This window comes from Phacochoerus africanus, chromosome 11, assembly GCF_016906955.1.
Source record: "Phacochoerus africanus isolate WHEZ1 chromosome 11, ROS_Pafr_v1, whole genome shotgun sequence".
Taxonomy (NCBI): Eukaryota; Metazoa; Chordata; class Mammalia; order Artiodactyla; family Suidae; genus Phacochoerus; species Phacochoerus africanus.
The window spans coordinates 121,995,275-122,066,801 of NC_062554.1; the positions used below are offsets into that span (position 1 = coordinate 121,995,275).

General features: G+C 47.0%; 1 long non-coding RNA gene and 1 other non-coding gene across 2 annotated transcripts; both read right to left on the reverse strand.

Annotated features, from left to right (window-relative positions):
* Positions 1 to 23,321: 23,321 nt before the first annotated feature.
* Positions 23,322 to 27,508, reverse strand: LOC125111231 (uncharacterized). Its single transcript, XR_007130846.1, has 3 exons — positions 27,354 to 27,508; positions 27,127 to 27,202; positions 23,322 to 24,977 (listed from the first exon to the last, which is right to left on the reverse strand). It is a non-coding gene; the product is annotated as an uncharacterized LOC125111231 (long non-coding RNA).
* Positions 27,509 to 66,980: 39,472 nt separating this feature from the next.
* Positions 66,981 to 67,087, reverse strand: LOC125112307 (U6 spliceosomal RNA). The gene has a single exon (XR_007131101.1). It is a non-coding gene; the product is annotated as a U6 spliceosomal RNA (small nuclear RNA).
* Positions 67,088 to 71,527: the final 4,440 nt, after the last annotated feature.

Sequence of the window (71,527 nt, forward strand, 5' to 3'; positions counted from 1 at the left end):
GGCACAGCCATGGCAATGCAGGATCTGAGCTGCATCTGCAAACTTGTGGCAACGCTGGATCCTTAACTCACTCAACGAGGCCAGGAATCGAACCTGAGTCCTCATGGTTACTAGGCACCTTCTTAACCTGCTGAGCCACAATAGGAACTCCTGTTCTGCAGAGTCTTAATGCCACTGTAGAGGGTGTATTGTTTTCAGTAGAAGGTCGGGTCCCATGAAAGTCCTGACGGGGGGTCATCTCAGGGTCAGGGTTGTCCTGGCAGGGGTCTAAGAAGGAATCTGGTGAAACGAGGGCAGCAGGGGCCGAGGCAGGAGACACAGTGGGGAAGCTGTGTCCACAAGCAGACTACAAGAGCGGGGAGAGGAGATGTGTGGGTCAGAGAGTTTCGGGCCTGGGAGGAATAAAAAATGAGTGAAATGTCAGCTGCGGGGGATGGTGGGGTTATTTATAGAAATGGGGAAGTCACAGAGAGAAGGCCTTTTGGAGAGTGGGGGAGGGGACAGAAGGCCGATTTGACTTTGAACCTGGTGAGGTCAGTTGTTGGCTGGACTTCTAGGTGGCCAGGGTGAACAGGAGGGGCTCCCTGATAATCAACGCCAAAACCTCATCCCAAATGTTCAGGTTCCTAATTCTCCATGGAGGTGCTGAGCTCAGAGGTTGGCTTTATGTCCTGTACCTCCCAGTGGCACCAGAACCTCGATGTCCTGGGAGCTGTGAGGCCCAGTCACCACCTGGCGTTGAGGTCAAAGACAGCAGTTACCCAGTTCCTGTGCCAGATGTGGCCCCTCAGACCTTCAGGGAAGTTACAGATAAACAATTTCTCTAAAGGGGTGTCCTGGCAAGGCCCAATCCCTCTGTTTCTTTCCCAGGAAAGACCTTGTCCACACTTGCGCAGAAGCACCGAGGCTGGCAGCAGGTTGGGGGCTGGCACTTTGGGTCAGGGGCCATGGCAGTGACCCTGCCTGGACGGCCAGCAGAGATGGCCTTCTTCTGCTGGCTTTTCCTCAGCATGAGCAGGAAAGGAGCCATCACCCTGGCTGTTGATGACTCCTATTCCCTCATTTTAGCAAGTCTTGGCCTCCTCTCAAACCCGCCACCTGCACAGGGCAAAAGCCTTCTGAGGAGTTCCCTTGTGGCACATTGGGTTAATGATCCAGCATTGTCGCTGCAGTGGTTTTAGTCATGGCTGTGGCATGGGCTCGACCCCCTGGCCCAGGAATGTCCACAGGTCAAGGGCGCAGCAAAAAAAAAAAAAAAAAAAAGGCCTCTGAGTCCAGATATTGGATTTGGGCTAATCCTGACTCAGAAGGTAGCGCTTTGGGAAGAGCAAATTATAACGTGAATAAGATCCCATCATTCATTTTTTTTTCTCCCATTGGATAAGTATGTATCTCGTGTCTACTCTGGGTCACAGAGGAAGAGTTAAGTTAAAGGCCCCTCCTCTGAGGAGCTCAGTTGGGGTGTTGAGGCGAATGGGTAAAGTCAGCATAGGAGGGGCCCATAACAGATTCAGAGGAATCAGGATGTCCTCAGGGAGAACAAAGATTTCAACCAAGACAAGAGTAAACAGGAAACTGTCCAGGGAAGGGAGAGGGGAAACTGTCTCCTGAACTGGGAGCAGCAGGAGCACCCCCAAGAACTTCTGTTTTGGTGGGTCTGGAGTTGGGTTTGGCCATTAGCGTGGTAACCGCCTCCCCCAGGTGATACTAACTTGCGGTCAAGGCTGAAGGCCACTGCCCCAGCAACCTGTTTGTTTGCAAGGGAATGATGACACCCCCTTCCCCCCCTTTCTCCTCCTCAGGCAACCACAGGCCTGTGCTCCTGCTGGAGAGGAGAAACCCTTCCTTTTCCCCCACCTGCCTGAGCTTGCCTGGGGCCCTGCAAATGAGACAGACAAAGGCGATTAACAGGAGAAAAACAAGTTTATTAGGCCTGTGCATACACACAGGAGCAGATAAGGGCTGTTTAGTGGAGCTTTTGATGGAGATTCCTCTGGTGCCTTCACTGGGCAAAAATAAGGATCTGGAGTTGTCTCTGGTGATTGACTTCTGACCTTCCGGGTAAAGAGGGGAGGGGAATGTTTTTACACATTTATGGCCTGCTTTTAGGCAAATAGGGGGAAAGACAGAGAGCTTTTCTTCTATTTTCTTCTCAATTGCCTCCAGCTCAAAATAGTCCTTAGGCCAAAGTGGCCTATTTTGGGGTGGTGTATTCTGCTACCCTTTGCCCACCAGGCCTATTGGCCCTCAGCACACAGCAGATGGTCAGAGAAGGTGAAGATGAGTCCACTGAGCAAAGTTCAGGTGAAGGTGATGGCAATGGCCTCACTGCAGACGGACACACAATTTAAGCGGCTCTCCTAGTTTTAAAAGAGAGAACTGTGGTTCCCCTAGAAGATGCGAAACTTGTCAAAGGTCACTCTGCAAACGACACAGTTGGCATTTAAGTCTCCCTGTTGGGAATGCTGCCTCAGTGTTTTTCTGGCTTTGTGTTGACAGGGCTGGGCTTTTGTGGGGTGGCGGGGGTGGGGGGGTGGGGGGTAATTAGGGAAGCTGCTGTGTCATCCCTGCCTTTCCTCTGCCACCCCAAGTGCCCTTGTGCCTCCAGCTATTTTCTCCCATTTGCCTGATTTTTATCAGAGGTGATTTATCTTTGGCTTTCACCAGCGATGGCTTGGAGGGCACATCGACCATTTCAGAGCCTCTCAGGAAAGCTCAGCCTTTATTTGCACCCTTGCTAGGAGCCAATTTCTTCAGTGCCTTGGTCTCCTGGCCTCCGGAGCCTGACGGTGGCACTCCTTGAAGGAGGGGCCAGCTAGGGACAGAGAGGGGCAGAGTTGCCAGTGGTGTGTTTCTGAGCATGCGTCCCTGGACCTCTGGGTTTGCATGGCAGCAGCAGCTCAGCCTGGGGCTAAGGGGAGGGAGGCGTGCCCGGGCATGTCTGGTGGGGCAGGCTGGTCAGGAGCCCAACAGCACGAAGACGGCAGAGATCCTTGGGAACCTCCACTGGACTCTGGGGCGTGGTAAACTGGGCCTGGAAACAGTGCCTTAGTCAGGGGAGGGGAAATCTGCTCTGGGGGGAGGAGGGATGGGTGTGGATGATGATGGTAGGCAGGTGGGTATCCTTTACTGAGTACTTCCTAGATGTTGGGCACCGTGCTTCAGTCCTTTATAGCCATTAGACCATTTTCTCCTTAGAAAGTACTTTGAAGTGAGACCTACTCCCACTTGCAGATTTTACATTTGGCAGTTTACAAAACTCACACCTCCAGCCACCAGTGGAGCCCCCATCTGGTGAGCTCCTGACCATTGCCCTCCCTGGAGCCCTTCTAGAGACACCTAGAAATAATGGGTGCGTTGTTGCAGGGACACTTAGAGCAGGTGTGGCTCAGAACCAGCCATTATGGCTTCCTCTTGCTCTTGTGTCTCAGACCGGCAGGGTCTGGGAAATCTTGGGTTACGTTTATAGGTCTTTAAAAGCAGAACTGTTTTCACCCTTGACTCTAAAATAATATACTTTCTTTAGCCTTTGCTCATAATGAGGTCTGGCTGTCTTTAAAAGACTCTTTAAAATGTTTCCTGCTACGATTCCTCTGGGCCATTCTACTATGAATTGGCACAAAAACTAACAGCTTAAACTCTTCTGGGCAAAACTACAGAAGAAAATAAATCCTGGAGTGTCACAGTTGGCCACAAACTGAGCATGAGTAAGCTGCAGAGATACTGATTGGTGAGAAAAAGCTGATTTGTGTCATTGCTATGTGTGTTACCCTCCCTCAGTGGGCAACCGCCTTATGAATTGTGCCCCAGAGATCTATTTATAGGTCACTTTGCAAAACTCAGAACCCCTTCCCTCTGCAGAATTATTGTTACACACAGAGGCGGAGCTCTGAAGCTACTCTAGAAAGGCCCACCTATGGCTGGAAACCTTCTATTTATGATGAAACAACAGGAGAAAGCAATTCAGCCGTGAGGTGTAGTTAATTTTTATCATCCCTTTGTTGTGACAGGAAAATACCCCATCAGATACTTTATCAGGGACGTGATGACGTCATAGGCAGAAGCGCAGCCTCTTTCAATGTGCAGGTTGTTACCATTTGGTGTGCCTTGACCTCTTCCTCCCCCCACCCCTACTGGATCTTTCTAGAAGGCTTGCCGCTCACCCCTCCCCACAACTTATTTGCATGTGTGCGCATGCGCACCCAAGGAGCAAGCGCAGCAGGAGCCACGCCTCTGACGCATGCGCACGTGTCCCCCGAAGCTCCTCACTCTTCAGGTGCGAGATGGTTCTTCATTACCTTTCAGGAGTCTGACGACAGCCAGGGGACAAAGGTCAGTCCCACCTCCCTAGTAGATCTCCCTTCAGATTGTAGCGCCATCTTCCGTGGCCTCCATCTTTATTACCAACTCCCTGGTCATCGTTTCTCCGGGAGACAAGGGCAAACTCCCCTGGCTGCTTTCCTTCCCACTGCTTCCTCTGCCCCAATCCCCCTGTCCGTATTCCACACAGCAGCCATACTTTGTGTCACCTCCCAGTACGTTGAGTGGGATCCGGCGCCTACCCTGACCCCGCCAGGCCTGCGTGGACCCCTGCTTCTCACCTCCTTTCTCTTTTCTCATCCCTCCCCCCCCCCCCGCCCCCATGTTTGGCAGACACCAGCCTCGCCCCTGGCGCTGGGCTTTTGCTCTTGCTTTCTTCTCAGTCTGGGCCTCGTTTCCTCTCCCTGCCCCTTCTCATCTGGCAGGTGTCAATATAAATATTAACCTCCTCCTGAGAAGCCTTCCTTGATCTCCCTTTTTAAAGCGCCTCCTTCTTCTGTAGTCTCTTGTTTGATCCTGCTTATTTCCTTTGAAGAAGCGATCACAGTCTGCGGTGCTCATGTGTTTACGTGTGCCTTCGTATGCTGTGTCTCCCCCACCAGAACGTCATTTCGAAAGCCCAGCTTTGGAGTTCCTGTCGTGGCTCAGTGCAAATGAATCTGACTAGTGTCCAATGAGGACGCGGGTTCGATCCCTGGCCTCGCTCGGTGGATTAAGGATCCCGCCTTGCCGTGAGCTGTGGTGTAGGTCGCAGATGCGGCTCAGATCTGGCATTGCTATGGCTGTGGTGTAGGCCGGCAGCTGTAGCTCCGATTCGACCTCTAGCCTGGGAACCTGCATATGCCGTGGGTGCAGCCCTAAAAAAGAGAGAAAAAAAGAAAAGGAAGCCCAGCTTTGTCCAGCCTCTTGATGTCATAGCGGCAGTGCCCAGAACAGTGCCTGAGAATGAGGGTGTTCATAAATGTTTGATGAATGAATCTCTGAATGAATCTAGAGCCTTCAGAAAGAGCATATGAAACAATGTCCCCACAACAGGGGCATTTTACAGAGCATGACGGGATTTGGGGAGATGGACACTGTATAACCCTACAGAATCCTGCTGATTGAGGACTGGCTCAAAGTCAAGGCAGAGTTGTGTAAGGCCTCAGTGGTTGGAGGGCATCTGCTGGGGTGGGTGAGGATGAGGTTTAGAAGCACAGATCCTGGGGTCACTGCTGGCCTGGAATGGTGTATGGGCTGAGGTTTCCAGGAGGGTCCCAGGGACATACAGCAGCCGCTGGTTAGGACTTTGTTGCATCTGTGCTCATAAGGAAACCCGGGCTGTGTGGTTATAGAAACAAGCCCCACCTTCCTATCCATATTAAGTGGAATGAGAGTGATATGGCTGGGGTGAAAATAATCACAGTTTAATTGGTTTTAAATATGCTAATGCCTGTTCCAAAACACAGTGATGTGAGCAGATGTGAGCACACCTTCGGGGGTGTGACCTTTATGCCACAAGGTGGGGTGACATGAGTGAAGCAGATGCTGCAAAGATAACTTCGGAATGCATTTAGAGAATCAAGTAGAGATCTCGGGGAAGAGAATTCAAAATGTGTGAAGAATTCGGTGGTAAAGGGAGCTGAATGTGAGGCAGAAGTTCTTTTAGATGTTTGTCTTGGGCCATGAGAGAGAAATGAGATATTATTTTTGCAATATTAGAATAATGGATTTTCAGTCTCAGTAGTCAAGGTGCTCCTATGCACTGAATCAGTGGGTTTGTGGCTTCAGGGGAGACTCACGCATCCTATAGGACAAAGAAGTCTTGCTCAGCTTTGCATTTTGACTTAGAATATTACAAGCCCGTAGGATGCAAATAATCAAGAACTTGAAAGCTGGGTTGTTGAGAGGGAGATTTTCTGTTTTCCAAGAAGATCCCTTTTTTGTATCTAGAGCACAGCGTGGGGATCTAAGCGTAGAGTGATGTGTGAAGCCAGGGTGCAAGGAGCAGAGGGTTCGACACAGAGGAAGCGCCAGCCACTCAGGAAGGAGGCAAAACCCATGTGGTGCTAGGAGAAGCTTGTTTGAGGGTCAGAGGGTAAGATGCCGTGTGAGTCCACCTTGGATTCCAGGTGAAGTGGCCGAGCTGGTAGAAACAGCCCAGATCTGGTGACAGACAACAGGAAGGAGGGGTGCTTATGCCATTTCACTTTTGGGGCACTGGGAGGAGAATCCCTTGCAGGTGTCTGTACAGTCACAGCCCTGTAGGAATGCTGTTATGTTTCAGCAGAGGGAGGGCCTGAGACGGTGGCCCTTGCTTCTCCAAGCCATGCATGAGGGTGGGTCCACAACCTCCCAGATGACCCCTAGGAAGGAAGTTGGGAAATAAAAGCCTCACCCCAGTGAGGAGTGATGGGATTAGGGGTATGCCAAGGCTGAGTCTTAGTGTGGACAACCAGAGCTGGGACCAGAGGGAGGCTGTGGCTGAGCCCTGGTGGGGCAGGGGTGCCAGGGGCTGAAGGTCCATGCTGCAGGGCGATGGCCAGACTGCCTGGGCTATTTGAGCATCCCAAATCCAGTGGGATAAGGGCGGGAGAGGATGTGGTTTCAGGACAGTGCTTGAGAAAGTCACTTAAGGGTTTTCATTCATAAGATCAAACTGATTCCCCGGTGTGAAATACTAAGACACTCACACAAAATGAAGGGGTTGTCTGGTCTGGTCTCATTCTTCTCTGGTCAGTTCATTTTGGAGCACTGAAGTCACACTGGCGTCCTCCCACCTTGAGACCGAATTGATAAAGCCTCTCCCACTCCCAGGAGAGAGGTGAGAAACTGCCACGTGAGAGGAGGTCAGAAGGAATTGAGAAAGTGTAGTGAGGAGAAGGACAATTCAGGAGTGACTCACTGCTTAGTTCGTTCATGGTCCCAAGGGTGGCCTTGATGTGTGGACATTGCAGGGAGAGGTATTCCAGCTCTAAACAGACCTGTCTAGTGATTCTCAGCTAGCGTAGCCTGAATCAGGACATGATGCCCTTCATGAAGCTGGTGTATCTAAGCCCAGGCCGGGACATCATGCAGGAGAGTCAGACATCTGTCTGGGTCATAGGCCTGGACAACCTTCAAGATGTCTTCCAACCTTAAAGGTTTGTGGAGTGCTGAATGAAATTCTAATTTTATAATTTCTGACTCAGATGCTTTGAGTCAGAGGATCTGAGTGGAAGGATCCCAGCTCCTTGGCTTCAGACAGACCAAGGTTTCTAAGATTGGCTGTCATTCGCTAGCTTTGTGACCCTGGAGAATTTCCTTCAACTTTCTGGTTTTTGGGTTTTTTGGTCTTTCTAGGGCCGCAATGGTGGCATATGGAAGCTCCCAGGCTAGGGGTTGAATTGGAGCTGTAGCTGCTGGCCCACACCAAAGCCACAGCAAGGCCAAATCCGAGCCATGTCTGCGACCTACACCACAGCTCATGGCAACGCTGGATCATTAACCCCCTGAGTCAGGCCAGGGATCGAACCTGTGTCCTCATGGATGCTAGTCAGATTCGTTTCCGCTGAGCCACAATGGGAATTCCCCCCTCAATTTTCTGAATCTCAGTTTTTCATCTAAAAGATGACAGTACCTTTCCTGGCGGAGTTTTGTTGGTATTAAGTGAAACAGTGTAACAGAAGATGAAAAAAAAAAGATCAAAGCAGATTGTGTGTGTGTTAGCAGGAGCAGGGAGAATACAGGACCTTGGCAGTGCTATAAAACTGCACTAGTGCCTACTGGTTAATTTTTGTCTTTGTAAGACCAGGTTACGAGCATCAGGATTAATGACAGGATAAAATAGACTCTGATGGGATGTGGACAGATTTTGGCTTGGATCCTCTTAGCAAGGAAGGGAAGGGTGGGGCCTGGGAGGAGAGGAGGCACCTGTGACTGTGCCGGGGGAGGGGCAGGAGGAAGTCACCCTCTGGCTCTGTTCCTGGGGTTTCTGGCTATGGAGGAGTCTGCTGTGGAGGTGCCCACCCACAGGAGTGGGCCTGGACAAGACCGCCACGACTGTCTGGTGTGGCACTTTCAGCTGTGACAGGGACACGGGGTTTCTTTCAACCTTCCCACCTCAGCTTTCTGCCCCAGCTCCTTTCTCAGGCCCTCCTGGTGCCTCTGTCACAGTGTTTCCTCTTAGAAACAGCTCAGCTTGTTCACAAGGAGCTCTAAGTGGCTGACAGAGCTAAACACGCCACCACTCCCAGGGACACTGCACTTCAAGCCACGGGTGAATCTCTGCTGGGGTCCTCTCTTCCACGGCATGAGGGTCCTGGTGGGAGTGGGCACCTCTGGCACCGCCTTGGGTGTCTTTTTGCAGAGCTGACCTAGTCTTGAGTCCAGGTGGACAGACATGAAGGAACAGGCCCCAAGCTTTGCCTGGGGGGGGCATGCCCCCCCTGGGTCTGGTTGGAGGAAGTGAGTGGGTGGGTCCTGCCTCCCACTGCATGCTGACTCAGTGATTCCTGGAAGGAGGTGATGTCATGATGTCATGGTGACAGGGCAGTTCCCTCCCCAGCAAAGTCAGTAGGAGAGTGTGTCTCACTGGCACTGAGGCCTGAGGCTCACTTAGGAGTGACCAAGTCCCCTGGATCTTGCAGGCCACTTAATGCCACCTACAGTGACAGCTCCCTTCTCCAGATTCCCACAGCTGGGATCACTTGTCCCTGCTGTGACCCCATATTTGGGGCAGTCTTGGTTGATCTTAAGCATCCGGCCTCTTTCATTTTCCCTGTGAACACATTCAGAAATCCTAGAAAATCATCCTAGTCTGAGCATGCCTCCTGGGGCTTTGGGCGCAGGAGCCACCAAGCTGGCGCAAACCAGAGCACGGCATCACGGGTATTCTTGTGTCTTTCTCCAGTTTCACATCTGGATGTCTTTTCAACGGTATGAATGGCTCCTCAGAGTCAGAGCTGTGTCCTTTTATTTCTTTTGTCTTCTCCAGGACTTCCCTTCGGGCTGAGGGTGTGGGAAACTAAAAAGATGTGGGGGCAGGGTAGAGGTGTAAGCTCCCTCTCCTGTCCTTGTCAGCGCCCCCCTCCCTTTACTTCGTGGGGGTTGGAGGCATCTGCAGCAGGGGCCCTCTGGGTATGTGAGAAAGCCGCTTCTTCCAGATCAGATCAGCGCTAAATTAAAAGGTAATGGTAGCCAGTCCTGGTGTGGGCTTGGGAAAAACCCGGCTGGATTTGTTGGGGCCTGGGGTGCTTTCAGAAAACCACTCCCTGCTCCCTTGTTCGCCAGAGACTCCCTGGGAGGGACGCGTGTCAGACCCATGTGGAGTAAGACGGGTCCTTTGTCAACTGGAGTCTGGATTCAAATGCCAGCCACCTCCCCTGTCGTTCTCCAGACCAGCTCCACATTTTACAAGGGAGCCCCCGTGTGGCCTTGTGCTGCCCGATGCTGCCCCCTATAGGCGGTTAGGGGGCACAGCCCTCATGACTGAGCCTGTGCCACTGGGACGGTGGCTTTTCATCACTTAAAGCTGTCAGAGCAGCTAATAGGCCATGAATATGGAGAAAATTAGGCTTCTCCAAGTGAATTGGGTGTTGAAAGACACTGAGATAAATGCTGGAGGTAGTGAGAATTGATGGATGGAGCCCTGCTTACTGCAGCCATCTCATTTAAGTCCAAGCTCACGACAGCCCCAGAGGGGAGGTAGGTATTCTGAGGCTTTGTGTAATGCATGATGGAATCTAGTCTTAGAAAGTTAAATAATGGTCCCAAGGTTATATATCCAGTAAGTGCTGGAGCCATGTCTTGAACTCAGTGACCCCAGAGCTTGGTGACATCTGCTGTGCCATCACCCCGTGCTAAGAGGGCAGAAGCTGATCCAGGAGGAAGATTCCTTTATCTGTAGTGTGAACAGGGTTCTTTGGAATGAGGGTGAAATTTCACGGAAGGAGTTTTAGCTGTAGTCTCTATGATGTGATTTTAGGGATGCTGGGAAGGTCTCCCTCCCTGGACATATGCTCCCAACTTGCTCATCCCATTGCCTGGAATTTCATTGTAGGGAAGCCATTCTTTTGACTAACATGGGCCAGGAGGTGCTCTCTCCCTAGTTGGAAATATGGGTCCTAAGGGGAAGTCGCACATTAACCCTTGCATTGTCATTCTACCTCAGTGGGGATTAGCTTTTCTTTTTTTTTGGGATTAGCTTTTCTGATTGCTTTATCCCTGTGGGAGAGGGTTAAGAGTATATGGGAAACCTGAAGGACTGGGGTGTCTCTGATCATCTTCCTGGATGTCACAGAAACTCCCCAAGCTGAAAATGTCCCAAGCCAAATGCTTCTTCTCTCTGACCCTGTCCTTTTCTTGGACATCAAACAGGCCCAGAAGTCTCCAAGTTCTCCTTCACTCCTCCACCTCATTGGTTCTGAAGTCCCACCTGGCCTGCCTCTGAAGTGCTTGAATCTTTCCCTTGCACACCCCCCCACCTCTGGTCCTCTCAGGCCCTTGTCAGCTTGTCCCTGGCTTCTTTTTAACCCTAGGGCTTCACTCTTCAGATCCCAGAGCAGCAGCAGCAGCAGCAGCAGCAGCAGCAGCAGCAGACTTTCTAGAGAGTAAATCTGATGCTGCTGCATTTCCTCTTCAGATCCCCTCGCTCTTAAGGCGTGCAGACTCCTTAGTGTTTTATCACAGGTCCCTCAGGACCTCATTGCCACCCTTTTCTTTAGCCCCAACTCTGTCTCCCCTCAGTACCTCCCTTCAGTCACCCTCCTCCATCCCATTTCTCAACCTGATTGGCAGACACTTTTCCTTTGTCATCTTGAATGTTCCTTCACATCTTCATGCCTTTGCCCATGTGCTGGTTTGGTCAGAAAAGCCCTTCCCTTTGGTGGTCAGCTGACCGCACTTTGGTGAAGCCATTTCTGATTCCCACCTCTCTCCTCCAAGGAGGAGGTAAATTTGTAAATCTCTGTCTCCTCCATGAAGCCTGAATGCATACATGAATGAACAAAGGCTGAGTAGATGAAGTCAGTGAATGAGTGGGTATTCATTTCATAGCACGTGCTGCTGATTTTGAAATGAGTGCAAACCAAACCATGGCTGCATTTATGAATGCTGCTGTCCTGCACTGAACGTGCATGCCTGTGCATTGGTGGGCTGTGCTGGTTCTGTCGTGATAAGTGATTTGATGGGCCTTGAACTTCCACAAGCAGAATAGTTTCAGAACATTGCCATGGAGACGAATGAGGACTCAAGCAGCAGGGTACCACTTAGGCAGTGACAGATTTTACAGAAAATGGTCTTAGACACACCTTTCTTGTCAAAAAATCCCCTAGCTAACAGGAAGAGTGCTTCAACCCTGAGTAAAATCTTGTACTCCGGATGAACAAAAAGCTCCTGAAGTTAGGAGAACAGGAAGTAGCAGGTCAGGAAGAGGATGAATTCTCAGAGAAAGACTGAAGGAGGGTGCTAGTGCCCTGACTCGATGCTGGGAGTTCCAGATACTATCAGAAAATAAGCAGAAGATGAAGACATTTCAAATATATCGTTACATTAAAGAATGTGAGGAGGAAACCTGTTATGCGAAGTGATGGAATATCACACGGAATATTCAGGGCTGGGGGAAACTGGACCCTTGGACCCTGGGAACATGTTTATCATTTATTACAGAACTAGAACTAAAGCCTTCCAGTTCGAATCTGTAGAGAATGACCTTTCTTGTCTGCCGAAAATCTTTTCTTTCAAAGGCTGGTTCAGGCGGCCCCACCCTGTAAATGAAGGCCTTCGTGCCCTCCAAACAGGGTTAACTTCCTCTTCTCTCTGTTCATTGCATCCGTTGATCTGTCATGGTGGTTCTTATGTCACTCTTGACTGGACTGTGACCTGCGTGAGGACAGCACCCTTGTCTAGCCGTCTCTGTGCCACCACACCCAGTGTAGTGTCTGGCATGGAACATATTAGGAGCTGTGCTGTGTCTCCCAGAATCCTCATGTGGAAACCCTACCCTCTGGCACCTCAGAAGTGAATGTATTAGAGACAGGTTTTTAAAGAGGAGATGAAGTTAAAATGAGGCCGTTAGGTGGGCACTTCTTAACCAGTGCCCTTATAAGAAGAGGAAATTTGCACACAAGAGTAACATCAGGGATGTGTGTGCACAGAGGAGAGGGGGCTCAGTGAGAAGGTGGCCCTCTGCAGGCCAAGGAGAGAGGCTGCAGGAGAAGCAGCTCTGCTGACACCTTGATCTTGAACTTCCAGCCTCCAGAACTGTGGGAAAATAGCTTTCTGTTGTTTAAGCCACCTCGTCTGTGGGATTTTGCTGTGGCTGCCCTGGCAAACTAATACAGAACACTTCCTCAATAACTCTGTCAAATGAAGACAGAAACACTGATTATAAGAGGCAGAAGCAGGTTTTGGTTGAAGATATTAGGAATGCAACCTCTAGGAAGCCAGGATGGCTCGGCTCCCCACTGTAGAAAAAGCCATGTGTCTAAATGGATGCCTTGGCCACCTGTAAAAGAGATGTGTGTGTATAATATAATATACTATGTATTAATATAAAAATCTAATAGGTATAATAAAACACAAATGTTAAATATTTATATTTAATATATATAATTTTTGATTATTTTGAAATAATTTTAAACTTTTGGAGAAGTTGCAAGAACAGTATAATGAATTTCCATATCCCACACCCAGATTTCCCAACTCAACATTTTACTGAATTTACCCTATTGACCCCCCTCTCATTCTGTGTGCATATATGTGTATGTCTGAACCATGTGTCTCTTTCTGAACCATTTGAGAGCAAGCTGTTGATACGATGCCCTGTCACTTCTAAATACCCCAGGGTAAATTGGCCCCAAACAAAGGTTTACATACTCCCCACACAACCCTCCACATTAGGGAATGAACTTTGATACGCCACCATTGCTCTGTTCACCCCCTGCCCCCCTCAGCTGTCCCAACAATGTTTCTTTTTCTTTTCTGGTCCAAGATGATATCCAGGAATACCTGTTGCATTGTTCTCATGCTTCTTTAGTCTTTTCCTTAGCCTTTCCTGGTCTTTCATGTTCTCAACTCTTTTAAAGTACACAGGGCTTTCATTCTGGAGGATGTCCATGGGTCTGTCTGGTGTCCTCTCATGACCAGATTTGGGTCATGCTTTCTTGAGAAGAACACCTGAGAAATGCATTTTCTCAGTGAATTACCTGGGAGTGGCCTGGGGAAAACAGACAGTGTCAGCCTGACCTACAGCTGATGCTATTTACCTTGTTTTTTTGATACCTGTTGACCACCTACACCCATTTGGTGATCATTTGTCTTGATCACTAGTCATGTTGGTATCTGTCAGGTTTCTCTTTACATGGGTAATTCTTTGGCATTTTGAAAGGATATATTCTTATTCTTGGTCAAACTGCCATCCATCAGGCTTAGCTTCCCTTGATGTCTCCTGCTGGAATCAACCACCACTCTGACAGTTGCCAAAAGACTGTTTTCTATTTTCGTTATTCCTTCTACTAATATTTATTACTTGGCAGGCTACTGTAATTAAGAGCTTTCCTGCAGTTCTCTTGTGGGGCAGTGGTTTAAGGACCTGGCATTGTCACTGCAGTGGCTTGGATTGCAGTTGTTGTGTGGGTTCAGTCCCTGGCCCTGGAACTTCCACATGCTGTGGTTGCAGCCAAAAAAAAAAAAAAAAAAGCTTTCCCATTTTCTTTATTTGTTTATACATTTATTTCAGTAAAAATTCTTATTTTATTCAATAGGTTATATTCCACTGCTATCCTTGTTTATTTTTATGTTCAAATTGTTCCAGACAGTGGTCCCTTCAGGGTGGTCTCTGTATTCTCCTGACATGTCCCCTTCATTCTTGGCACTTCCCTTACTTTCTGGCACAACAATTAGTCACAGATTCACCTTGTACTTTTCCTGTTCCAGCCTGGAATTAGCCCTTTCTCTAAGGAGCGCTGCCTCCTTTTGGTGGAGGACGGTATTTAGAAATCAAGATCTGGGCACTGAGTGTGTTTGCTGTTCCTGGGATAACAATTGCTTCCAAGCCCTTTCATTGGAGAGAGGAAATCTACCTATGCCTGTGCACACACCTGCATATACACACACTTTCTTCTAGAACTTCTTCCCTGTCTACCTGTGTTTCTGTACATTTTTTAAAAACACAGGTTGCTATTTATACCTCCAGTCTCAATCCATTTTCAAAGTTCTTTATAGCTCTCTCCTTCTCCATATTTGTAACTCCCTTGTCCAACCTGGCTCTCATTATCCTCAATATAAGGACCTATTTGCTCAATAAGTTTACTTGTTTGCTAACGTATTCAAATCTCCCAGTCACACAAGGTGTACCCTTTGCCTGCACTCCTTGTCCACCCCCTCCAGCGTCCTGTTACTTGGGTGCCAAACAGATGCACCATCAGAGCAGCTCCACATGGCAGCCTGCCTCCCTGTCAGTACCAGTTGGGGGCCTGGAGCCAACTCTTCCATGCCAGGAAGGGAAAGAAAGAAGAAAGAGGAAAGGAAGAAAGAAGGCAGCTGGGCAGGTTGTTTTAATTAAAAGCTAAAAGGAGGGAATAGGAGACGATGTTTCACCTAACCAGCAAGTGCTTTATCAAGAATTATTTTTTTATTTTTTCCATTTTAGGGCCACATCCACGGCATATGGAGGTTCCCAGGCTAGGGGTCGAATCAGAGCTACAGCTGCCGGCCTACACCACAGCCACAACAGCATGGAATCCAAGCTGAGTCGGCGACCTACACCACAGCTCATGGTAACGCTGAATCCTTAACCCACTGAGTGAGCCCAGGGATTGAACCCACATCTTCATGGACACTAGTTGGATTCATTTCTGCTGAGCCATGACAGGAACTCTCAAGTGTTGATTAATAAGAAAGTATAGATAGATGGACATGTGTGTATGAATTGGTAGTTTTGTTGTAGTAAATTATTCAATTATTTATATTTAAAGTATAATGCATTGTTGATATCCCTCTCTTTGCAAATGCCATGAAACCTTGTGGGATAGAGTGGTAAATATGAAATAGCAGTGATAGGGTCAAAAAAATGTCCAAACAATTCACAGTTGGGTACATGCCTCCCAACAGGGACACGTCTCAGAAGTTTGCATACAACATTGAGAAAAATTTGCCTTCTGAAGCTGACACCAACAAAAATCAGTCTCAAAGGACTGAGATTAACCACTTGTGGGTAGAACCATCTTGGAAGATGTCTTATAATTGGCTACTGGATACAGCTGGAGTGCTTTCCAAATGTCCATCAAGGAGACTGGAGAGCCTTCCAAAACCTCCCTCTGCAGTCATTCATTGATTCAACACCAGTCATGTTGGTGTCTGCCAGGTGTCTCCCCGCAAAGTTATCATTTCTTTCTTTGAAATTATGTGTTAGTCTTCTAAGCACTGGAGGGATAAGACTGGGGGAGAAGATACTGTCCTCATATTCAGAAAGTTCATAGTCTTGCTGGAGGGACAGACCAGGAACCAGACTGTTTGAATACATGTGCTGAGTGTCTTGAGAGGAGCAAGTGCCCAGCCCTGACTTGATGTAGTGCATATGGAAAGGATTCCCAGAAGAGGTAGCATCTAAGCTGAGGCCTCAAGGACTCATGGGAGTTGGCCAAGAGAAGCAGCTTGGGAAAAATGCAGACCTGGAAAAATGAGAGTGCTTGGAGCACTCGGAGTTGCAGATGGCTCTGTGTGACTGGAATGGCAAATTTGAAGGGCTTTGGGAGGGCGGGTATATGCCTGAAGACCTATGCAGGGCCTGGATCATCACAGGTCTTAGATGCCATATTTAGGCATTTGGACTTCATCCCAGGAAGAGTAAGACTTCCCTTGAGGGTTTTAGGCAGGTGTGTGATGCAATCATAGTCCTGTTTTAGAAAGTGCCTCTTGCTGCAGTGAATTAGCCAAACTCAAGGTTAAGAGTATAGTCTCCACAAGCCTGCCCTCACTCAGACCTCAGCTCCAAGTTTGAGGTCCCCAGGATCACCTTCTTTTCAGAACAGCTGGCTGTAATTTCAGGGGTTCCCATGTCTACACTCAGGTTTGATAATTTGCTTGAACAACTCATGGAATTCAGGAGAGTATTATACTTAGGAGTAGAATTTTATTATAATAAAAATATGTAAACTGGAATTGGTCAAAGATCAGTAGAGTGAAACCTGAGACGTTTCCAAACAGGAAGCTTCTGTATCCCTAGGATGCATCACATCCTCCTCATCTTGATGTGGCAGTACACTTGAATCTTGCAGCCAGGGAAGTTCTTCTGGGCTTCAGTGTCCAGAGTTTTTACTGAGGCTTCATTAACCAGGCACGATTGAGTAACTGCCCATCATCTCCAGGTCCCCTCCCCTCTCTTGTGAACAGGCTGATAGCATGTGGCCCCAAACCCTGGCCATGGGCATACATCATAAGGGTCTTCTGGCATGGCCAGCCACCACTCTGAATCATCTCATTGGCATAAATGAGGGTCCACCTTGAATAACAAAGGTACTCCTCTCAGTGCAACAGTTGCAAGAGTTTAGAGATTACCTCCCAGGAGTTCAGGCAAAGGCCAGAACTCTCCTAGGTGAGGCCAGATTTCTCACTATGTCCTATGGTATGGCAGTTAGACTAAATGAGACCAAGTCTGGAAGCAGGGAAACCAATTAAGTGGTTGTTGCAGAAATCCAGGAAGAGACGGTCACCTAGACCAAGGAATGGCAGACAGAGTGGAAAGGAGTAGAGGGGCTTGGAAGGCATTCAAAGTAGAAGGTCAGGACTTGGTGGTTGATTGGAAAAGGGGGTCGAGGGCTGGGGAGGAGTCAAGATGATGGGCAGGTGTCTGGCCTGGACACAGCTGTTATAGGCCTGCTGCCTACCAACAGCACATACTGCTGAACTGGGAAAAATATGGCGGAGTGGAAGAAGGGACTTAAAAATTTAAAACTTTAAGATGTTAACATTTTTATTTTGGGGACTTCCCTTTGGGGCTTGGTGGTAGTGAACCCGACGAGTCTCTATGAAGATGTGGGTTCAATCCCTGACCCACTCAGTGGGTTAGGGATCCAGGGTTGCCATGAGCTGCAATGTAGGTTGAAGACACAGCTTGGATCTGGCATTGCTGTGGTGTATGCTAGCAGCTGCAGCTTGGGTTTGACCCCTAGCCTGGAGATTTCCATATGCCACAGGTGTGGCCTTAAAAAAGACCGAAAAAATTTTTTTTAAAAATTTTGATCTAGGCTTTAGAAGTCATCGCATCTTATCCCATGATACTGGCTGGCGATATGAGGTCTGTGTGTCTAAAGAGGATTTGCCAGCCACTCTGGGCAGCATTCTCTGTGCTGGAGACCATGGCCATGGAGTGAGAGCCCCATTACCGTCACAGACAACCCACATCTGCCCTGGGAGCTAGATTTAAGGGAGGTCTTAGCAGTGCCAGATAACAGAAGCAAGAATGCAGACTCTGGAGCAGGTAGACTTGGTTTGAATGCTGCCTCTGCTCTGTGACTTTAGGCATATAACTTAATCTCCCTGAGCTGCTTTTTTAATCTGTAAAATGGGAATGATAACATCACATAGTGATGTCAGGATCAAAGAAGATTGTGTATTTCACAATCCACATGGATGAGTGTCTTGCCTTGTTGACATTAACACCCGAGACCCTTTCTCAGGCTATCCTGATTGCATCCATTACTCCCAGGCCTGGCACCCACTTACCAGTGGTATTTATTTCCTCCACGAGGTCTGCTCTGACCTTCAGAATGCAGAGGAAACTCTCTTCCAAATTCTCTACCCTGCCACCTGCATGGACCATCGCCTGCTTTGCCAAGTGAGCTTTCTGTTTCTTTGTCTGCAGTTTACGTCTTCATTTGACTGTAACCTCTTTCAGAGCAGAGACTTCCATCATTTTTAGCACATTCCACTTTGGGGTTTTAGTGCAGTACCTTTTTGTACCTGGCACTTGCTCAAAAAATAGATATCAATTGATATTTCACCTACATTTGCCTCCTAAAAATTGCTCCAGAGTCACGAGCTGAACTCAGCCCACATAAGGTCGTTACTACAAAGAAAGATGTTTATTCATTTATCTGTTTATCCAGCTGCCTACATTGACACACATCCAAATGAGGACAGTACCTCATAAGGGGGCTCTCTGAAGGATTCCCAGGAGCCTGTCACCTCTCAAAACATGTGTGGAATTCCTGCTTTGAGTTGGGAGGAGTTATTTTTGGAAACAGTAAAAAGTCATCTGGGCCAAATTTGGTAGGTGTGGTCATTCCGGGGGTGAGCAAGTGGGTTTGGAGAAGGCGTCATGATAATCAGTGCTTATTTAATTGGGCATTTCCAGTATGCCAGGCACTTCACATTCACTGTTTTATTTTAATCTTAATATCATCCCTATGAGGCAGGTGCTATTATTATCCCTATTTTACAGACAAGGAACCTGAGGCACGAAGAGTGCAGAACACACTCTCTGTAAGGGGCTCCATTGCTTTTTTTTTTCTTTCCTAAGCAAGCGTTAGGGCGCCAGGAAGTGGGCAGGGCAGACAAACCTTAGTGACCCTTCTGCACCCCAGGAGAGATGAGGGGTGTAGGCACCTTATCTAAAGACATCAAAGCCAGGAACTGTGATATTTGAACTGATGGGGGCAGGGAGAGCATGAGGAATGCAGGAGTTGAGAACACTGGTCCTTTCCTGCAGTGTAGGAATTGCAGGCACAGGGCTCCTCTGAGAGAGCGTGGAGAAGGGAAGGGACAGGCCCATGGCCGGGGGACCTGCAAGCAGGGTAAAGATTCCCAACTGAAGGATTTCTTTTTGAGCTTTCTTACTTTCTTAATGTTGTGTTCATGTTTACCGACTGTCAAAGGAGTTCAAGTTCACTGTAGAACGCTTGGAAAATAGAAGTATAAAAAAATGAAAATTATCTATAAGTGACCCTCCTCCCAAGATCTCAGGCTTTGCTCAGACGAGGCTGCTGAGCAGATTAGTGCACAGGGGGGTTATTTATAAGCTCCCTCCTTCCCACTCGCCCACTCCCTTTTCTGCCTGGGCTAGAAAAGGGCCTTCAGCCAGGACATTCCCTTGCAGCCTACTCAGGCTGCTATATAAAGCCCTGCCCGTCTAGGGGCTGGACGGGGATGTTCCTTATCTCCTTGCAACAGGGTTTTGATAATCTGCCCAGTTGGCAGGCGCTCGGAGAAGTGCCATTGGGCTCTGGCTGTTGTTACCAGGGCCTCCAGCCTTCGTGGGGTCGTCTTTTCTGGTTCCCACTGAGACTTGGCCAAGGACATTAACTGAAACCTTCCACCATAGGCGGCTGTTGGCTCATTTCATTAGAGGGCAGTTGCCAGACAGCAGAGGTGAACCCGATGGGCCTGGCACGGGTGCTGGGTGTGCCTGGTGTGTGCAGGCTCCGTGGTCCGTGTCCCCTCCTGAAGCAGGCTTGTCTGCCCCCTACTCTTTCAGCCCCCACCCCAACTTTCCTCCCCTTTCTCTTCCTTCATGCTTGGCTCAGAGTCTTCATCCATATGGCTTCTGTGGGCAAAGGCCTTCCCTGGCTGGTGGCCTGCTGCATCTCAGTTCCAAAATTCTGGGCTGGACTCCTCCCTAATCAACAGTGGACTCTGCCTAGAAAATAAGTTTTGCCAAGGAAGGAAGAACCACCTCGTTGCTGCAAGTTGTGGCAGAGGAGAGACAAGAGAGGCATCCTGAAAACATGCAGAGACTTAAATCAGACAGAGCCAGTGTGAAATTCTAGCGCCACCACTTAAATAGAGGTATGATCTTAGCAACTTATGTAACCCTTATGAGGCTTAGTTTTCTCACCTTTGAGATGTAGAGAATGACATCTCTACCTTAGAACTCATGCAAAAACTGTAAAAGATAACATGTAAAGTGCTGGAAACATTATGGTCACTATTTTAATTTTTTTAAAAATATTGTTTATGATCATTTGGATGGGAAAGAGGTAGTAGCTTCTTTTTTCCCTCTTAGATTTGAGGTTTCACAGGGGAACTCTTGATTTGGTTGTTAAGAAATTCATCTAGGCAAGTGGGTGCGTGTGCCATTGATATTTAAATGAGTTTTTCAGGTTCAGAGAGAATCCTTTCAAAGCAGCTTCTGGGCCCTGAATAGATCGTGGTTCACCTTTGTATTGGCCTCAAGAGAATCAGATCAATCTTATATGAAAAGGCAAGTCATTGCACTTACTGCCCGGTCAAAATTTAGTAGCAAAACATCCCTACTGTAAGCCACAAGGCACTTTCTAGATGGAATGGTTATCTGTAAAATAATAGAACATTTCTTGTCAGAATTTAGGAGGAACAATTAAAGCATTGCCCACAGAAGATAGCAGGTGAGATTTTATGTGTCAATTGGACTGGGCCACAGGGTACCCAGATATTTGGTCAGATATAATTCAGGTGTGTCTGGGAAGGTGTTTCTGGATGGGATTAACATTTGAATTAGCAGACTGAGTAAAGCAGACTGCCCTCCCAGTGTGGGTGGGCCTCATCTCATCTGTTGAAGGTCTGAGTAGAATAAAAGGCTAAGAACAAATTCCCCCCCCCCTTTTTTTTGGTCTTTTTAGGGCCTCACCCATGGCACATGCAGGTTCCTAGGCTAGGGGTCGAATCGGAGCTGTAGCTGCTGGCCTACACCACAGCCACAGCAACTCAGGATCCAAGCCACATCTGCGACTTATACCATAGCTCATGGCCACGCCAGATGCTTAAACTGCTGAACATGGCCAGGGATTGAACCTGTGTCCTCATGAATGCTAGTCATGTTGGTTTCCCCTGAGCCATGATGAGAACTCCAAGAACAAATTCTTTCTTTCTGTCTTTGAGCTGGGACATTGGTTCTGCCTTTGGATGTGGACTATAACTTAACACCATTGGCTCTCTCTGTGTCTCCAGTTGCCATCTGTAGATCTTGGGACTTCTTAGCCTCCATAATCACATGTGCCATTTCCTTGCAATAAATTTCTTTTTATATCCTATTGATTCTCTTTCTCTGGAGAACCTTAATATATGTCTCTATATCTATATCTATACATATGTATGTAGTCTTATAACGCATTAATAAAAAATTAACCAGGAATGAAAAAGTCAACTAAGCATCCAGCTGAGGTAGTTAGAAAAAGGTAAACATAAGGAAAGCAGAAGGAAGGAACTAATAAATGTTAAAGCAGAAATGGATGAATTATAAGACAAAAAGTTTTATAGTTAAATTATAAGACAAATAAATTCTAATCTAATTCTTTGGAAAAAACAGTAGGATTTATAAGTTGTTAACTAACTTTGTTAAAAGTAGGAAGAAGGCACAAATAAGAAATGCTAAGGGGAAAATAACCACAGATGGAATTAAAAGGATCCTTAGAGACAGTTGGCCAACTCCGTGCAAATAAATTTAAAATCTTACGTAGCAAAAAAATTAATCTTATCCAGAAAGAGATCTGGCCTTGGTCTCTGGATCCTGGGAGGTAATCCCTACACCCTTAGATTGTCCTGACTGGTAAGAGTATCTTTGTTTAGCTGAGGCCTGGGGGCACACTCGACAGTCTTAACAATATAGTTTATGATGGGAGGTTTGGGTCATCCAGCATTCGCTCTATCCCTGGAGCATCTGGAGACTAAAAATCAGCCAGGTGGGCAGTCAGTACTGTCTGTGTGATTGAACCCCAATAGAAACCCCGGATATCAAGGCTCATGTGAGTTTTCCTGGTTGGCCGTGGGTACCGTTGCATGTTGTTGTGGGGAAACTTGGTTCACGGCTCCCCTGGGAGAGGACCAGTGCAGCTCCATGCTTGGACGCTTCTTGAACTCTGTCCTCTGCGTCTGTTTCCTTGGCTGGTCTTAATCCACATCCTTTCAGTGTACTAAACTGTCACAGTGAGTACAGCAGCTTTCAGTGAGTTCTGACATTTTTGAACTTGAGGATGGTCTTGATAGCCCTCCAGTTTTGCAAAACACTATAGATTGGATCCTTTCCTGGGAAAGTATAATCCACCAAAAACTGACCCAATATCATAGTCAATGACATAGACAATGTCAGCTTGCCTTATTTAACCTATCAATTAAGAGAAATTCCAATAAAATGAATAGCTCATATAGAAAAAGCTGAAAAATGAATGGGAAACTAGCCCTAAAAGATATAACATAATGCATATTATAAAACTTGAGTAATTAAAATAGTTTAGGACATCTTGTAGTTGAAACAAAGTAGCAAGTCCAGAAATAGACCAAAACTTATTGGGAATCTAGCATATGATAATGGTGGCATTTTAAATCATTTGAAAAAAGATGAATTATTCAATAAATGGTGTTGAGACAACTGGGTAGCCATCTGGAAAAAAATTAAGTTGGATCCATACCTCATTTCTTATATCAGGATGCATACCAGGATAAATCCATGATTTACACTTGTAAAAATGCTGGAAGAAACTATGGGACATTAAAAACTAATGACCGTTTTGTAAGGGGAGGAATTTCAAAGGTGATGCAAAATGTAGAAACCATAAAAAAATGATAACTTCTATTGCACTAAAGTTATGTGTGGTGGGAGTTCCTGTTGTGGTATAGTGGAAATGAATCCGACTAGGATCCATGAAGATGTGGGTTCGATCCCTGGCCTTGCTCAGTGGGTTCAGGATCCGGCTTTGGTGTGAGCTGTGGTGTAGGTTGCAGACGCGGCTCGGATCTGGCGTTGCTGTGGCTGTGGCGTAGGTTGGTAGCTACAGCTCCGATTCGACCCCTAGCCTGGGAACTTTGATATGTCATGGGTGCGGCTCTAAAAAAAAAAATTGTGTGTGGAAAAACTAGCAAAAGCAAATCCTAGAGTACTGTCAAACCAGGAAAACCATAATATTCCTGACACAAAGAGACTTTTTACGAGTCAGTGAGAAAATTGCCAAAAGATATAAACAGAGTTCACAGAACAGGAAACACAAAGGACTTATCAACCTGTGACGATGCTTCACATTACTCATAATAAGAGAAATTGTGAAATAAAACCACAGAGAGATAGCACTTACTATTTTTCAGTTGCCAAATTGACAAAAATAAAAATTTTATTTATAAACTCTTGGTAAAGGTATGGGAAACAGAAACTCTTACATGTTGCCAATGAAACGGTGACTCTGTACAACCTCTCTGGATGGCAAAAAATAACAAATGCACATACCTGTTGACGAGCTTTCTACTGCTAGGAATTTATCCTAATATTTTTTAGATAAAATATAGCATATCTCTTTGGGGGGGTGTTATTTGAGGGTAAAAACTTGCAGCCAGTAGATACATAAGTCCTGGAGAGCTAATGCACAGCATAGCGATTATAGACAATGATATTCTAAACTTCAAAGGTGCTAAGAGATTAGATCTTAACCTCTCTTATTATAAAAAAGAAATGACAATTATGTGGTATGATAGAGGTATAAAAAATTATGTGGTGTATGTAGAGTTATTCCATGAAGCCTTGCTTATAAAAGAAACTACCAAAATGTCTACTTAAAACAAAGACTGGCTCAAATAAACTGTGGTGCATTGAGGCAATGGAATACGATGCAGCTCTAAAGTAGACTGAGTGAGCTCCCAGATACACTTCAAAGTGAAAGAAATTAGATGTGTGTGTGAAACAGACACACTACGCTCATTTGAGTAAAACAGCAAAGAGGAGAACAGCCATTATGGTGAGAGCTAATATGTGTAGTTTAATCTCGGCTTCATCCTGTGGAGTAGGTACTATGATCATACCCTATTCTGCAGATGGGGGGGCGGGGGACCAGGGCACAGAGAGATGCCCCACATCACCAGCTGGAAAGGGGCAGTGCTGGAGCTCAGACAGACTGGCTCAGAGTCTGTGCCCTTCCCACTGTGCCCTGTTCCTTTGAATGGAACACGTGCATATTTGCTCGTATATTCATGAACTGTCTCTGGGCAGCTAAGGGAAAGGCCTGAGGGTGTATTCCACTGTATTGCCTTTACACTCGACTTTGGATCATGTGGTGTATCATATATTAATACATTTAAAACAAACATACATTTCTGATTGGGAGCAGGGTTCAGGAGAGGGGAGATAGGGCATAGGACCCAGGTTCCCTGAGGCAGATGGAAAATTCTCTCATGGGTACCAGGAACCTAGGGTCTCTGCCTACCGTGCTGGGCAAACTGTGGTCTCATCATGGACCCCCAAGGTCCACTCTTGGGGTATTTGTAAGAGCTGGAGATGCCCAGGCTCTGTGCATTGCAGAGCTGACCCAGCCCAGCTGGCCTCCTGCTAACTCTGGATCCAGGGTCAAGGAGGTGGGCATCAGGCCAGGGCCTCTGCTGTGATCTGGGTGTCTTCTCATCATGCCTCCCACTGCCCCCAGCCGGGTGGGCTTGCTTGGAACATCTCAGGGCAGTGGGCTGGGCAGGGTCTCTTTTGGACGATGCAGAGAATGATTTTCTGCACAGGAAAGTGTTTTTGCAAAGGGAGGTGGTGCTGCTCAGAGGAGAACCTTCCAGGTTTCAAGCACTTGGATGTGGCTCCAACTCTGGATGGGGGCTGGGGGTTGGCACAGCTGTGCTCGGGAGTCTTCGACAGCCAGAGAGAGAGGCTGTGGGTCCTGGGAAGTTCATGCTCTATCATCCGCTCCCCGGAGAAGGTGTCCTCCCTCTGCCTGCGCCTTTGTCTCCTTGCCTGGTACTGCCTGAGATGAGATGGTGTCAGGAGGCCACCTCTCCCCAGCGGCTGGCCCGCTTCTCAGGCTGTGGTGCCGAAGGAGCCAGAATACCCGCAACAACCACAGACCCACAACGTCCATAAGTGCAGCAAGTGCAGCAACCTCACACCCATAACAACCACACAACCACAAGGACCACAAACTCCAGGACCACTGCACATGCTGCAGCCACAGCCAGATGACTGTATACCCATGCAACCACATAGCAGCAACAACCCCACACCCACAGTGACCTGCAGCAGCTACAGCATCAGCTGTCATTGATCAAATACGTGTCATGTTCTGACCCCCTGAAAAGGAGCTCTCCGAAGACTCCTGCCACGGATCAGTGGAGTAGCCTCTTCGGTCCTTGAGGTGGGAATTGTGGGTGGGCATTTGGATCAGGTGGGTGGGCTCAGAACATTGCCGCCTCCTCTGAGGGAAGCCTTCAGAATCAACTGAAGGCTCAGTTAGGCTCTGAGCCCCGGGGTGGGGAGGGGGGCGTCTGTCTTGCTTCCCTTCTAGGGATGGCCTATGACGCTCAGTGTGGAGCTGTCATTCCAGGGGCACGTCCTGAAAAGGAGGCTCTTGCTGTCTGAAAACCACTTTCCTAGAGGGGGTGGGGGTAGCAGTTTGTTAAACAGAAAACCCGAAGCACTGCCAGCTCAATGCTGTAAAATAATAAGCCTCTGCTCTGTGCAGCCTAGCGCTGGTGCCCACAGCTCTGCCCAGCGGAAGGCCCGGTCCCAGCCTGTGAGGGGCTGACCATGTGCGAGGAGACACCTGTGCCCAGAGAGGTGGCTTAGACTCTCAAGGTAGATGGTGCTCTGAGGGAGGGAGCGCCACCCATAGCCAGTGCCATGGGGGGTGCGGGGGCGGGATGGGCATGCTGATGCTTAGGGCTCTCAGGAAGGCTTCCTGGGGGAGGTGGGCTTGATCTAGCTATCCAAAGAAGGATCCCACTCCCCCAACAGAGGGAAAGAGGAGAAGGAAGGAGAAGAGTGTGAGCAAAAGCCCTGAGGCCAGCTGAGTCACTGGGTGGCGGGTATGTAGGGGTTGGGGTGTTGGGAGGGGTGGGGGCGGCTCCTGTGTGCACGAAGAAGGGTGTAGGATGGTTGGGGGCTCAGAGGCCAGAGAGGGAGCATCTGAAAGAACCCTGTGGGCAGTGGACGCTAGCGAGGGTTTTCTAGAGGGGTGGGCAGTGATGTTTGCAGGGCAGGGTCTCAGGATGATCTTCCTAGAAGCTCTACTTGGGGTTGAGTGATGGGACACTGAGGGTGTTGTGGGCTTCACAGGTTAGGACAAGGGAGAGGCTGGGACTTAGGCTAAGTGTCCCCTGTGAGAGTGAGAAAGTTGGGAAGGACAGGGGAGTGGACAGGATCTGATGATGGCTTGGATTTGGGGAGGATGCGTCAGGAACGGCCGGTCTGAGCTGTGACGCAGGTCGCAGATGCGGCTTGGATCCCATGTTGCTGAGGCTGTGGTGTAGGCCAGCAGCTGAAGCTCCAATTTGACCTCTAGTCTGGGAACGTCCATATGCTGTAGGTGTGGCCCTAAAAAGAAAAGAAGGAAAGAAAGAAAAAAAGAATGGTCCAAGGGGTGGCATTGGGCCTCTAGGTAGACACATCTGGGGGGTCCGTCCTTTATGGCGAGAGGAGGTGAGCTTGTGTAGCACGTGAGGTGGGGTTGTGACCATGGGGTGGGGAAGTCCAGAGGCTCTTAGCTAGAAGGCAAGAAGCCTCGGAGACTGACCGAGGTGGGGTGGCTGGGGCGGTGACAGCTGGAGGAGCAGAGGGGTCATGGCAAAAAAAATGCCTGAGAGAGAAAAGCAGAGGAGCTGTTAGAGGACCAGGACCCAGCTCTGGACCAGGAGGGAACGTGGGGGCGTGAGGTCAGGGAGAGGCGGGGGGCCTTGGGCAGGAGCCTCTGGCTGCAGAATGAGGACGTCCTCTGCCCCCAGAGGTCCCCTTTCTCTTCCTGACTTCAGGGCTTGCTGTGTGGTCATGTTGGTTACCTTTCCGTGCACCCCGCTTCCCTGTGAGCCCAAGAAGGCTCCCCCCACCCCCCCGCTTTGTGCCTGTGCCCAATGCGGGGCCTGGCATTCAGCAGCTGCTCCACAGTGAAGAAAGGAGCTTACCTGGCAGGTGAGCTGTGTGAAGTCCTAGTGGTGTTGGAGCAGCAGACTGTAGTCAGGAAGCTGGGCCCCTGGCCCACTAAGTAGGGAGGAGGTGGGTTTGGGTCAGAGTTTGTGGAAGATTGTGGTGCGAGGAGGGGAGGGCGAGCTTAAGTGGGGTGGGGAGTCCCAGGCCAGGAACCAGAGGTGATGGGGAGGGAAGGGGAGGGCAAAGCTGCAGAAGAGCTTACAGTTCCCGAGGAGGAGGAAGAAGCTTATGCAGTTGGCTCCCTGGAGTTGGAGCACAGGGAGATGCTCAGTCACTTTGTCCATGTGGCTTAGGCAGATGATTCCACCTCCTGCGAGGAGGTCTGAGGTGGGGAGCTGCCTGGGCAGGCGGTTCATGCAGGGCCTGCTGCAAACTCAGGCATTACTCATCCTGGGTAGTGGCCAAGGGGCGGAACAACCAGGAGCCCGAGCTGGCAGGGGGCCACAGGGTGAGGCTGTGGGAGGCAGAGAGCAGCAGCACTGGTCAGAGGCCTGGGGTGCTGGGCTGGGGCTGTAGTGAAGAGGCAGGAGTTGGGAGGATGTGGGAGAGTGGAGCTGGATCACGATGCAGAGATCATAGGGGGTGTGGTCTTGAGACAGAGTGGAGGGGGAGAGGTGCTGTCTAGATCCGAGGGGATAGGCTTTGTTTGGGTGTTGAAGTATAGTTGATTTACAGTGTTGTGTTAATTTCTACTATACAGCAAGGTGACTCCGTTACATATATATATATATATATATATATATATATATATATATGTTCTTTTTCGTATTCTTTCCATTATGGTTTATCACAGGTAATAGAATATGGTTCCCTGTGCTGTACAGTAGGACCTTGCTGTTTATCTGTCCTGAATGTAATAGTTTGCACCGGAGTTCCTGTTGTGGCTCAGTGGTTAATGAACCCAACTAGGATCCATGAGGACGAGGGTTCAGTCTCTGGCCTTGCTCAGTGGGTTAAGGATCCAGCATTTCTGTGAGCTGTGGTGTAGGTCGCAGATGTGGCTCGGATACCCCGTTGCTGTGGCTCTGGTGTAGGCCAGCGGCTACAGCTCCGATTAGACCCCTAGCCTGGGAACCTCCATATGCCACAGGAGCGGCCCTAGAAAAGGCAAAGAAAAAAAAATAGTTAGCTATTAGTTTAGCTAATAGTTTAGCTAATCCTAAACTCCTAAGCCTTCCCTCTTCCACCCCCTTCTCCTTCGGCAACCACAAGTCTGTTCTCTGTGAGTCTGTTTCTTTTTCGTATATAGGTTCATTTATGTCATATTTTAGATTCTCCATAGAAGTGATATCATATGATATTTGTCTTTCTCTTACTGACTTACTTTGTTTGATAATCTCTCAGTCCATCCATGTTGCTGCAAATAGCATTATTTCATTCTCTCTTACGGCTGGTAATAGTCCATTGAATATATGCACCACATCTTCTTCATCCATTCATCTGTCAATGGACCTTTAGGTTGTTTCCATGTCTTGGCTGTGGTAAGTAGTGCTGCTCTTTTTGACTTATAGTTTTGTCTGGGTATATGCCCAGAAATGGGATTGCTAGATCATATAGCAACTCTAGTTTTAGTTTTTTGTGGTTTTTTTTTTTTTTTTGTCTTTTTACCTTTTCTAGGGCCGCTCCCGTGGCATATGGAGGTTCCCAGGCTAGCCATCTAATCGGAGCTGTAGCTGCCAGCCTACACCACAGCCACAGCAACGCGGGATCCGAGCCGTGTCTGCAACCCACACCACAGCTCACAGCAACACTGGATCCTTAACCCACTGAGCAAGGCCAGGGATCGAACCCGCAACCTCATGGTTCCAAGTCGGATTCGTTAACCACCGAGCCATGATGGGAACTCCTAGTTTTAGTTTTTGAGCAACCTCCACACTGTTTTCCCTGCTAGCCTCACCAGTTTACATTCCCACCGACAGTGTGGGAGGGTTCCCTTGTTTCCACACTCGAGGGGGTAGGTTTTAACAGAACTTATGTTGTCTGGGCCATTTCCATGTGAGGCTGTGCGTGTGAGGAACTGAACTGCCCCCTCACCCTGACCTTGATTCTAGGCTGCTTGCCTGTGATTTTGTCCACGTTAAGGGAAGAGAAATCTCCCCATCTCCCCTTGGGGAGAGTTGTTACTTTTGCTGACAAGCACACTATGCTTCCTCTTTTCTGATTTCAGAGAAGAGCTACACATTTCCTTCAGGGAAAGGGGAACCAGTTCCCAAAGCTGTCAAAACAGTGGCCTCTGAAAAAAAGAAACCAAAAAAACCCAAATCCAACCAAGAACCATGAGATTGTGGGTTCGATCCCTGGCCTTGCTCAGTGGGTTAAGGATCCGGCGTTTCCGTGAGCTGTGGTGTAGGTCACAGAGGCTTGGATCCGACGTTGCTGTGGCTCTGGCATAGGCCGGCAGCTGTAGCTCTGATTAGCCTCCTTGCCTGGGAACCTCCATATGCCACAATGCGGCCCTAGAAAAGCAAAAACAAATAAAACAAAAAAAGTGGCCTCTGAAATTTGGCCCCTGGGAGAAAAGTAGCCTCTGAAAAGTGGCCCCTGGGAGAGGGGCTCCCAGGCCCCTGTCCCCAGACTCAGCCCGTTGGGGCAGAAAGAGTGTTTTTCTTTATCTCAGGCCTGTTCTAGGCCAGTGATTCTCAGCTGTGATTGAACAACAGTATTTGTCCAGGAGCTTTAAAAAATCCTATTGCCCAGGTAGCTGTGGGATCAGCCAAATATGACTATGACTGGGAGTGGGCATTGTGTGCTGGAAAGCTCCCCCAGAGATTCCTGGGTACAGCCAGGCTTGGGAACCTCAGGCCACATGCGGTCTGTAAATGCCTCTTTATTTAGAGCTTGTAACCCGATCTGGCCAAGAGCTGGGCAAGTGTGCTGATAGTGTGGTGCTTCAAGGTTTAGGGGAAAGGTGAGTAGGGCAAAGGGTAACCACTAGCATGAAAGGCTTCTGAGTTAGAGATTGTCATCTGTCTTCTCACTGTTGGACAGCTGCTTGTACCTGGCACAGGCCCCTATTCTTGTTCCCAAGGGTTAGAAAACTCCACCTGCGCCTCTCTCTTTGCTTCACTGGCTCCCTATCTATATGTAGATCAGACTATTATGCATGTGTCTTAGTTGGCTCGGGCTGCTAAGTCTGGGTGGATTAAACGGCAAACTTCTCATGGGTCCGGAGGCTGGGAAGTCCTAGATTGGGGTGCCAGCACGGTGGGGTTCTGGTGAGAGCTTTGCAGATGCTCACCTTCTCGCTGTATCCTCACGTGGCAGACAGTGGAAGCTCTGGTGTCTCTTTCTCTTCTTAGAAAGGCACTAACCCCATCATGGGGACCTCACCCTCATAACTTCATCGAAATCTAATTATCCCTTGAAGAGTCCATGTCTAATACCATCATATTGGGGATTAGCACTTTACCATGTGAACTGTGGGGGCACACAAGCCTTCAGTCCATAGCAGCTTGATTATCTTATGCTACCAGAAAGTTTTCTCACCCTCACGGAGGAGTTAACAAGGTCTAGTTCATAACCTGACCTTGAGGGCTGGAAGAGGTACTACTTGGAAAATGCCTAATATAATTCCCAGCTCATTGCTGAAAACAACATATCAAAACCGTTATTGACATTATTGTTCAGATATGTTGTGCTTTTTCTGGTTGGTTCTTAGATTTTGTGATTTTCATTGTGATGTCATTTTTTAGTAATCATTTTGCCTGGGCCCATGGGCTATAATTTCTTTGAAGTATTTGTGCTCGGAAATGTGTATCTATGTCTTTATCTGTCTTCTCTTGAATGAACAATAGTTTAGCTGAGTAGAGTTCTGTGTTGATTAGTAATTTTCAGGACTTTGCCGGAAATTCTATCATGTCTTCTGGCATCTGTTGCTGACAATGTTGCTAGCAGTTTTTTTTTTTTCTTTTTTGTAGGTAGTAGTATTTTCTTGGTTATGATGTGTTTTCTTCATCCTTACACGTCCTTACATCACTGTGACATGTGGGCACCTCGACACATCATAGTGAAAATACAAGTTTCTGCATATCCATACTTAGAGTTCCTGGAGAATTCTAACTTTAATACTGGAAAACTTCAGATGGTATCTCTCTGGGCATCATTTCTCTCTTATTCCTCTTTTCCTTTCTTCTGGAATCCCTGTTAGCTGTATGTTGATGCCTGTTAGTCTACCTTCTGTGCCACTTACCTGCTCTTTCATATTTTAAAAAATACATTTTCCCTCTTTGTGCTGTTTCACGGGTGATTTTTTCAGTACTGCCTTCTAATTAATCTCTTCCACTATGACTTCATAGCATTTATCCCCTACGACTGAGTTTACATATTTCAATGCCTGTATTTTTTGCTTTATTGGTTCTTTTTCCTAAGTTGCTTTTTAAAATTTTGCCTGTTTGTTGTTTTAATACCTTAGGTTTTAAATATATGGTTTTGTATGTTTATATATAGGATCTTTGAGCATCTTAAACATTTCTTCATAGCACTTGTTACTGCTTGGCATATTATACAATTTTGAAAAATTACCTGTCTCTCACTAGAATGTAAGTTCTATGCAGGTAGTCATTTTTTTTTTGTTTATTATTATACCCTCAGTACCTAAAACAATATCTGAGAAATGTAAGCACTTAAGATATTTGCTGAATAAATGAGTTACTTATTTTAAAAGTCAGTGCCAGATTGCCCTACCATTTCACTTCACTTGAATTGAATCCACTTTCTGCCATTTTTCCATTTTTACTTGCAATTTTAGACTGCTCTTCCTAGTCTTTCTCTTGGGGAAGTTATTATTAGTCATTTTGATCTCTCTGGTGCCCACCCCCTCCCAACCTAGTGGTTTTGCTGTAACTTCCTCTTGACGCCCACAGCCCCCAGTTCAGAACCAGATTTTATATCGTCAGCTCAGGTAGCTATGCTGTCAAGATCTGGGGATATTGCTGATGCTGTGCCTGGAACAGGACCAGGTTCTTCCTCATGTAGGGGTGAGAAGTTTTGTATAAGCCTCATCCCTGGAAGCAGTTCATTGTGTGTTTTAAACCTCTGGATCTTGGGTGTGGGAGCCCCACACAGGAGGAAAGCTCTCCACCCCTCTGTGGGACTTCAAGGCCTCTCCAATGAGATAAACTCAAAGAACCTCTGGCTGAGATGAAAATTACCAGACCCTTAGTGTCCCTTCCATCCAGTTGCAATTGTTACAGGGTTCTCAAGCCCCTCCTGAGCAACCTGGCCTACTCCTTCCTGCCCCCTGCTAGGAAAGGTATTTGGCCCACTCCTCACCCCACACCATAGTATATGCCTCCAACCAACGAGTAAGTGTATTTTAAGTCTTTTCCCCTCTCCTTTGTCCCTGGGCTATAAAAACAGACATGACCATGCGCTCAGGGTTGGCTCTCCCTGATTATCAGGAAGCCATCTGCCGCCTAGCCGCGTGTCTTATCTCAGTAGACTCTTCTTTTTCTTCACCTCGCTATAAGGCTGAAGGTCGTTTTTCCAACCTGCACGCGGACCACAACACCCTTTGCCTGCTCCCCACCCTAGAGCTTCACAATCCCCACTCCAGCTCATAGTCTGGGTCTCTGCTGTAGTCCTTGGAGATGCTGATCTTTTTGAACAAGTCTTTGAGTTTTATTTATTTATTTATTTTGTATTTTATCTGTTATTGTTAAGTGTTTGGAGCAGAGGGGATCTTACTACTCTTTTTTGGTTCCCCATTAAACCTATGGTAACATGAGGCCCACAGCATTTACACTTGAAAGTATGGAATGAATGCTGAAGTTGGAGATACCTTAATGTTCATCTCACTTCACCTCCTCATTTCACAGAGGAAGAAACTGAGGCCCAGTGACTTGCTTTGGGTGCCACATGTTAGTAGCAGAACCTGGAGGGTGAACCTGACTCTACAACCTGGGTCTTTGAACACCCGCCCTTGAACATGATTTCTCATACAGAATGGCTTTCCCCCTTTGCTGCTGTGTCTGAATCTCACTCACAGTTTAAGGGCCAACTCAAGCTCTGCCCAGCCCTCCATGGTCTCTCCCTTCTCTTGAGGCATATGGTGCTTAAGAGCAAGGGAAGGAGGCTCAGCTCTAATAATTAATGAGTGCCTCCCCTTGTAATGGGTTTGCCCTCAGGGTCCTCTCCATTGATGGATGTGTGGAAGCTCACATTTTTGTATACACCACTGCCCTCTAGTGGCCACAATGGGGATCAGCTGCATGGAATAGGAAGGAAAGTTGCCCCAAGACCAGTTTGTCTCGAGTACCTTAAGGTTCTTTGTTTGTTTGTTTCTTGCTTTTTAGGGGCACACCCATGGCATATGGAGGTTCTCAGGCTAGGGGTCAAATCAAATGAGAGCTACAGCTGCAAGCCTACACCACAGCCACAGCAACACCAGATGCTCGACCTGCTGATTGAGGCCAGGGATTGAACCCTGAATCCCCTTGGATGCTAGTCAGATTTGTTTCCACTGCACCACAGTGAGAACTCCCCACATTAAGGTTCTTATAGTCATAACTTCCCTGCCCTGCATGGAGACATAAATTCAAGTCCAATTTATTTGGAATTTCAATGCCAAGTATGCAAGTATATGAATATAATCAGAAGCCATAATCTTATCTTGATGGCCTCTTAACATTTTCCAGTTGATGTTGTTCATCTAGGCAGCACTGTCAGTAGAACTATAATGTGAGCCACTGAGTAATTAAAAGCTTCCTAGTAGCATCATTATTTTAAAATAAAAAAGTGTTAAATTGGTTTTAATGATATATTAGTATATCCAAAATATTGTCATTTCGATGTATTCAGTATAGAAATTATGAACAGATGTTATACATTTTTTCCCTTGTACTAAGTTCCTGAAACCTGGTGTGAATTTCTCAGTTGCTGCACACCTCAGCTCAGACAAGCTGCATTGCGGATGTTTACTGGCCACATGTGACTAGTGGCCATTGAATTGGACAGAGAAAGTATGGGGCAGTGGTTTCCAAACTCTGTCTGTCCTTGTTATGGCACCGAAGTTTGTACATCTGTGAGGAGCGTTTTCATCAGTGTGCAGCAGAATGAGACTAATATGAATCATTTTTTTTTTGGCCGCCCCGAGGCATGTAGAGTTCCTGGGCCAGGGATCCGATCCAATCCACAGTTGCAGCCTAAGCCGCAGCTACAGCAACGCCATATCCTTAACCCACTGTGCCAGGAGGGGGATTGAACCTGTGTCCCAGCACTCCCCGAGAAGCCGCCAGCTCTGTTGTGCCACAGCTGGAACTCCATGAATCACCTTTTTAAATGTAAAAGTCAATGTCAGATTATCACCCATCTTGCTTGAGGAAATGCTCAGGGATTGTCCTTCTGACTTTATTACTGTTGATATATTCATTCTTTTATGAAGTGGTGGCAATGGCAGATGACAGATTATTGATCAAGTGTTCCTAGTTTGTAAATAAAACATTCTCAGTCCTCTCCAGGGCCCCACACCTTGTGTGCACATTTTACTGGTGTGTGGTCTATTAAATTCTGGGAGCCACATGCTAGGCAACCCCCCTTCCAGCCCAAGCCTGGACAGTTGATAGTCACAAATGGGACACACATCTGTGTGCTGAGGCTACTGGGCAATTCTCAGGGGTTCCATTCTATAGCTTTCTCTCTGCGAGTGAACGGGATGAGAATATAGGGGTGACCTTGGATTTTCTCTAAAAACCCCAACTAAAAGAGTAAAATCATTAGCAAAACCCAGTTCTTAGCAATAATTAGTAACAATTACTATTCAGTGGAGTCTGCAGACTTGGTTGCCACACATCTGGAAGATGGCATCACAATGTCACCTCTCTTGTTTTAAATGCAAGCAATGGAAGGTGATGAAATACAACAAGAGAAACCACTGCTTTATGGGAAAGGTCTTTATTATTGTCCCGGGCTTTATAACCGTCATATCTGAAGTGGTTCTGGGTAGGTTTGTTTCACTGTGTATGGCTGGAGGTGAAGGGGTAAGAGTCCCTTTTTCGGGAACCAGCGGCTTTCCCCTCTGTGCGCACATGGAGAGTGTCTTCTTGCAGTAGCTCCAAACTGCAGTCTGGTCTCTGGGTCCCCTCTTCTCTGACTCATGTCCCCCCTTTGATTCACCTGCCTGCTCTGTGTCCCAGGAGGTCACAGCCCTGTCCCAGACTTTGGGGCTGATCTTCAAGGTGTCCTTAAAATGCGCCTCTGTTCACCCTGTTTATAAAAGCAAGCGGTTCTCTCCCGCTCAGCTGTCACTAGGGTGCTCATTAGCAGATGTGCTTCTTTTTCAACCTTTCTGCTCAAGTCATAATATGGAAAAGATGCTAGCAAATAGAAAATTTGTAAATCAAATAATTTTGATTGCTCTGGGAGTTCACTCTTTAAGAAATCCTGTGGTGAATTCTTCTTTCGAAAATTGAGTCATCAACCCTCTATCCATTTTAAAAATTTAAGTTTTAATACATTATCTTGCCTGAGGGAGAAAAGTTCGCTTGTATTAAAACATTAAAAAGATGCAAAAAAAAAAAAGAAAAAGATTGAGCCTAGTGTTCCTCCTCCATATTTAAATAGTGGTGGGTAATAATGGTTATCCAGCTCCCAGCAATTATGCTAGTATTAATGAAGGGACCCTAGTCAAAAGCTGTGCCCAAGGGAAGCTCCTGCCTGAAAGTCAGGGTTAATGGCCCAGCCATTGTTTTAATGGATTTTCAATGAGGTGTGAAGATGACAGGTCAATAAGGGTGAAATTTTACGATGCCACTGCTAAACAAGTACAATTAGTGTCTTTGGTATCCTGACCTTGTTTCTGTTTTTATTTCCTTACAATCTTGGTGAACTGACGCCCCGAATCTTTAACTGTTAATTTATGTCTAACGGCATTCATCGAGCCTTTGTTAACTCAGAGTAAAAGTGTCCCATCGCAGCCGCTTTTGTGGGAAGGACGTTAATAAGGCCCCCTCCTCCCTAAAGACATTTCAGAGGCGAACCTGATGACCCAGCCATTTCCGCTGTTTCCGTTCTCCTGGCGTCTCTCCAGGCTCTCTGGCCCTTTGCGTGCCCAGCTCCCACAGCTTATTGTCTGGAGTAGCCAGACTCCCCGGCCCCGGTTTGGAAGAATGATGTGCAGCTAGTGGTTATGAACTCAGCCTTGAGTCAGATCACCTGCGCTTGTTTCCCCACCTCTAGGAGCTGTGAGTCCTTTGACGAGTCACTGGATCTTTCTGTACGATCTATGGGCCTCACTAGGGCCTCTGAGGAATCCTCCAGGGCACTCTTATCTTCCCTCATTTTGAATCCAGGTCCCTGAGCCCAGACCTGGCTTGACTCCACCCCTAGCACTTCTGGGGACTCAACTTTTGCTTCTGACCTTTATGCCCCTGGCTGAATTCCCTTTGAGAAAGGTTGCATAAGCCCCTTTTTCTCATTTTGAATATCTGTCTCCTACCCTAGGGATTGGCCGACCATGGTCTGTATCCATGTCCCACTGCATGGTTTTGTCAATAAAGTTTTATTGGATCATAGCCATGCTCATTCACGTACATATTGTCTATGGCTGTGAAATTTGTCTTTCCTATGTTAACAGCAGTCTAAAACATTCACTATCTGGTATTTTAGTGAAAAAGTTTATTATTCCTTGTCTGTGTGGATTGAATTATGTTCTCCAAAAAAGACATGTTGAAGTCCTGATCCACCTCAGAATGGGTACCTTAGAATGTAGCCTTTTTGGAAATAGTCTTTTTTTTTTTTTTAGTAGATTATACTGGAACCAAGCAGTTTGACTCTGTTTCGAGATAGTTGATATACATGCATAGATAGGAGATGTTCATTTAATTTCTGCCCCCCACCCCACATCGTTGTTTGCATATAATTTTTTTTTTTTGGTCTTTTTGCCATTTTCTGGGGCTGATCCCGCGGCATATGGAGGTTCCCAGGCTAGGGGTCAAATTGGAGCTGTAGCTGCCGGCCTACACCACAGCCACAGCAATGCGGGATCCGAGCTGCATCTGCGACCTACACCACAGCTCACGGCAACGCCGGATCCTTAACCCACTGATCAAGGCCAGGGATCGAACCCACAACCTCATGGTTCCTAGTCAGATTCGTTAACCACTGTGCCATGACGGGAACTCTGGAAATAGAGTCTTTATAGATAATCATGTTGTTAAAATGAGGTCATTAAGGTGAGCCTAAGCCAGGATGGCTGTTGTCTTTATACAAAGGGGACATTTGAACACTGAGTATATTAACTCTGTTTTCTTATTTTCTGTATTCCTTATTTATTTATTTTTTTTAAAGGGCTGCACTTGCAGCATATGGAAGCTCCCAGGCTAGGGGTCGAATCAGAACTGCAGCTGCCGGCCTGCACCACAGCCACAGCAATGTGGGATCCAAGCCGCATCTGCAATCTACACCACAGCTCATGGCAATGCTGGATTCTTAACCCACTGAGCGGGGCCAGGAATTGAACCCTCATCCTCATGGATACTAGTTGAGTTCATTACTGCTGTGCCACAATGGGAATTCCTTATTTTCTGTATCATTGATGCTCTGGTATCTGGGCCTTCAGTGACTGGGGAAAGACTGTTCCTCTTGGGGTAGCCAGTTCCCAGAGGTAGCACATGAACAGCACGGAAGCATGCCTTTCGTATGCAGAGGAGCCAAGGCAGTGGCCACACTCCAAGCCACCCCTCTATCTGGCTCTTATGCTACAGGAGACAATTCTTATGCCCCAGGAGGCAGTGTTTCTAATCACTAAGGATCAAGTCCTGGACAACTAGGGACCACCCTACACCCAGAGCCTCCTGAAATTATTAACTGTCTAGTCCCAAGTCTACTCATCTTGCTTACTGTGCCTTCCTTATTCCTTCCCTTGAAAACCACGTAAGGACCCCTGCTCATGCTCTCTCCTCTCTTTCGCCTCCTGACCAACCCTGGTGCTCCTCTGTGGCTCTGTGTGAATGGGGTGCCCCGTGAAAGCTACAAGAAACAAACTGTCCTTTCCAGGGTGGTTGTCTTCTGAGCTGTGGGTCTCACCATACCTGAACAACGCTAAAATCCCGGGTGCATTATTATTATTTTTAAATTTTCTAGCTGCACCCATGGCATATGAAAGTTCCCCGGCCAGGGGTCAAATCCAAGCCACAGCTATGACCTAAGCCACTGCAGTTGGATTCTTAACCCACTGTACCACAGCGGGAACACCCCAGGTACATTTTAAAACTCAGAGATAGGAGTTCCCATTGTGGCTCAGCAGGTTAAGGATCCGACACAGTTTCTGTGAGGATGTAGATTTGAACCCTGGCCTCGCTCAGTGGATTAAGGATCCAACAGCTGCATAGGTTACAGATGTGGTTTGGATCCAGTGTTGCCATGGCTGTGGTGTAGGCTGGCAGCTGCAGCTCCAATTTGACCCCTAGCCTGGGAACTTTCATATGCCATGGATGCAGTGGTAAAAAAAGAAAAAAAAAAAACAAAACAAACACAGAGACAGGAGTTCTCGTTGTGGCTCAGTGGGTTAAAGACCTGCAGCAGCTTGGGTCACTGCTGAGGCACAGGTTTGTACTGTATGCCGCAGGTGCACCCAAACACAAAACCAAACAAACAAAAAAACTGGAGGCAGATACAGAGGGAAAAGAATGTGAAGACATAGAGTGTCTTGTGAAGATGGAGGATTGGAGTGATGTCTTTACAAGCCAGAGAACACCTGAGGCTACAGACCTGGAAGACGGGCACAGGCTGTTTCCTCCCTTCCGCTTTCAGAGGGATCACGGCCCTGCTGACACCCTGATTTTGGACTTCTGGCTCTCAGAATGTGAGTTATAAACTTCTGTTTTTTTAAGTCACTCAGTTTGTGGGACTTTGTTATGGCAGCCGAGGAGACCAGTACCCCACCTAACCCATTCTTCCGTTTGCTTTATTCCTCCCTGTTCTTCTACGTGATGTACGTGTGCATCCCTTAGATCATTGCCCAGTGACGCTCACATACGTTAATGCATCGGGGTCTCGTGAAGTAGTTGGGTCAGCGGGAGGCTCATTCAACCTGCGATGAAGGCTCAGAGACCGTGGGGGTGAGTGGGGGGAGGACCAGTATCTCCCGAGGGCTCGTTAGTGCTTTTTCCTCCCATTATCTCAGGACTGCCCCCTCCCCCGACCAACCTGAGGCTTACTTGCCGGAAGTTCTACTAATAATCAGATTAGTATATGCAGGAAGGACCTTTTCTTCTCACCTCATTCTCCCGTCTCTGCTTGGCTTCTCAAGGCGGAACCGCCTGAAGGAGGTCAGACCCCCTCCAGCATTGCCCGGTCCTGACCAGAACCAGCCGGCGCTGACTGGACCTGGATCTGGGGAAGCTGTTTCCTCCAAGGCTGATGCTGAACTTCCCCGTGTGTGGTGAAATGAGAGGAGGTTGCTCTAGTGAGCCCTTCTGTTGCCCCTCCGGGTTGTGGCGGGGGTCTGAGGAGAAGGAGCAGAGAGTGGGAGAGGCCTGCGGCTGTTCCCACGTGTAGCACTGTCATGACGGCTAGAGCGGGCCCTGGTCAAGGCTTGGTCTGGACACTGTGGATTCCTATGACCTCTGACACCAGGTGCCCAACAAATCTCCTGAGGTTCTTAAAATATGATCTCCATCTTTTTTTTTTTTTAAATTTTATTATAGTTGATTTACAATGTTGTGCCAATTTCTGCTGTACAGCAAAGTGACCCAGGCATAAATATATATGTACACACACGCACACACACACACACACACACTCCCTTTCTTTTTTTATATATAATGATGTTTATTTTTTTCCATTAGCGTTGGTTTACAGTGTTCTGTCCATTTTCTGCTGTGCAGCAAGGTGACCCAGTCACACATACATGTATGTACACATCCTTTCTTCTCACATTATCCGGCTCCATCATAAGTGACTAGACATAGTTCCCAGGGTACACAGCAGGATCTCATTGCTAATCCATTCCAAAGGCAATAGTCTGCACCTATTAATCCCGGTCTCTCCCACTCCCTCCCCCTACCCCTCCCCCTTGGCAACCACAAGTCTGTTCTCCAAGTCTATGAGTTTCTTTTCTGTGGAAAGGTTCATGTGTGCCGTATATTAGATTCCAGATATAAGTGATGTCATATGGTGTTTGTCTTTCTCTTTCTGACTTATTTCACTCAGTGTGAGAGTCTCTAGTTCCATCCATGTTGCTGCAAATGGCATTATTTTGTTCTCTTTTATGGCTGAGTAGTATTACATTGTGTATATATACCACATATTCCTAATCCAGTCATCTGTCAATGGACATTTGGGTTGTTTTCTTGACTAGGCTGTTGTGAAGAGTGCTGCATTGAATATGCAGGTGCATGTGTCTTTTTTAAGGAAAGTTTTGTCTGGATACATGCCCAAGAGTGGGGTTGCTGGGTCATATGGTAATTCTATGTATAGTTTTCTAAGGCACCTCCATACTGTTCTCCATAGTGGTTGTACCAGCTTACATTCCCACCACCAGTGCAGGAGGGTTCCCTTTTCTCCACACCCTCTCCAGCAATTGTTATTTGTGGACTTATTAATGATGGCCATTCTGACTGGTGCAAGGTTGCATCTTGTGGTAGTTTTGATTTGCATTTCCCTAATAATCAGTGACATTGAGCATTTTTTCATGTGCTTGTTGGTCATCTGTATATCTTCCTTGGAGAAATGTCTATTCAGGTCTCTTGCCCATTTTTCCATTGGGTTGATGGCTTTTTCGCTGTTGGGTTACATAAGTTGTTTGTATATTTTAGAGATTAAGCCCTTGTCCATTGCATCGTTTGACACTTTATCCCATTCTGTAAGTTGTCTTTTTGTTTTCTTTTTGGTTTCCTTTGCTGTGCAAAAGCTTGTCAGTTTGATTAGGTCCCATTGGTTTATTTTTGCTTTTATTTCTGTTGCTTTGGGAGACTGACCTGAGAAAACATTTGTAAGGTTGATGTCAGAGAATGTTTTGCCTGTGTTCTCTTCCAGGAGTTGGATGGTGTCTTGTCTTAAGTCTTTAGGACACTTTGAGTTTATTTTTGTGCATAGTGTGAAGGTGTGTTCTAGTTTCATTGATTTGCGTGCAACTGTCCAGGTTTCCCAGCAATACTTGCTGAAAAGACTGTCTTTTTCCCATTTATGTTCTTGCCTCCTTTGTCAAAGAGTAATTGACCACAGGTGTCTGTGTTTATTTCCAGGTTCTCTATTCTGTTCTATTGGTCTGTCTGTCTGTTTTGGTATCAGTACCACACTGTCTTGATTACTATGGCTTTGTCCTTTTTTTTTTTTTTTTTGGGCTGCACTTGTGGCACATGGAGGTTCCCAGCCTCGGGGTAGAATCGGAGCTGTTGCTGCCAGCCTATGCCAGAGCCACAGCAACACCAGATCTGAGCCTCGTCTGTGACCCACACCACAGCTCATGGCAATAATGTATCCTTAACCTACTGAGTGAGGCCAGGGATTGAACCCGCAACCTCATGATTCCTAGTCAGATTTGTTTCCACTGCGCAATGATGGGAACTCTGATTACTGTGGCTTTGTAATATTGCCTGAAGTCTGGGAGAGTTATGCCTCCTGCTTGGTTTTTGTTCCTCAGAATTGCTTTGGCAATTCTGGGTTTTTTGTGGTTCCATATAGATTTTTGGATTGTTGGAGTTCCCGTCGTGGCGCAGTGGTTAACGAATCCGACTAGGAACCATGAGGTTGCGGGTTCGGTCCCTGCCCTTGCTCAGTGGGTTAACGATCCGGCGTTGCCGTGAGCTGTGGTGTAGGTCACAGACGCTGCTCGGATCCTGCGTTGCTGTGGTTCTGGCGTAGGCCGGCAGCTACAGCTCCGATTCGACCCCTGGCCTGGGAACCTCCATATGCCGCAGGAGCGGCCCAAGAAATGGCAAAAAGACAAAAAAAAAAAAAGACTTATATGCTGAGAACTATAAAAATTAATCAAGGAAATTAAAATAGATGTAAAGAAATGAAAAGATATTCCATGTTCCTAGGTTGGAAAAGTTAATATTGTAAAAATGGCCATACTGCCCATGGGGTTCAATTGGGTAGTATGTGATTCAATGTGATCCCTGTCAAATTAGCCATGACATTTTTCACAGAACTAGAACAAACAATCCAAAAATTTATTTATTTATTTATTTATTTAAATTTTGTCTTTTTTGCTATTTCTTGGGCCGCTCCCGCGGCATATGGAGGTTCCCAGGCTAGGGGTCGAATCGGAGCTGTAGCCTCCGGCCTACGCCAGAACCACAGCAACGCGGGATCCGAGCCGCGTCTGCGACCTACACCACAGCTCACGACAACGCCGGATCGTTAACCCACTGAGCAAGGGCAGGGATCGAACCCACAACCTCATGGTTCCTAGTCGGATTCGTCAACCACCGTGCCACGACGGGAACTCCCAGCATATAAGTCTTTTACTTCCTTGGTCAGGTGTATTTCCAGGTATATGATTTTTTTGGGGTGCAATTTAAAGGTATTGTATTTTTATATTTCTTTTCTTTTTTTTGTCTTTTGTCCTTTTTTAGGGCTGCACCCACGGCATATGGAGGTTCCCAGGCTAGGGGTCTAATCAGAGCTGTAGCTACTGGCCTATGCCAGAGCCATAGCAACGCCAGATCTGAGCCACGTCTGTGACCTACACCACAGCTCATGGCAATGCCAGATCCTTAAACCACTGAGTGAGGCCAGGGGTCGAACCCACAACCTCATGGTTCCTAGTTGGATTTGTTTCTGCTGTGCCATGACGGGAACTCCTGTATTCCTTTTCTAATATTTCATTGTTCATATACAGAAATGCGACTGATTTCTGAATGTTAATCTTATATCCTGCTACTTTCCTGAATTTGTTGATCAGTTCAAGTAGTTTTTGGGTTGAGTCCTTAGGGTTTTCTATATAGAGTATCATGTCATCTGCATACAGTGACAGTTTTACCTCTTCTCTTCCCTATTTGGATGCCTTTAATTTCTTTTGTTTGTCTGATTGCTGTGGCTAGGACTTCCAGTATTACGTCGAGTAACAGTGGTGAGAGTGGGCATCCTTGTCTTGTTCCAGATTTTAGTGGGAAGGCTTTTAGCTTTTCTCCATTGAGTATTTGCTTTGAATTTGTCATAAATGGCTTTTATTATGTTAAGGTATGTTCCCTCTGTATCCACTTTGGTAGGAGTTTTTATCGTGGATAGATGTTGGGCTTTGTCAAATGCTTTTTCTGCATCTATTGAGATGATCATGTGGTTTTCTACTTTTCTTTTGTTAATGTGGTGTATGACATTGATTTGCATATGTTGAACCATCCTTGTGAACCTGAGATGAATCCCACCTGGTCGTAGTGTATGGTCTTTTTTATATGTTGTTGGATTTGGTTGGCTAAAATTTTCTTGAGAATTTTTGCGTCTGATGGCATTGGAGTCTGGCCCTTCCGGCTCCATAGCTCCTGTCATCATACAGGGCTGTGGTGGGGCAGAATCTGTGTGGGCGGAGTCCGTGCCCTTGGCCTCTTTTGCCATTGAGTGTTGATCAGAATGTGATTCGTGTGCACACGCACTTGTGAGCAAGAGGGAGAGAGGAGAGAGGGAGCGGTGGACTCGCTCCTGACTGCACTGAGTATGGAAAGTGCTTGATGCCACTGGGTGTCCAGCTGAGATGGGAAGGATGGAGACTTAGAGGCAGAAAAGTCAGAGTGTGTCCTGGGTGGGGAGAGAAGCAGGTGAAGGAATAAAAGGAAGGAAAAGTGCAGAAGGGACGGAGCAGCGCCCACCTGTACCCTGCCCATCCCTTCTGGCCTCTGTTCTTCCCCTAAAATAAATCAAAGAAGGTATCACTGTCCTGGCCTCAGTGACACTGGTTCCCAAGACTGCCTGGTTCTGTCTTAACAGGAGGAAGCAGTTGTGACCAGGGGCCAGGGGGTGGGGTTGGGGGCACCTGGTCACAGGTCCTAGAAACTGGGCTTGGGAGAGGCTGATAGAAGGATTCTGGGAGGTGGGGCCCCACCTCAGGGGGGTGGGGCAGGTGGCTTGGCACTACAGACAGGACAGCTGATGGCTGTCATGACAACAGATGAGGAAGGGCAGGCCTATCCTTTCTGCCTGTGGGATCCTGAAAAACAGCCCCAGCGTATGTCCTAACCCCCAGACCTGGGAGTGTTACCTTATAGGGCAAAAGGGACTTTGCAGATGTGGTTAAGGATCTTGGTGATGGGTGGATTATCCTGGATTATCCACGTGCACCCCACACAATCACAAAGGTCCTCTAAGTAGCTGCAAGGCCCCCCAAGTCTGCAGTGTGGCAGAAGCCGTTTCCTCTATCTGATGAAAACTTATTGAGTGCCTAATACACGTCAGGGACTGCTCTGGGGGCCCCCCCCCCCGCATTGGCAGCGAGTAACATGGCATTCCCTGCCCTCAGGGAAGATAGGAAATAGGCCAATACTTGTATATCAGATGGCAGTAAGTGCTGTGGGGAAATGAGCACGGTGGGGGCGTAGAAAGTGCTAGGGGCATAGAATGGGGGAGGGGTGGTTAGGGAGGGCTTGGTAAGATGCAGTTTGAACCACAGAGCTCTCTGAAGGAAGAACATTCCAGGTGGGGAGAATAGCTGGACAAAGGCTGGGGGCAGGAGCATAGTGGGCACTTTCAGGGGCAGCAAGGAGCCCAGGCTGGCAGAGTGAGCATTGGGGCAGTGATAGGACATGAAGGGTGTGCAGAAGCAGAGGGTGGGTGGTGTGAGGTCTTGGGACAAAGGAGCCCTGGAGGGTTTTGCACAGAGGAGTGAGATGGTCTGAAAGTTAAAAAAGATTCCCTCCAGGAGACCTGACACATCTCCTTTCCATGTTCTGCCACTGGCTCCACTGAAGCAGTGGCCCTCAGCTACATCATGAGAAAGACAAAGAAACCAGTCTTTGTGACTCCATCCACCTCTTTCTTGTCCCATTTCTCCTCATTAGAGGAGCCATGGCCTATGCATTGTCCTCTCCTCCTGCACAGCAACTCTCTCAGCCCGCTGCCCCCCACCCCCAGTATGGTATCAGTCGTTTACACTTTAGTGAGATCAAGGGTTCTCACTTGATCCCATGTTCTTCTCCAAAGCTATGAATTGAATTGTGTCCCCCCACCCCAAAAGTCATGCTGAAGTCCTAATCTTCAGTGCCTCACAATGTGACCTTATTAGGAAATAAGGTCATTATAGATGTAATTACTTAAGATGAGGTCATAGTGCAGCAGGGAGGGCCCTCAGTCCAATATGAGTGGTGTCCTCTTAAGATAGTGATGTGGAGATACGAGGAAAGGAGGCCATGATGGAAGCCGAGATGAAGGATGCCGAAGATGGCAGGAAACTACCCGAAGCTGGGAAGAGGCAAGGAAGCGTCCCTTCCTGGAACCTTCCAAGGGAGGGGGGCCCTGACAACACCGTGATCTCGGATTTCTGGCTTCCAGATCTGTGAGAGAATAAAAGGCCTGTTGTTTTAAACCACTCAGCTCGTGGTACTTTGTCATGGCAGCCCTGGGAAACTAATATGGGGATATAATCTTTGTTAGGGCCTTATTTCTGAAAATATTCCACTCTATCCAAAGAAACTTCTGGTATTCTGTTGGCCTCCTAATCAGACTTTACTTGGAGTCAATAATGCTTTGTTTTGGGGGTGGGGGAGGTCCCCAGGCTACATGAGAATTCAGAAGGGCCCATTTCTCTCCACTGTCTGATTTGCTTAGCTTTAGGTGGGTGGTGCAGCTGAGGAGTCCAGGTGGACCCCTACCCCACTGCTGGGTGGGGTTTGACTCCAGGATGCTGAGAGTGTGGGTTTGGGAAGAGGAAGATGTCAGAGTCTCAGTACTGGGCTGTGGCCGAGGCTGGATGAAGGGGCCCTGGAGACCAAGGATGCTAGATGCTCAAACCTTGACTCCTATGGACAGGATTAACCTGTCCATAGCTGTTAATTGCTGAGCCCTTTCCTGTGCAGGTCTGTTCATGGGCTAGAGATGCAGAGGGTGATCAAAACAGAGATCCCCCCCCAAACAAACCCTCGCGTGCAAATGTTCACTATAGCCGTATTCACGACAACAAAAGTACAAACAATCCAAATGTCCATTGGCTGCCCAGGGACAAACAACATCTGGCATATCCGTATGATGGAATGTCATTCAGCCAGAAAAGCAAAGAAGTGCAGCTAACTGCTGCAGCAGAGTGAACCACAAAAACATCATGCTAAGGGAAAGAAGACACAGAAGGCCGCATATTGTTTGCTTGCATTTACACAAAACGTCCAGAATAGGCAGATCCGTGGAGACAGAATGCACATTAGTGACTGCCCTGTGGCTGGCGGAGGCAGGAGTGGAAAGTGACTGCTTACCGGGTATGAGCTTGATGAAAATGTTCTGGAACTAGGTAGGTAGTGGTGATGGTGCCCTGTGAATGTCACTGAGTCTGCATTTTAAAATTAACCTTCATATGATTGTACACACAGACCCGAGAATCCCTGCCCTCCTGCATTCACGTGAGAGGTGACAATTCAGAAGGAAATACATGTTTAAGGTAAGTGCCCTGAAGACCAAGAATACACGATAAAGGGACAGAGAGGGATGAGGAGGTGCTCTTTTAGAGTGGTCCCCGCCCGGCCTGGCTGAGTGGGCTGTGAGGGAGGGAGCCTGGGGGAGGTCTCTGAGAGGGGATCCTTCCAGGAGGAGGGAGCAGAAGGGGCCAAGACCCTGAGGCAGAAGTGGGCTGGCGTCTTGGGAACCCAAAAGAGACGAGAGGCTCAACAGGGAACGTCCAGGGACCAGGCCCCTGGGACCCCCTGAGGGGCGGGGTTAGAAAAGCGCGGGGGAGAGAGCATGCGCAGAAGCGTCTGCCAGGCTGCTGCCACCAGCTGCGCAGCTGCAGGATGCACAGGTCAAGGGGGCTGGCTTTGGCTGTGTCAAGTAACACCAACGAGAGTTATTCAGAGTGGGACTCTTAGGTCTCTCTTCCCATGCAGCGCGGTCATGATTAAGCAGATATGTAAATAGGGGAGGATTTTTGTTGTGCTTTTTGAGCAGAATGCCTAAGTATGTTCATTTATCATTTTTTCATTCAGGTCATATCGAATGACATGCTGTATTTCGCACAGGTGGGTCATTTATCATTTTTTCATTCAGGTCATATCGAATGACATGCTGTATTTCGCCCAGGGCTCCTTCACCCTCTCCCGCTGCTTTCTTCTTTCCCATTGCACTTATTCTCACCACACAGGCAGGTATATACCCCTAGTTATGGTTAATTTCTGTGTCCTCTGGGCTAGGCTACAGCACCAAGGTTTTCAATCAGACACCAACCTTGTGCTGCTGTGCTCTCAGGATGTGCTAACCATCTACAGTCAGTTGACTTTGTAGATTACCCACCCCCCCTCGCCCAGGGCTGCAACCCTGGCATGTGGAGGTTCCCAGGTTAGGGGTCCAATTGGAGCTGTAGCCATGGGCGGACGCCGCAGCCATAGCAACACCATATCGGAGTCGCATCTGCGACCTACACCACAGCGCACAGCAACTCTAGGTCCTTAACCTACTGAGCAAGACCAGGGATTGAACCCGTGTCCTCATAGATACTAGTCAGATTTGTTTCCAGAGCCACGACGGGAACTCTGGAGATGACTCTTGATAGCATCTAATGGGTGGAAAGGCCTTAACTGCAGAACTGAAGTTTCCCTGTGGAAGAAGAGATTCTGCCTGAAGATGACAGCCTCGACTCATGCCTGAGTTTCCAGCCAGCCTGCCTGCCTGCCCTGCAGATTTAAGCCTCACAATTTAAGCCTCACAATCACGTGAACCCATTCTTTGAAATGTTTCCTTCGATATCCACACATACACATACACACTTAGATGCTTCCTAGGGTTCTGTTTGGAGTTGGTATTTCTGTTTATCATCCCCTCCCCCAGAAGCAGGGTCCTGCCCGTTTCCTTCACAGCCGTGTCTCAGAGCCTAGAACAGTGCCTGGCAGTGGGAGGGCCTCGGTCACTAAGGTCTAGTGAATGGTTCTCCATAATTTTTGTTTGTTTATTTGTGTGGTCGTTAGCTCAGCTTGAAAATCAACAGAAAAGAAAGAGAGAGAGAAAGAGCAACCACAGTCTAACATGAGCTGGACATTTTCCAGGGGTGCCCAGGGCGGTGGGTCTGGCTGTTGAGTGTGCGTGTCTCTGCAGCTGAGAAAAAGCTGTGGCAATGCAGAAAGGGTGCGCATTTAAACTCAAGTTCAGGTTTTCCTAGCAACATGCCCACCCCCGGCTGCTGGCTGTTGTAATCCAAGCACCAAACAGGTGCAGCTGGGGCAGTTCGTGTTGCTAGGAGAACAGGGACTCCTGACTGCTGTGGTATTACCAGGGCATGGGGGTGGGTGGTGCCTTTTGTTTCCCCAGTAATTGTTTTTCAGCAAGGTGTGCAGGAGGAGCTGGGTGAGTGGGAGAACGAGGGGAAAAGCCTAAGCCCTAATGTTTGTTTGTTTAGGAGGTAATGGTCCGTGCAAAGCCTCTTGTTTCAGAAAATGTCTCCAGTGGGTTTGCAATTAGGGACAGAGTCTGTAGGAGCTTATGAAACAACCAATCCCCCATCCTGTTTGGCTGCTGGCATCCACAGGCCATCTGGATCAGAACAGGAGTGTGGGGGTGGAGGGGGATGGGGTGTAGGCGCAAAGGATCAAGCTGGCACAGGTTGGGGCCGAGGGATTTGGGTTTCTGAGTTTGCCATCGCTTAGTTACATTCACACATCATCCTGACCTCCATCTTCTAGTAAACTGGGTTGAGCGGCTGAAAAACCAACCCGAACCCCTTCCCCTGTGGTTTGGAGGAACATTAGCCTGGAGAGGATGCTGTGATGTGGTTGGGGGATGGGAGAACAAGAAAATTCCACTCGAGGCCGCCCTTTCTAAGCGTTGTCTCCAGGTGGGAAGTACCCAGTGTTCCCACTTTTACTTCGTAAAAGAGGAAGCCGATGCAGAGAGCAGAGCTGTCCTAGTAAGTGACAAAGCTGTGAGCCTGGCCCAGCTCAGTTCCATTTCAAAGACCATCTTCTTTCACCCATATCTGTGGTCCAGGTGGGTTAAGACGTCATCTGCTACAGGATTTGGAGCCTTGCTTTGGGCCTGTTTTTTTTAAGAGAATGTCCTAAAGAAATGAAGTTCTCTCCTAGAGAAGCCTCAGGAGGTGTAGGTAGCAGAAAAAATACTCACTGATCATTGAACTGATGTTATTTTCCTCTCGAACACATGGAAAGCCTACTTCTGTGCTTCTACTCTGGTCAGGTGGTGGTGTGGGACTGAGCTTCTGGCTAATGGATGGAGCTAAAGGAACAAGCATCCTTGCCCAGTATGGTCCTAAAACCAGCCTGCCCTCTGCAGGTGCTTTCTTCCCACCTGCTGGTTGGGTGCAGAGGACTCAGGATGGGGCTCCGTGGCCCTGCAGGATGTGGAGCCCCTAGGGAGGACCCTGGGGGTCTGATTGACCTTATGGAGCAGAGTATCTTCTTCCCTTGATGACACTGGATTAGGAATGAAAAAAGCCCTTGTTATGTCAAGCCAGAGGTGTTAGAGCATTTAGGCCGTGCTGGTTGATGCAGAGCATACATGAAGGTGTGTGATGAGGTCACTTTCACTGGAGGGCGGAGAGAGTGATATTTGGCAGCGATGTTTCCATGAGGAGGGGGGAGGAGGCTCCTGGCGTCAGAGGGTGAGGTTTCATTAGCCACCCTAAATTAGGAGAAAAGGGAGCCAGTGTGTGTGTGTAAAAATTGCAGTAAATACCCTCTGGTGGAGCCCTCTCTGAACTGTAATTAAAGATAATGACCATAATAAAAGTTCAGTTTGATTGCAAACTCACTTTTCTAAGTGTTTTACATGGATTGTAACATCCCAATGAGGTAGAAACCCTTAATGTCATCTCCACTTTATAGGTGAGGAAACTGAGGGGAAGCGCTTTCTCTGTCACCAGAAAGTCAAGGGCAGAGCCAGGATTGGCGCACAGGTATGCTGGCTCTGGAGCCCGCCTCTTACCTGTGACATCTATCTCTGTGGAATGTGCACGGACCGTTTTTCAGCAGGACAGAATCGAGCTCTCTTCCTTTGCTGTTTGAAACAAAGGCAGATGTAATTGGGTGGCTTAAGTGTCCTGAGTTGCTTAGGGAGCCATGCATGCCATTTGATCCTTTCTGAAATGGTGCCAGATGTTCCTGGAACCATCCCAGAGGGAACGGGAGCCCTGGGGTGATGGGGAGGAAGACAGTGGGAAGGGGGAGGCCAGCCTGCCTGCGTCCACTGCAGGTTTGTCTTGTGTAGACCCGTGCTCAAGTAGAGGGAGCCCCAGGGGCTGGACACGTGCTCCTCGGACCTCAGGATCCCCCACCGGACCCTGAGCACACTGGTTAGTCTGTAGGGCTGCAGAAGGGGCTCTTGGTGGGAAGAGCACTGGGTGCCCTTCCTCTTCTATGTCCTGAGAAGAAGGATGGGTCCAGAGGTACCTTATACAGGAGAGCCACTTGGCCAAAGTTTGTTGAATCCACGTAACAAACACATACACATATTTCATACTCTTTTCCATTGTTGTTTATCACAGGATACTGAATATCGCTCCCTGTGCTATACAGTAGGGCCTTGTTTTTTATCCATTCTCTATATACTCGTTTGGGTCTGCTGATCCCAAGCCCCCAATCTTTTGCCCCCGCTCCCAGCCCCCCTTGGCAACTGCAAGTCTGTTCTCTATGTCTGTGAGCCTGTTTCTGTTTCATAGACAAGTTCATTTTATGTCGTATTTTAGATTCCACATAGAAGTGATACATGGTATTTCTTTCTCTTTCTTACTGACTTTGCTTAGTGTGAGGATCTCTAAGTCCCTAACAAGTTTGTCTCATAGCAAATACTTATCCAGAGCCTCCTGTGGGCCAGGCAATGTACTAGACGCTGGGGATGCACTAGTGAGCTGAAGGACATGGCTCCGCCCTCACGGAGCTTTCAGTCTGGATTCTAGATGATGGATGTTTCGTTGGAGGACAAGCTGGAGGTCGTAGGTACTATGGAGGTAGCATGGGGTGAGGAGAGACTCAGAACGGGAGTCCAGCAGCCTCCCAAACCAAGCCAACAACATGACTGGGATGTAGGTGTTTTCAGACAACTAGACCCTGTTGGTCACAATCCTTTGCAAGACCTGATGGTGTGCATTTCAGAGGGGAGGGCGGGAGTGGGGAGGAGCCCTTAGCGGGCTGGCTTCCCTCAAGGAGCCAAAAGAGGGGCACTTGAGTGGAAATGTGGATAACTGATAATTCTTTTTTGGGATCAGCTGACATTGTGCTCAGAACAGGCTCTTTCCATTTATTATTTATTTATTTATTTATTTATTTGTCTTTTTGCCTTTTCTGGGGCTGCTTCCCCAGCATATGGAGGTTCCCAGGCTAGGGGTCGAATCGGAGCTGTAGCCACCGGCCTACGCCAGAGCCACAGCAATGCGGGATCCGAGCCGCATCTTCGACGCACACCACAGCTCACAGCATCGCCGGATCCTTAACCCACTGAGCAAGGTCAGGGATCGAACCCGCAACCTCATGGTTCCTAGTTGGATTCGTTAACCACTGAGCCATGACGGGAACTTCCAGGCTCTTTCCATTTTTGATGGCACTTTCACATTCGATGTGCTCAGTGCCACAGGCCTTCAAATGGAGCTGAAGTCCAGTGAGGAAAAACATCATCACTGGCCAGTATGGAGTCTGGAGGGCATGGCACGGAGGCAGCCTCTCTTTCCCCACGGGCTCAGGCGCTTCCCTGGATAGGAACGTTCCAAAGCAGGAGTGCTTTGTTTGATGTGTGTCTGGCTCTTGGGTGCTGGTGACTTGATGGCCTGCGTTTATCATTTATTTATTTATTTATTGAAGTTTCCAGGTTGGGGGTTGAATCAGAGCTGCAGCTACAGGCCGATGCCACCACCACAGCAGTGCCAGATCCGAGGCCCCAGGAATCTAACCCAAGTCCTCATGGATCCTAGCTGGATTCCTTTCCACTGAGCCACAGGGACTCCTTGTCTGGCTTTTTTAAACAGGATGTGTTCTGAGCTGGGGCAGCCTCCCTGGGCTCAAGGGGAGGCCACCTGTTGTCAAAGCAGAGGCTCCCTCGCTTCCTCTTTGTGCCTGGTAAGCGCTGGGCACCACCCCCCACCCCCTGCCCACTCTCCGCATCAGCTTTTGTGAAACTCATGGTAACTTACAGGTGAGGGTGGAATTCCAAAAATACCTCTTTTCCTGTCATCCCTTCCGAGCTCCAGTCCTCTGTGCCCAGCTGTTTGGACTTCCTGCCACACTTCAAAATGAATGTTTTCTCTTCCCTCAACCATCATGTCTAGAGTCTTCTCTGTGCCAGGCCCTCTGGGGATGGGAGATAGAGAATCAAGGAAGAGATGCCCCCTGTATCTGTTGAACTGGCCCTCTCCTTCCTCCCCCGGACACTGAGCGTGTCTTGAGAGCAGGGGCTACCTTTCCTCCCGGGTATGTTCTAAGCCTCCACGAGTTAGCACATAGTAGGTGCTCAGTAAACATTGTTACCTATGTGCCAAATGAAACACCTGTCCTCCAAAGGCTTTGGGTGATGGGCAAGGCAGAGAAGGGAACCAGTAGTTTGTAGTTCACCCAGCACACATGTTAGGGTGGAGGGGAGCAGGGGGAAGGCACTTAGCTATGTCTCAGAGGTGGGACTCAGGGACGGCAGTCTTTTTTTTTTTTTTTTTGTCTTTTTGCTATTTCTTGGGCTGCTCCTGCAGCATATGGTGGTTCCCAGGCTAGGGGTCAAATAGGAGCTTTAGCCACCGGCCTACGCCAGAGCCACAGCAACGCGGGATCCAAGCCGCGTCTGCAACCTACACCACAGCAACGCCGGATCGTCAACCCACTGAGCAAGGGCAGGGACCGAACCTGCAACCTCATGGTTCCTAGTTGGATTCGTTAACCACTGCGCCACGATGGGAACTCCCCTCCCCCCCCTTTTTTTTAGTTTTATTGGAGTATAGCTGCCTTACAAAGTTGTGTTAGTTTTAGGTATACAGCAGAGTAAATCAGACTATCTATCTATCTATCTATCTGTCTGTCTGTCTGTCTGTCTGTCTGTCTGTCTGTCTGTCTATCTATCTATCTATCTATCTGTCTATCTATCTATCTATCTATCTCCATTCCTTTTCGGAGTCTTTTTCCCATATAGGTCACTACAGAGTATTGAGTGGATTTCCCTGTGCTATATAGTAGGTCCTTGTACTCATCCATCCCATATATAGTGTCTATATGTCGATCCCAACCTCCCATTTTATTCTTTCTCCCAGTGTTTCCCCTTTGGTAATCATAAGTGTGGTTTTGAAATCTTTGAGTCTGTTTTCTGTTTTGTGAACAAGTTCCCATGTATCATTCTTTATTAGATTCCACATATTAGTGATCTCATATGACATTTGTCTTTAACTTACTTCACTTAGTATAATAATTTCTAGGTACATCTGTCTTGCTGCAAATGGCATTAGCTCTTTCTTTTTTATGAGTAATATTCCATTGTATGTATACATCACATCTTCATCACCCAGTCCTCTGCTGGACATTTAGATTCCTCCTATGTCTTGGCTATTGTAAATAGTGCTGCTGTGATCATTGGGGTACATGTATCTTTTCTAATTATGGTTTTCTCCAGACATACGTCCAGGAGTGGAATTGCTGGATCATAGTCTAGTTCTATATTTATTTATTTTTTTTGTTTTGTTTTGTTTTTTGCCTTTTAGGGCCGTACCCACGGCATATGGAGGTTCCCAGGCTAGGGGTCTAATTGGAGCTGTAGCCACCAGCCTAGACCACAGCCACAGCCACAGCAATGCCAGATCCAAGCCGAGTCTGCGACCTATACCACAGCTTACAACAAACACCACCAGATCCTTAACCCACTGAGCGATGCCAGGGATCGAACCCACAACCTCTAGGTTCCTTGTCGGATTCATTTCCACTGCACCATGACGGGAACTCCAACATTTAGTTTAGTTTTCTTTTTTTTTTTTTTAAAGGGATCTCCCTACTGTTCTCCATAGTGACTGCACAAATTTACATTCCTGCCAACAGTGTAGGAGGGTTCCCTTTTCTCCACATTCTCTCCAGCACCTATTGTTTGTAGACTTTTGATGATGTCCATTCTGACTTGTGTAAGGTGATGTCTCAATGTAGTTTTGATTTGCATTTCTCCTGTAATTAGTGATACTGAGCATCCTTTCATGTGCTTTTTGGCCTTGTGGCCTACAGCTTAACTATGAGGCAGTCTTGAGCTGCGAACAGAAAGGTAAGTGGAGGCAGCCTGGTGAGAAAGGGGAGGGAGGTGGGGAGGGCCATTCCAGAGACCGACCAGCAGCTGACAGTGTATTCTGGGCGAGGTAGGAGGCCCAGGGCAGGTGGACCCGCTCGTCTTTCTACAAATCAGCCCCACCTTCCCTGATCTCCCAGTATCCATGGAGACGCCTCCATTTTCCTGGAGACCTTTCCAGCAACCCTCCACAGCCCATCTTCTCTCTTCCTTGGGGCTCTTGTTCTCTGTGTTCTGTGCTCACCCACCCCCCGAGGCCTCTGTTCTGGTTCCACCACCTGCATTGATGTTCTGCTTGCCTGGGTTACTGGGCAGGCCACTGAACTGGTCCTTCTGCTCTTGTCTTGTTTGACTCCAGTCCACTCCCATCCATTGTACCAGATTCTTTCTGGAGCTCATTCCTGACCACAGTTCTCCTTGCTTAGTAGCTTTCAGTGGCTCCTCCCAGGTGTCTACTAAATTAGGTGAAAACTTCTTGACTCAGCATGCCAGGGCTCCAACCTGTAGGTTCTACCAACTTTCTAGAATCTTCTTCTATTGTCCATATTCATGCAGTCCTCACCAAACTGGACTTTACCCTTCTCCAAACATGTGTGAGTTCCTTCTGCCTGGACTGTCTGTTCCCATGTCTCCAGATGTCTCTGGGGCCCCACTCCCTGATCAACTATTTGATAGCTCTTAATGTTGTCTCACAGTACAATTCTAACCTTCCTGCAGACCTGCTTCTTCTGGAGCCTGAGGAATTGTCATCAAGGTTGGCGGCAGTGAGGGGCTAACAGAGGTGTTATGGCCAGAAGACCCAGGGAGACCTAAGCCCTCACAGCCACTACCCACAAGGTGCCAGAGGGAGGGTCAGAGGAAGAGCAGAGAAGAAAGAAGAGTCACATTTGATGGCAGCTGGGTGTGGGCTCTGTGCGGCAAACTGAGGTCAGAGGACTGAGCTTGGGGGCCTTATTCTCCCCAATCCTCTCTCCTGAAGTAGGGCTTTAGTTCTGCTGGCCATGTAGAGGCAGTGAGCAATGCTTTTGGCTCTTCTTCATCTTGGGGTAGGATCTGGGGCCAGGGCTGCCTCTTATTTCTCTCCCTTACTCTGATGTCAACTCCCGCCCTGTCTAGAGATTCCCAGTCCTCGACTCTGGGGTGGGGCCAGCTTTATTCTCATGACACTGGGCCAGTGGTCAGAGGCCCTGGACTCCACCTTGAAGTCAGAATGGGACCAGCAGGTGGATTTGTCCTCATACCAGGACACTGCCTCTGCCGTCAGACTCATGGAGGTGTTCGTGCAAGTTCTGAACAGATGCCCGTGGCTGCCAGGGATGTCCCAGGCTGAGGTCCCAGGATTCTGCGATTCTGCCTTCGCAGTGGTTCTGAGTAGGGTCCTAGATAACTCGTTTGGCTTCTTTGTCCTGTACATGTTTTGGAGGGATTGTAATGTCTATTCTCCTGGTTTCCTAAAGAGCAAGCTGCTTTCTAAATTCAATATAGAAAAATCCGCGAGACAGTCTTGATCATTTATATTTCCCATATGGTTTTGGATCGCAACTCCTTCTCATTCCTTTCTCTCACCTCCAAATAAAAAAACCCTTCGTTTGAGGAGTTTTTAATAGTCAGGACTTGAGGCTCTTACCCTTGAAGCAGGTGTATTTGTGTTTGCCTCTCGTCACAAGGCTGCTAAAGTTATTATGGATCAGAGATTTTGCATAGTGATGGTCTTTGTTCTTCCAAATGCTTTCCTCAGCCTTATCTCATTTGAGTCTCACAACCCCTCTGTGAGGGAAGTTGGGTAGGCGTTTATTTTTATCTTCATTTTCTGCAGGTGGGGAAATCCAGGCACTGGCTGATGGAGGCACAAGGAGTCCAGGGCTGAGCTGGGGTTAGAATCTGGACTCTCCTTGGGTCCTGATCTGCCGGCACGACCCACAGGGTGAGGAGCAAGGCTTCTGGCCTCAGAGCTGCAGACACCCTCTGTCTTCATTCCCTCATCAGCCCAGAGCAGTGCAGGGAAGCCAGGGATTTCAGGGGATAGGAGCCTCAGCCCTCAGCCAAATATTCTGTTACAGGAGCAGAAGCCTGGGGGGCCGGCTGTGCAACCAGCGGGGGAGAAAAGGGTCCCTGCAGACAGCCCTGCTTTCCCAACTGAATTAATTTCCTGTTACCTAGATCCTACCAGCCCTTTTGGGGTGATACTGTCTCCACCCGCCATCCTTCCCTTTCTTTTGCTTCCTGTCCCTTTGTCCCTGTGGAAACCCAGGGCAGCCAGAGGCTGCTCAGCACTTTCAATCCCGCCGGCTGTCTCGCCGCGGATCCTGCAGGTCGCCGCTGGGTGGCGCAGCTGTCCGTAGTGTACGGGCTTGGGTCCCGGCTCCGGATCCAGGAGGCGCATCTCGCCTTTTGCCTCCATCAACCCTCGGTGGGAACGGGGCTCCTAGGGGCACCGGGAAGTGGAAGGGAAGGGAAAGGGGTGTTTTCCAGGAGCCTGAGGGCGGCTCCCAGGCTGTGGAGCCAGGTGGGCTGATGAAGGCTCAGAGTCTTTTCAAGAGAGGTAGATAGGTCTGGATGGCTGGGTTGAGGTAGGAAGGACGTTGCTGGAACCTCTTTTCTCCCAGGGAAGCCATCTCTGGATTAGAATAGGCTGGAAAATTGCATTTCAAGAGCAGAAGAGAAATATGCTGCACATGCTTTGGGGAGGTGGGAGTCTCCCCAAATCTAAGCAAACAAAGCACTTACTACATGGCAGGCACTTGCCAAATGCTAACGCCTTTAATCCTCAGAACTACTCTACAACCTCATTTTACAGTTGAGGGCACTGAAGCATAGCTTCCCCTCTTAGTAAGTGGCATAATGGGGGTCCCACCCAGGCAGGCTGGCTCTTCCACAACCCAATCTCAGGGCTGGGATGGGCTTCAGACTCACTCCTTCCTTATAGAATGCACTGACAGGGAGGCATGCCTGGGCGTTCATGGACCTCTTGCTTCATGAATTCATTCACTCAGCCACTGTTGATGTAGGGCTTGCTGCTTGCCAAGCATTTGGGCTACAGTGGTCAGCAAAACCAGCCACAGTTCTTGTCCTTGTGGAGACCTTGTCCTTGTTGAGCTAGTTGGGGACACAGAGATTAACTGAATAATCACACTGATGGCACTTACTGAGATCAGTGTTCTAGAGAAAGCTCCCTCTTCCTCCTGGCGCCCCCCTCCATGTCCTCCCCCACCAGGCCCACCTGGCATATCAGCCCCTGTGTGTCTGCTAAGATGCCAGCTCAGAACTAAGGGCATAGATGGTGACTTAACTTAGTTGCCAACCGTTTGTGACTTAGAGGGCAGATCACATCCATTATCTTGTTTGACCTTATCCAGGATAAGCTGGTGCCATTCTCCTGGGGAGACAGGCTTTTTAGAAGGGGATGCTTCAATCCAGAAAAGCCTAGAAAAAGTCTTTGCTTTCCAACTTGGATGTGAATCTAGACGACTGTCACCTGATTTGCAGTGTTTACCAATTTCTGTGGTCTGTCTGTTAGTGGATTTCAAGGTACCAATATGATGTCACTGATTAAGGAGTTGGGAAGAGATGCACAAAATTGACTTTCATAGCCCATGTGAGGAAGTCTCAGCACACTAGTGACAGTGTCTCTTACTAGTTGTGTAAATCGAGGCAAGTGATTTAACCGTTATAACTTCAGTTTCCTCATCTGTAACATGGGCTAACAATACTGTTGGTACACATATTAAGTGACTTACTATTGTCCCTACCTGTCTCATTGAATCCTTACACTGTTCTTACTCATTTTGCTTACTTGGTTTCATGTCTATGTCTCCAATAAGCTATGAACTCCTTGAAAGTAGGGACCTTGTTACACTCATCTTTCTGTTGTTATTATGGCTTTATTGTTGTTGTTTTTGCCTTTAAAAAAAGTGAAGTATAATGGACTTACAATATTATATTAGTTTCTGTTGTACAATATAGCGATTTGACATTTTTTATACATTATAAAATAATCACCATAAGTCTAGTTATAATCTGTCATCATATAAAATTATTATAATATTCTTTACTGCATACCCTATGCTGTACATTACATCCCTGTGTTTTATTTATTTTTATAACTAGAAGTTGTATTACTTAATCCTTTTCACCTGCTTTGTCACCTCCCCAAACCCTCCCCTCTGGCAAGCACCAGTTTGTTCTCTGTCTCCATGAGTATGTTTCTGTTTTGTGATGTTTGTTCATGTATTTTGTTTTTTGGATTCCACATATAAGTGAAATCATATGGCATTTGTCTTCCTCTGACTTGTTTCGCTTAGCATAATTCCCTCTAGGTCACCCATGTTATTGCAAGTGGCCAGATTTTATTTTTTTTTATAGCTGATTATTATTCTTCTATATGTATGCACACACACACATACATACCACATTGTCTTTATCCATTCACATATTGATAGACACTTAGGTTGCTTCCATATCTTGGCTATTATAAACAATACTGCAATGAATTTTGAGGTACATATATCTTTTTGATATAGTGTTTTCATTTTCTATGGAAAAATACCCAGAAGTGGAATCTCTGAATCATATGGTAATTCTATTTTTAATTTTTTGAAGAATTTCCGTTCTGTTTTCCATCCTCACTGAACCAGTTTATAATCCTACCAACAGATGAGGGTTCCCTGTTCTCCACATTCTGTTACCTGTTATCTTTTTGATAATAGCAATTTTGACATGAGTGAAGTGATATCTCATGGTGGTTTTGATTTGTATTTCCCTAATTATTAGTGATGTTGAGCATCTTTTCATATACCTGTTGGCCATTTGTATGTCTTCTTTGGAAAAATGTCTATTCAGGTCCTCTGCCTGTTTTTGAATCAGATATTATTTTTTTATATTGAGTTGGGTGAGTTGTTTATATAGTTTGGATATCAACCGTTTATTGAATATATAATTTGCAAATGTCTTCTCCCATTCAGTAGGTTGCCTTTTCATCTTGTCGAGGTTGCAAAATGTTTAGTTTGATTAGGTGCCATTTGTTTATTTTTGCTGGATCAGGAGACAGATCCAAAAAAGTGTTGCTAATAAGACCAATGTCAAAGAGCATACTGCCTATGTTTTCTTCTAGGAGTCTTATGGTTTCAGGTCATACATTTAAGTCTGTAGCTCATTTTAAGTTTATTTTTGTATAAGGTGTATGAAAGCATTCTGGCTTCATTCTTTTGCGTGTAACTATCAAGTTTTCCCAATACCACTTTTTAGGAGACTGGCATGTCCCCATTGTATATTTTTGCCTGCTTTGTCACAGATTACTTGACCATATAAGCAAGGCTTTATTTATAGGCTCTCTTTTCTGTTCCACTGAGCTACATGTTTGTTTTTGTGCCAGTACCATACTGTTTTGATTACTGTAGCTCTAGTATAGTTTGAAACCAGGAGATATAATACCTCCAGCTTTTTTCTTCTTCCTCAAGATTGCTTTTCATATTCAGGATCTTTTGTAGCCCCATACAAATTTTAGGAGCATCTGTTCTGTTTCTATGAAAAATGCCTTTAGTATTTTGATAGGGATTGTGTTGAATCTGTAGATTGCTTTGTGTAGTAGGGAGATTTTAACAGTCTATGAGCATGGTATATTTTTCCACTTATTTGTGTTGTCTTCAATTTCTTTCATCAGTGTCTTATAGCTTTCAGAGAATGGGCCTTTTTCACTTTCTTCATTAGACTTATTTCTAGGTATTTTATTCTCTTTGATGCAGTTGTGAATGGGATTATTTTATTAATTTCTCTGTCAGGTAATTCATTATTAGTGGATAGAAATGTAATACATTTATATATATTAATTTTGTATCCTGAAAATTTATTGAATTAACCTGTGCTTACACACACACACACACACACACACACACACACACACATTTTTTTACAGCCACATGTGTGGCATATGAAAATTCCTGGACTAGGGGTTGAACCTGAGCTGCAGCTGAGGGCTATTCCATAGTCATGGCAACACTGGATCCAAGCCACATCTGTGACCTACACCACAGTTTACAGCATGGCTAGGGATTGAACCTGTATTCAGTATCACAGAGACAATACCATATCCTTAATCTATTGAGCCACAGTGGGTGCTCCTGCTAATATTTTTTTTTTGACAGATTATTTAGGGTTTTCTATATATACTATCATGTTATCTGCAGATAATAACAGTTTTACTTCTTCCTTTCCAATTTAGATGCCTTTTATTTCTTTTTCTTGTTTGATTGCTGTGTCTGGTACTTTTAATACTATGCTGAAAAAGTGGTGGTGGTGGGCATCCTTGTCTTGTTTCTGATCTTAGAGGAAAGCTTTCAGCTTTTCACAACTTAATATGAGGTTGGCTGTGGGTTTGTCTTATATGGCCTTTATTATTTATTATGTATGCCTTCTATACCTGCTCTGTTGAGAGTTCTTTTTTTTTTCTTTTTGCCATTTCTAGGGCCGCTCCTGCGGCATATGGGAGGTTCCCAGGTTAGGGGTCGAATCGGAGCTGTAGCTGCTGGCCTACGCCAGAGCCACAGCAACGCGGGATCCAAGCTGCGTCTGCAACCTACACCACAGCTCATGGCAACACCGGATCATTAACCCACTGAGCAAGGGAAGGGATCGAACCCGCAACCTCATGGTTCCTAGTCGGATTCGTTAACCACTGCGCCATGACGGAAACTCCCAAGAGTTCTTTTTTTAAAATCATAAATGAATGTTGAATTTTGTCAAATACTTTTTTTGCATCTATTGAAATAATCATAGGATTTATATCTTTCATTTTGTTAATGTGGTGTATCGTGTTGATTGATTTGCAGATACTGAACAATTCTTTCATCCCCGGAATAAATCCCACTTGATCATTATGTATGATTCTTTTAATTTATGTTGAATTCAGTTTGCTAATATTGTGTCGAGGATTTTTGCATCTATGTTCATCGGGGATATTGGGTTGTAATTTTCTTTTTTTTTAATATCAGGGTATTACTGGACTTGAGAATGAGTTTGGAAGCATGTCTTCCTCTTCAAATTTTTGGAATATTTTGATAAGAATAAGTATTAAATCTTCTTTAAATGTTTGGTAGTATTCCCCTGTGAAGCCATCTGGTCCTGGACTTCTGTTTGTTGGGGGTTTATTGATTACTGCTTCAATTTTTACTACCAGTAATATGTCTGTTCTAATTTTCTGTTTCTTCCTGAACCATTCTTGGAAGATTGTTTGTCTATGAATTTATATATTTCTTCTAGGTTGTCCATTTTTTTTGGACATGATTTGTTGGATTTTATGATTCTTCGTATTTTTATTTTATTGTATTGGTCTTAAATTCTCTTTCATTTCTGGTTATATTTATTTGGGTCCTCTCTCTTTTTTTCTAGATGATCTGGCTAAAGGTTTGTTTCTGTTTATCTTTTCAAAGAATCAGCTCTTAGTTTCATTGATCTTTTCTATTTTTTCAGTGTTTATTTATTTTTGCTCTGGTCTTTATTATTTCCTTCTTTCTGATGACTTTAGACTTTGTTTTTCTTCTTCTAATTTCTTCAGATGGTAGGTTAGATTGGTTTTTTGAGATTTTTCTTGCTTCTTAAGGTAGGCCTGTATCACTATGAACCTCAGTCTTGGAATTGCTTTTACTATGCCCCATAGATTTTAGAAAGCTGTGTTTCCATTTTCATTTGTCTCAAGGGATTTTTTGATTTCTCCTTTAATTTCTTTTTATTGCTTAGTAGCATGTTTTTAGTCTCCAGTGTTTGTGGGTTTTATTTTTTTTTCCAATTTTCTTCTTAGAGTTGCTTTCAGTTGATTGTCATTGAAAAAGTGCTTGATATGATTTTAGTCTTCTTAAACTTATTGAGACTTGTTTCATGGTCTAGCATGTGCTCTATCCCAGAGAATGTTCCATGTGTACTTTAAAAAAAAATGTATTCTTCAGATTTTGGGTAAAATGCTCTGTAAATATCTATTAAGTTCATCTTATCTAATGTGTCCTTTAATGCCAGTGTTACCTTATTGATTTTCTGTCTAGATGATCTGTCCACTGATGTAAGTGGGGAATTCAAGACCCCTACTGTTACTGTATTGTTGTCAATTTCTTTCTATTTATATTTGTTCCCACCCATGCCATCAAAGTGAAGGTGAAATGCCAAAAATGGGCTCTCCAGCATCTTTCACCTAGAGAGAGTTCCAGCAGTTCCTTGCCCATTTGACATATGTGCTAGGGTTAGTAAATGAATGTCCTTCACATGTAGTCTAGCTGTCCTTTAAATTGCTGTTTTTTGTTGTTTTTATTTATATTTATTTATTTACGTATTCTGCTTGAAATGGTGGGCAAGTCTGCACTCAAGCCCCTCAGAGATATCCCTCTGTGCTGCAGGTCACCATGTTGGGGGTGGGGTTTCCATCAGTACTGTGTCTCTGTCTCTATTACTCATACTATGGGTCCTTCTATTGTTTGTGTGTGTGTGTGTGTGTGTGTGTGTTCAGTCAGTCCTGTTTCTTCAGAAAGAATCGCTTTAAATATTGGTATAGATTTGGTCTGTCTGTGGGAGCAGGTGAGTACACCACCAATTTGAATCCCAAGTATCCACATTCATCTTTTTATCTGCAGCATCAACTACAGGGCCTGGTACATAGTAAGCTCAGTAAATGTGTCCCTTTCAAACTTAAAGGTATGGCCCTGTGAGAGCAGATCATGTCGTGAAGATGTTTTATGAATAACAGCCAATTCTAGAGAGGATCCATCCCTGGGGTTCATCTCTGGGCTCTTTGGATCTTTCTGTGATTCTGGGTGATCCACTCACTACTCAGCTTGGGCTTTTCCCTGTAAGCTTGGGGAGGATTGACCCACTGCCTCCTGTGTGGATCTTTCTTGTGTAGCCAGCTTTGTGGATCAGATTTTAGCTTTCCAGAGTCTGTGGATCATGTGCCATCTGAAAGATGATTGTTAGAAGGATCACCCTGAGCATCTCTCTTGGGCTGCCCAGACCTCCTTGTCTAGGTCTCTGGATTTGGAGGCGGGTGGGGACTGGAGGCTGGGGGCTGGAGGCTGGATCATAGCCATAAGGAGCTCTTTCCATGAAGCCCTCCTGGCTCCTCCCCAGCTCTCTCAACATTTATGGAACAGGGTAGAGAGAACACCAAGGCAATCACGTTGCTACCCCAAACCTAAGAATCATGCTTATACATGGGAAAAGGAGCCACTCTGGCCTTCTCCCCATGAAAAATCAAATCTATCATCAGTCACGCCCACTCTAGCTCTGTCGCAGCTGGAAAGCCTCCCTGTGAGCTTCCTCTGGTGTGAGCTGGACCCTCTCTGAATCTCCTGTGTTCCCTTACTCCTCGCTGTTGCCAGCAGTGCCCAGCTTGGCACTACCCACTGCTGCCCACGAGCCTGAAGCTCCCTTCCATCTCTGCTTCCCTTCTTGCTTTGTAGTTGCTACACTGTCTCCAGATGTATATTCCCAAGGTGAGGGGCTGGACAGCATGGTGATCAGGGAAAAGAGCCATAGGGAGATTGACCTCTACAGAAGGCTGCCATAACTACGCTCTTACTTTGGCTGCTGTGTACTTTTGCTCACCAGATCTAGCTGCTCTCCATACAGCAGCTCAGTGGAGCATGCAAATACTGTTCCCCAGGGTGGCCTCAGGGTATCTTGCATCTCCAGACCTAAAAGCTTTCTTCTAGGAATCCCATGGGAAGAGGGCCCCCACCTTCCCGCTTCTTTCTTCATTAGGACACTTGCCTGGTGGTTTTGAGGCCTCCTGCCCTTGGACAACATATCCCATTGGTTGACACAGTCCTATGGTGTCTGCAGTCACTGTTCATTGGCTGTGTCTTTTCCTCCCCATGCTCATCACCACTGACTTCCCTCATCAGTTCACAGCTGGACTCCTAGCTGGGCTTCTTCTCTCTTCCTTCCTTTTCCTCTACATTCAGGTACATTCTCCAATGTAAGTCTGTTCATGTATTCATTCTTTCAAATGTACATCACACCTCAGCTCTGTGCCAGGTACTATTCCAGGCACTAGGGGATATGGCCATGAACAAGACAGGTCTCTTGTATCCTTGAGCAGCTCTGTCCTTTGCCTCCAAAGGCTTTCCAGGGCCCATGGAATGAAGTGCATATCCCTCAGTTTGGCATCTGGAGTGCTTTAGTATCAGCCCCAGACTATTTTTGCAACTCCTTGATTTCCATCTCTTGCCTGTGCACTCAGCTTCAGCCTTGCTAGACCACTTTGCTTTCTCCAAATACACCTTGCAGTTTCTTTGTTCTGGAAAGCCCTCTTTTGCCTTCTCCATTGGCTTCTTGACCTGCAGCTCCAAAGTAACAGCTTTGCACTATGCCTCTCATGTGGTTGGTGCTTCCTGAAAATCATGGCATCAAATGGGATCCATCAATTGGGAAAGCCAAAATAGATGCTTTATTTGCAAAACTGAGCAGATAGACCTTGAATTCAACCTTCTCAAACCACCTGAAGTTCTGGAATAAAGTCGTCACTTCCTTTGTCCATGATTTATTTTCAGTAGGATACTGTTCACTAGAGATTGTCTTGGTGAGTCCTGCATAAGTGGTTTTTGGTTGTGTTATTAGAAGCTAATTCTGCGAAATCCTAAACCTCACAAAGGATTTAAAGTCCATTCATGAAAAGTATGAAGTATGAGATGAATTCCATAATTTTTTTTTTTGTCTTTTTGCTATTTCTTTGGGGCCGCTCCCGCGGCATATGGAGGTTCCCAGGCTAGAGGTCAAATCGGAGCTGTAGCCACTGGCCTACGCCAGAGCCACAGCAACGCGGGATCCAAGCTGCGTCTGCAACCTACACCACAGCTCACGGCAACGCCAGATCGTTAACCCACTGAGCAAGGGCAGGGACCGAACCCGCAACCTCATGGTTCCTAGTCGGATTCGTTAACCACTGCGCCATGACGGGAACTCCGAATTCCATAATTTAAAAGAAAATTGGTGATACGTCCTCTACCTATTTTTTGTTTGTTTGTTTGTTTTTTAAGGGCCACACCGTGGTATATGGAAGTTCCCAGACTAGGGGTTGAATTGGAGCTTCAGCTGCTGGCCACAGCAACTTAGGACCCAACCTGAGGGTCTGCAACCTACACGGAAGCTCATGGCAATGTCAGATTCTTAACCCACTGAGCGGAGGCAGGGATTGAACCCACATCCTTATGGATACTAGTTGGGTTCATTACTGCTGAGCTGAAACGAGAATTCCTCTCTTTTACCTACTAATTCCAATGAAAAACAGAGAAAATAATAAAAAAAACTATTAATGAAAGACAGGAACCATATAAAAAGTGAAGGAGGAAGAAAAAAATATTGGAAATGTCCCACTTTACCAGCTGATCTCAGATGCCCAAGGTTGAATACCAGCTCATTGGTGCTTGACTTTGGGCCCATTACTTACACTTTATAGTTATTCTGAGATCCAAATGAGACAATTCGCATAAACCAGCTTAGAAAAGTGCCCATGTGGTGAGTGTTCAGTCAGCATTGGTGAGACACAAACCACGCTCTTCATAGCAGCTTGGGCTCACTCTTCACTACACGCCCACAATCCCTTGTCTTCCATCTGACATCCAAAGGCTCTGAAAGCGTAAGGCTCTTCTATTTTTTTGGTAAGAAACTAATTGGGTAGCAAAACCTGAACTGAGCTGATGCTGACTTGCTTCTAGTGTTTATATATCCCACTAAATCTAAATGTTTGGTTCACATATACAGTTCTCTGCAGAACTGTCAGGATACCTGACTATGAGGTGCCAGCCCAGACCTCCAGGGGGGAGTCCTACAGTAAATTAGTGGCCCTCTAGTATCTCTCAAAACTCTGGACATTCTAAATTCTGAAATGCATCTGCTCCAGGGACTTTTAATATGGGGTTCCAGACCTGTTTTAGGAATTTCTAGAGAAGAAATAAACTCATTGAGTTCTGAGATGGGTTTATCATAGTCTTTGAATAAGGAGTCTTGAGTAATATGATAATAACATCCATTCACCCAACAAATGTTTATAGCAGTTTGAGCATAAGCAGATCCATCTTTTTTTCCAACCACTATGGAGTTTCTCCGAACTCCTGTGATAGCAAATTGTACAAATAGGTATAGGTCTCTGAGGAAGCAAGTTCTCTGCCTTGTTTCATCACCTTTAAAAAGTTATCTAAAAAGTTATAGTTGAAAAATACAGATCTTTCATAAAATCTAGATCTTAACCACAAGTGGGGATCATTTGGCTAGACTTGGCTCAAAATGTTCTTGTAGTTCCATGAACTGAATAAAACTGTGAATATCTAAAGTGATGCTATTGACGTGAATACAGAGTAAATATCATCTCCCTCACTGGGCTTCTGTTTCCTCCTATAAAATGGGGGTGACAATGGCAACATTTATTAAGTGCTTGCTAGGTGCTGGGCAAAGTTGCAAATGCTTTACACATTATTATTATTACTATTTTTTTGTCTTTTTGCCATTTCTTGGGCCGCTCCTGCGGCATATGGAGGTTCCCAAAAATATGGAACACTTCACGAATTTGCGTGTCATCCTTGCGCAGGGGCCGTGCGAATCTTCTCTGTATCGTTCCAATTTTAGTATATGTGCTGCCGAAGCGAGCACTACACATTATTTTATGTACCTCATTTAATTCTCACAACAACCTTATGTTATAATATCCCCATTTTGCAGCCAAGAAAACAGAGGCAGAGAGAGGTTAAATAACTAGCCCGAGATGTCCAGCCAGCAAATGGTGGGTTCTGAGATTTGAATCTGGGCAGTCTGGTTCTAGAGCACAGATCCTAGATAAGTAAATATATGGCTGTTGGCTAGAGACAGGTGTCTGGAGAAAAACAAGGGACAGGAAAGGAATGTTGGGGGAGGGTTGTATGATTTTAAGTGGAGTGGCAAGGGTCTCGCTGAGAGGCAATATTAAAACGAAAGTCAGAAGGAGGTAAGAGAATGAGCCTTGCGGATGTTTAGACACAGAGTGGATTAGACAGAGGGAATGGCAAGTGCAAAGGCCTTGTGGTGGGAGGTGGGGGAGGGGACCAGTAGGACCACAGCGGAGGGTAAAAGGGAGACTGACTGGGGATGACACAGAGAGAGGAGGGTCATGCAGGACCTCGTGCATCACTTCAAAGCCTTTGTTTCTATCTTGAGAGATGGGAAGCTGTTGGACCATTTCTCGCAGAGAAGTGACTCAAGGTTTTATACGATCACTTTCCCTGAGATGTTGAAGAGAGACTGAAATAGTGTTTGGCCCCAGCTGTGGGAGGGTGGTGAGATGGTTCCCAGGAGTAAGACAGGATGCCTTCAAGTCAGATGTGAGCGTGGGGACTTGCCCATTTCTGAGCCTGGCTGATGAGATGGGCTGCCAACAGTGGGTACCTGGGGAGGAAGGTCGACTGAGGAGACAGTGAGATAAACTCACAGGCGCCCTGTGACGAAGAGAAAAGAAGAAAACTGCAGCATGCGTGATGCAATTGCATCTGTGGAAAATTGCACATGTGTGTAAGTAAGAAATGAGAGCTGTGTGAAAACTACCGTCAAAAGCCGGCAGTGGTTAATTCCCTTTCCAAAGTGACTAAATATAAACTTTTCAGAAAATGTGTAAATTCAGGGGCTTTTAAATTGCTTAAGATTATCTCCTCTTTTCTGGATTCTCTTTCTTCTTCCCATCCTCTGTATCACCGACATATTTTTCATTTTTATTTTGATCAAGTGGAAATTACTCCAAAGGTCTATAGTTTAGAATTTAACACTACTTTATATCCTGTAAGAGGCATCCTAATCCTATAGCCTCAATAGCCCTTTAGTTTCTGGTTTAGCATACTGTTTAACTTTCCACTTAATATTTAGCAATAACATGAATGGCAATTTGCTCATTTGAAAAAGCCGTGTAATGTCATTACCATAAAGATGTGTACTATTGAAGACAATCTACTTAAGAAAAAAAAAAAAAAGGCTGGCAGTGGTAATGTCTGGGTGGCAAGTGGTCCTGCTTTTTTCCCCCAACACATTTCTGTATCGTTTAATTTTTTTTTTTACAATAAGCAGGTATTATTTATATAACCATGAAAAAAAATCTGATACAGCTATTTTCATCCTAGAAGAATAAAAGAGAATCAGTGTGATTACTGGAGCTTCTGTGGTTTGTTCTGCTAGTACATTTTATGACTCAGGCCCTCAAAAACAGGCTGTAACTCATCAAATGGGGACAGTGATGATGTCTTCTTCAGTTGGTCACCTGGCAAAATCCACATCGGAACCTGCGGTTACTTCGCCCCAGCAGCATTTGTGCCTGTCCGTTCTGGGTTCAGACATTTCCTCCCTGTGCTGCAAGTGAACTAACAGCTCATCTGCACCATTGCAAGTCCATTACTATCAAGCTGTGCGATGCTACATAATGGACATAAACTAGAGATTTAGGGCCAAACTTTACTAGGTGCCCAGTGGAAAGCAAGAAAGCGACCGAGAAGGAAAAAGCACCACCCAGGAGGAACATGCTGGGTCTCAGAGAAACGCTTGGCCCCTCATTCACAGCCCCTTTCAAGGAAAAAGTTTAAAGGTTCTTCCAAAGGCAGAGCTGGGGAGGAGGCGGGGGTGGGGAGGGGCGCCTAGGCCTGCCTGACGCTGCCTCCTGCAGAATCACCTCAGATGAATAATGAACCCCCAAGCAGCTGAGGAGCCGCTCTTCAGCCCGCAGAGATTTCATGAAAATTTAAAGACCCGAGCTGAGGCAGGCACTGCATGTTGTCTTAGCCGTGTTGGACATCTTTGAAAGCCCACAGTCTCAGAGTCTTCCAGGGAGGCCCCTGTGACATCGGCATGGGTTTCCTGGACCCCTGAGCCTTTCGGGCCCCCTTCCCTGGGGGACTCTGCACGGTGAAAGGAGGCCAGAGCCCAAAGGTGAGGGTGCCCGGTCCTTCTGCTAATACCTGTGGGTCAGTTCCAGGTGTCCCCACAGCAGCCACCACATCACGGGTTACCATGGCAACACCCACCCCTCCCGGGGCCAGGGCAGAGGGAGGGCTAACAGGAGAGGATTTCTTGAGCTGCCTTTCCAGACGGATGGGGGCTAAAAATACCCCCACAGTTGGCACTCGAGTGGAGTCTCTGCCTTGGGTGTCTCGCTCCCCTGCGTGTTCTGGTCCTCCAGGTGGAGGGCAGGCACTGGAGAAAACTCGGGATGACCTTGACAGCCCTGTGTGGAGGCAGGCCGTGTTGGGGCTGGTGTGAGGAGAGGGGGGCGCCGCTGCTGTAATGGCAGACACAGGGCCTGCCTTCTTCGCCCAAGAAGTCTTTAGGTTGGTCACCCCTGGGCAGCCTCCCTGGAAAAAGCAAACCACTGGTGGCTCTGGAGGGCGCTGGAGAGGTACGAGTGCTGTGTGGCCGCTGCTCCCCGGGAGGCCGCCCGGGGTGGAAGAGGCCCTTCTGGGTCACTGCTGGGCCTGGGTCCCGGCCCGCCCAGGGTTTGCTGACCTTGAGGTTTTCCTCTCTTTCATTTGGTGTGGCAGGGACATGCCTGGAAGCAGAGACGTGAACTCTAGGGCATGCTTCTGATGGCAGCGCTGGTCTGGGTGCTGCATGTGGTGAAAGGGGAGGCTTACCTAGGCCTACACGGTGAACAAGGACCTCTGCGTCCTGTAGGAGGTGGTGTGGAGACTCGAGGCTGTGACTGAAGGGCCACACACCTGGTGATGGGCCACACCCCCTCAGGGCTCAATAGGCATCTGTTGGGCTCTCAGACGGTCCACCCAGCTCACCCAGAGGCCACCCTGACGGCCTCTAGATTGGTGCTCCTCAAACCTACATGCCAAAGAACCCCCATGGTGCTTGTTAAAATGCAGGTTCTGGAGTTTCTTGGTGGTTCAGTGGGTTAAGGATCTGGCATCTTCACTGCAGTGGCTCAGGCCGCTGCTGTGGTATGGGTTTGATCCCTGGCCATGGAACTTTCACATGTTGTGGGCATGGCCAAAGTAAAATAAAATGCAGATTCCGACTCTTTGGGGCTGCGTGGGGCCTGAGACTGTGCATTTCTAACCAGCTCCTGGAAGGCTCAAGGGCAAATGGTTTGCAAACATGGAGGTAAATAAAAATCCCCGAGGCAACATTTGAAAACTCCAGATTCCTGGGCTCCATCTGCAGCCCCCTGAATCCGAGTCAGCATAGGGCTACCTGTCACAAAAGCTGAAGTGTGATTAGCCTTCAGCCAGGCCCTGGGAGAAGTGCTCCTCCAAACCAGTGCGGTTCCAACATTACTCTGTTTAGTTAGGATTCACTCTGCACAAAGCTGGCCTCCCATAGTTCACTCCTCAGCAAATATTTACTGGCTCTTCTGTGTTTCCTTAAGAGTCTCTTCTTCCTCTTCTGGCTGGACAGATAGGCGACAGATGACAGACTCTGCTTCATGCCTCTGAGGCTGCGGAACTGAATCAGAGAACTCTCCAGTGGCTTAGGTTCAGTGGGCTGGTTTCCTTACATGGTTACAGAGCAACTAATGTGTTCTTAATGAGCTGCCATTTACTTATGCAAATAGCAGGCTCTAGATGCCAGGGGGATTGGGGCCCAGCAGCCGGGCATGCCTCTGCACGTTGCGCTTTAATGCACGAGCTGCTGTCCTTTCGGAGCTAACCCTGTTTTTCATCTTTCATAGCTGCTGTGCAGCCAGTGTTTGTGTGTGCATGCATAAGTGTGTATGTGTGTCTGGGGGTCTCTTCAGGCCACCTTGGCATAAACGCATCTATGCCAGCCCGAGGTCCTGTGGAAGTCACAGGCCTCTCCCTGCCCGCGTCTGTTTTGTGCCTGGCCTCCCCAGAGCCCTGGGCACACCAGTCAGGGTGGGAGGCCAGCGCTGTGGAACTACATGCTTTAATGGGCTTGCTGGATCCAGGCAGTGCTATAAATTTCATTTCTGGTCTTTGTGAAAAACTTTTAGCAAAGGTTCCCTTGCATCTTGTCAGAGAAAAAAAAAAAGGGAGTGTCTTCATTTCTCTGCTGCTCTCCGGAGAAGCTTCTCCCATCACCCAAAGGAAGACACTGCTCAGACTGTGAGGGTGT